Below are 72,089 nucleotides of genomic sequence, written 5' to 3' on the forward strand. Positions count from 1 at the left end.
AGCACTTTTACTACAAAGAGATTCATAGTCTACAATTGAAGAACAACATTCTCACTAGCATGTTTAACTGGAAATTCAAATTGGGATCTAACTAGTTTCTTCATTTGAGAGTTCTCCCAACTTGTTCGTTTATTAAACATGAATACAATTTCTTCCACTTGTTTTGGGACATCGCACCATCCAGCTGACATAAGACAAAGTCGCCCCAAGAAGCCATTACTCCCGTATCCAGATTACACTCCGATTAAACGAATGATCGAGGCCCTCTATTATTCTTGAAAGGATTTAGTGCTATGTGGATGAAGTCAATGCACCGGGTGTGCCCCAAAATCAGAGAAGCCCAATTACGTGTCAGCATGTGAGATCCCTACAACTGAGGCAGTCACGTGGAGGTAAGGTGTGCCTTCAACCTTTTGGATGCAAATACCTGAGCAAATTCAGCTCGCAAAGCTTCCAGCCAATTCAACTGCACTGGCACATTGTGGGAGTAAAGGAGTGAGCCACAGGCTATGGAGCCTCTTTCCTTGTCTCAATTGGTTTACGGGGAATTTGCGATACTCTCGTCAGCACTGGGTATATGTTAGTACATGACAAAAATTTGCAGTCCTAGTCCAAGTAAAAGGGGCTACTTCCCCTTAATAACTGCTAAGCCTTAGGTTAATGGCAGGCAAACAATGTTTACGTGGTTCTACTGGATTTCACTCTCTGTACTGAAATAACTTTCAACGCAATAAATCACAATAATTAGATTCCAAGGTTTGCATTTTATGGTGCATAAATATCAAAAATCTACAGAGTAAACTTTTTGATTTGAATCAGTGTTTTCAAACATTAAAAATCAATTTTGCCAACATGTGTTTCAAGTCTCTTGAGTCTTCCTCAAGGCTACACAGCTTAACTGTAAGTGATTTCAACCCGGCACTTCACCTAAGTCAATACCTAGCGTGGCATGCACAATTGAAACCCTTAATTATTTATTTATGTCTATAAATTCTTTTATTTCTTAATGAAGTATCACTTATATCACACCCCTTTCTTTGAATCCCCATGGTCACACTGAACCAGGAATCAGACTGGTTTGCAAAATTAAAAAGATTTATTTATGGATTTCACAATATATATATCACACAATTTTAATAGTTATACAATAAGCACCAATGGGGTGATATCAAACTAACAATCTCTTTCATCACAAGGAGTAATGATAGGAAAAATAATGCAGCACAGAAATAATATTTATGTGTGGGTTCAATCATAATGCAATGTGATTGCTCTTTCCCACTGCACACTACTCAATCCCCCCAATATGCAATATAAAGAGATAGAAAGAGAGAGAACAGGAATGATTTCAGAATTCAACAAAATATATCAATCTCAATTACCCCCCAGCAAACCCCAGAGAAAAACAGAATTGGTTGGCAAACTTGTCAAATTGGTTTTAAAGTTGGCTTGAATTAATGGTAAAACACTGACGATGGTTTTAATTCACTGAAATTATTTAAATACTAATGGGAGCCACTTGGTATGGTATCAGATAAACCCTAGCAATGATGATAGATTATAGAGTAATAAGCAAGTAGAAAACTTAATTTTGAGGTCGGGTGCACTGAAAAGCTATTTCACACATTATAGATTTGAGCCAAACTAAAAATTTGCGGCAAACATTTCCGCGCGCAGTAAGCGCGATTGCGGAAAAACTATAAGGGGTTGAGAGTTTTGGGTTCATTGGAAAGCTGAGGATGTTAGCTTCAAGTAGACACTTAAATTTAGTTTCCAGCATAAACAGTGAAGAAGTTATGGAGGTATTTTGTGGAGCTCGTTTTTTCAGAAAGATGCAAAATTGCAAAACAAGAATGCACTTTTAAAATTACAAACAATGTTTCTTTACACTAAGGGTAGACTATGAAGATGCAAAAAACACGACAGCACAGCCACCAGCCCAGGATATCTCTGGATGGTTTTTCCTGCCGAGACGCTCGCCTTCTTTAGAAAATATTTCAGCGCAAAGATGATTTTAACACTACTAGTACAGAAGATAATAGGGATGAGATGGAGAGTTCAGGCGAGACAAAATATGCTAACAATGCAGTTCTGGATATAAGAGAGGATGGGTTTGGATAGGGATGATTTATGGGCAGTACATATGCTAGTGACAATCCTATGCTAAGGATACTCACTATGTAGATTTGGAGAGAACCGTCAGGGATTCTGGTCAGTCAAGATTTCTGGACAGGAATTCTGCTGGGCACACCAGACTGGACAGTAAGGCGCTCTGGTCTGCAATCAGCAAGGTGCTCTGGACACTGCACGGTGGGACTGGACTGGATCTGCTCTGGTTCTGGTTCACAGCTATCTGGTCACAGCATGGCTCTACTGGGTTGGATCTTTGGATTCTGGCAACAATTCTTAGCAGGAAAGCAGCTATAGCACAGCCAGGCAGTTCTTTGGTTCCCCTTAGAGGTCTGGGGTAAAATCTGGTTTCTGGATTTTTAAAGGCCAAGCTGAGAATGGTTCAGCTTTGGAAATGGGCCTTTCTGCTTTCAAAGTTTCTGGAGTCTGGAGTCTGGAATATGGATTTCTCTTGCAAAGTGCTCCGCCAGCAATCAGTTGGTGGGTGTATGTGTGTGTGTGTGAGCCCTCAGCTGTCTCTATTTATGCATTTACTGAAGGGGTGGGTATGCTGAATTCTCCTAGGTGCACCTCCTAGGTATTCTATTGGCTAGGGTCTTTCCTCTCCCTTGATTGGAGAAGAAAACAGAGTGTCATCATGACGATGTGGTTTATGAGGCAGGGAAACCCTCCCCTTTGTTTTTGCACATGAAATCTACTTTTCATATAATACATATTTACAATTTTACAAACTTGATAGCAATAGCATATCTAGATCACATATTCTGTGGAGCAAGTATTCATCCAAGCCTGTAGGATCTTGGATCTGGATTTGACAAATTTCAGTACTTTTTGTCCGGGATACAATATCTATTTTGTCCAAACTTGGTACACAGGTGCGCATTATACAGGGGCATACGTGTGTGAAGTTTCATATTTCTGACATCAATACATTTGCTATTAAACCACTATTTCTACAGTTATGTCCCAGAACATAACACAGAGTTCTGGCACCTCTTAAAATGTGCACCCAAAATTTAGATTCAGAAGTCTGGGGTTTCTATATTTTTAACAATTATCCACAATAAATGATCAGTCCTATTAGAAGTCTGCTTTTTGGCCCATTTGTGAATCAACAAAACTGTCTATCGCCACCTCCAGGTTTTCTTGTAGCTCAAGCAGCAATCTCTGCCTACTTCCTTCTGGCAGAGAGCACTGTTGACACTTAAATCTGCATATCCTTTCAGCCCAGGAAGGTCCTTTGCCTCTCCCAGGAGCAGCAGCCCAAATCTCCTCTCCTCTTAATTAACACCTGAATTTAAGTTCCTGGCCTTTTGGTGGGAAGCAGAAGGGAGGTGTCTTTCCCAGTGGGGGAAGTTTTCTTTGTAGTTTTTCTGAAGTCAGGCTTACTTTAAAAGTCAATTTGTTACATTTTTCATTGTTGCAAATAAACTTACAATTTTAAAACATCTAGAACACTGATTCTAGGCTCTAAACCATGAGGTTTAAATAGTGACAACATTGTTTGGTCTTGATAACAAGTCACTTAGATTTCAGACATTAGATCTTAATGGTACAAGTTTTACAGTTTTAAAACAGGCTTTTGAAACAGTCACAGGTGGCTGCAGGTACTGCGCCCAGATTTTGACAGCTTCCCAGGCAGGCAAACTGGCTGTGGATGTTTTTGTGACCAATTCAACTTTCCTGGTTATTGCAAATGCACAATAATTCCTTGTATTCCATAGCATAGGACACCCCGCAAGAAGATTGGATGTTTGCGGGTGTTTAGGACCAGCATTCTGTATTTTTAGCAACCAAGAAAATATTTCGGATTTCTTTCAGCAAGCACTGCTTTGGATCTGTGCTCCATTTTTACATGTTGGACACCCCAATGACATTTTTCAGAGTGCGGTCTCCATTCCACCACTGACAATATGCATGGTAGATTTGGCAGCCATCTTTTTGTGCTTGGTAGGGCGCAATTTTCTTAGGTTTTGGAGCGCATGGGATTTTCACGGCCATTTTGCTGATTCTGGTGCCACCAGCACACAGTGATGCCGCAGGGCAGAGCCTAGTGGGTTAAAACATCCCACATAACTGATGTATTAGTGACTCATACATTTTACAATAATCATTGAAGGAACATACATTATTTCCTACTAATATGTAGTGTCATAGTACCCCCTTTTATTTGGACTAGGACTGCAAACTGACAGAAAATTACCCTGAAACCACTTCCTGGAGGTACCACACCACCATCCAGCAAGTGTGTATGCATAAGAGCTTAGGCACTGAAGAGAGAGTCCCTGGAATGCCATTCTGAACCCCGATAAGCATGTCATTCCGAAGAGTCAGAAATGCAATATGCCATTCGCTGTTTGGCCAGCACCCTGGAGGGCCAGAGAAGTCTACATATGCAAACAGATATTCTCTCAGACAACCATCCAAACCATTTCCAGCTGACGTCTTCATGGATACAGGTGCCTCAACACTGATCATGGATACAGGTGTCTCAACACTGGAGCTGGTCGACTAATGACAAATATCCAGCTGTGCTGACATCGGTAGTGACACCACGACATAGTAACGTTAGCCACAAAGCAAACTCATATCCCTGCACGAGGTTACATGGACACACACATGCCCACACGAAGAACATGCTTACACAGTTCTGTAGATAGAGGACAGACACATATACATACTGTCAAAAGCCTTTCCTTTTCATTAGCAGAAACGCAGAAACGCAAGAAAACATGAGATGCAGAGCAAGCTTGCAGACGCTTATTGCAACTAACCATATAGAACTACAGGACCGTATGAGGAACCTGGAAGGACCAAGTACCACTAACCCATAAGGAAATTATTGCAATATCGACGTATAGAGATCATAGCATCACTCTATTAGAATTACATGAAGCCACAGGCCTCAGAGTACGGGACGAAGGGAAACAGATTTTACAGCACACTGTCCAGGGCTGGTGCTCGCAGCCAAGGTCAGAGATGAGCAGAACATTCCTGTCTCCAGGGACAGAGAGCCACCTGCAAAATAGCAGAAAAAATCCTCATTAATTGCAGAACAAAAACCTCTGTTTTGCGGTTCTAACCCACGTGGTGCGGCTGAGCCGAACAATAGCTATTTACCCACGGTGGGAAGGGGAGCAATTCCCCGCAAAGCATACAAGAACTGCTACATGTGTTGTTTTACAACGTTGCAACCCTGCAGACACTCTCTAAGGAACAGTGGTTATACCAGTAGTAACAATGGGGACACACAGTCATTCTCATCACCTTGAGAAGGTCCACAGAGTGCTGAGAACAGAGCTGGGTCCCAGGCATGAGGAGTCCCCACTACAGCCAATCAGGGAACACAAATCCAGGGGTGGATGGCAAAGCGCAAGGGCCAATGGGAATCCTGCGACCCTGCAACAATGTAATAGATTGTTTATGGGGAAGGCGCAGGCAAAGCCACCTGACATGGGAGGACATGGGAGGACCAGTCAGCTAACCTCTATAGGTTCCGTCTATAGGCACTACTACCCAAGCACCCAATAGTGTAAGCTCTTAGGTTTTTGGGGAAGAGCCCTGACTTGTGATGCCACACCCCAACAAAAGCCCCTGACACAGTCTCAGGAGCTGTGATTGCTGGAGATTTCTTTCCTGTATGCTCCCTATCTGTTATGGAAAATAAAGGATAGTTCTAACTTGCCCTTGGCTGAGTCCTCCGTTTCTATACCGGGGGAGGGTTTGCTGGACCCTTGGTACTCAGCCAACGGGTTGTTGAGTAGCATGAACCCAGGTCCTCTGGTATACCTACACACCACTTTACCCCCTGATTGCCAGGTCATTTGTCTCATGGGATGTAATTTATGTTGCTTCCTGTGTTTCTTTGAGCAGTGTGAGGGAAACTCTTCAACCCTTTCCATGTTTCTGTCTCTTATGTTCTGAATGCAGATTGTATATTTCTGTACTTTCGTTTTTTTATTTTCTGTACTTGTGTCCATTTATATATATACAGGAGGAACAATGCTCTATTGATCAGAAACAAACGTACAATCGATAAAACATCAGATTTGATGGTCAGCGTCTTACAGCCACATTCTGATCAGGCTGTGGGTGGCAACAGATGGAACATTTCACCCACGACAATACATGGGTGAAATTATGTAGATTAAGGTCAATCAACATTAAAGATTAGACACATGTAAAGCCAATGTTTAGAGAACATGGAATTAGAATTATTGTTGATGCTACGACTCTTTGCAAATCCACAAATAGCAAGCGGGTTATTTTCGCTGTAGCAAAGTTCATGCACAGAGCATGTCTACGTAGAGATGCAATTAAGAATATTTCTTTATCTTGTGGACTTAATGAGTGTTTTACCTGACATTGTTTTTTTAAGTGTGGCATTGGGTAATTGGTTGTATAATGCTTTATCTGAATTTGACGCTATTAATACATCTTTCAGCAATTTTATGATACAAAGATCATTTATAAAATGTTAGACCAAGTTACTGTTTTTCAGAGGTCCACAGAACATTCTAGGGTGAGCTCATGAACAAGGAATGGAGTGCAGGACAGAGATGTGGAAAGGAAAAGATGCCCAACGGGACATGATCTTGTCTTTTGGGCATAAATATTGAATCCTACTTAAGGGGACTGTCCTTCTCACTGGCGTCTTTGTTTTTCCATGAATTGCGCTTGTATGTCTTTGGCCCCGGTGGCCTGTGACGCACCCTGTGGCCTGTATGTCTTTGGCCCCGGTGGCCTGTGACGCGCCCTGTGGCCTGTGACGCGCCCTGTGGCCTGTGACGCGCCCTCTGGTCTGATGTGTTTTATTTTACTTTGGTAAGGTTTCAATATCAATAGGGTTAGGGCCTAAGAATTGTAACCTTTTAAGTGCCAAGGACAAGTATGCTTGTCCTTTTTGCATAGACTTGCATAATAGCCTGGCACTTAAGGTTAATCAAGGCAACAGCCAAAATAATAGTAATAATTGCGTGGTATTGAGAGCCGGAGCAGCTTTGCAGAATATAGTGGAGCAGAGCCTAGGAAATGCATTCTGGGAAACTGCAATGGATTGCCATGCACACATTTACAGGATGTGGGAAAATGAGTAAAACTGTGAACGTGTGCAGCCGATGTCCAGCTTATCTTTACAAAAAGTGAAAAACATCACCCGGCCTTATTTAGAAACAGGAAGGAGGCGAAGGAAAAGCACTGGAGCTCTGTGATGAGCGTTTGGGGGTGTAACCCCATACAGAGCACCCCGTGCCCCGTCTTTATCATGTCACACACATGTGCACACTCATCCCTGAACCCACAACACGTACACATCCCAGGTCTGTGGGAGCTAGGCTATTTGGGACAGGAAAGGGTCTACTCTGTGAAATTAAAGCAGTGGTTTCCCAACGTTATTTTATGCCGAGTCCCCTCTTGAAACAAAAATACTGTTTTGCAAAAAGCCAGAACTGCGCAGATTTACTACTGTCTTCCAATCTGAACGGGTCTTACCTCCCAGCTCCCCCCTCGGGCATCACCCGGCACTCTCTGTAGGCCACTGGCTTAAGGGAAGCATCTGGACCCCAGGCCTCGGAGGGGCGTGTGTTGGGTTGAACGCTGCTTTTGGTGTTAGACTGCGAAGTGAAGGGGAACGACTCCTGAGAGGCCCCACTCGGTCGGGTTATGACCCCAGTGGAGTGGGGGCAAGGAGCGAAATGGGGCTATCATGTTGATGGCGCCTTGTCTCATGAATGAAATATCCTTTGCTTATTGGAACACGTCTTATAGGTGATAGTCATCAGCTGTTATCTTGCCGTATTCCTCCCGCCACTCAGCCCTGCAACAAGCCCTGCCATCATTAGTCGATGTAATGTTACCCACTTTATGAACGCCTGAAATCTGAAGGGCAAAGTCAGCTCCGATGGATATCAAACTGTGGTGCCAATCACGCACATAGGAACGCAGACCTTAAATCACGCTACTGCGTTACAGCCTCTCCAATCGAACTGGATGTACGTTGATTAATCACCTGCAATAATTGCTTTTATTGAACGCTTCATTCATTCTTACTGCAGAATGTTCTCTGAGGCCTACAGACGCCCCAATATCCCAGGATCCACTCGCAGGCACGGCCTTATTGTCCTACATTAAGTCACGTTTTGCATGTTACATCTCTCGTGTGGTGCAGGGCAGAGTTACAGGGAGTTACAGGGAGTGCCCCTTTCATAAAACCTACAGCCACCTCATGACGTCACCCGGCCCTCACTCTCAGCTGCAGCGAAAGAATCAGGGAAGCGCAGTTCAGTGCAGTGATGCAAAGGGGAGGAGAAAAGGAAGTGGGCACTGTAAGACGACAATGTACACCCCTGGGACTTCTCTGCGCTATAGAGAGGCAGAATGCACGGACTGTGCTCTCTCTGTGCACTGGTTCTGATCATTCAGTGTACGTTTTTACAAACAGTGAACTTCTCTTCTTTGTTCCACAATACGTTTTCTTCAGTTCATTAACTTCTTCTCTTCTTTCATCTTCTTTCTTGTAATGTCCCTGGCCCCCCTACAGATGGACACCCACAGACCATACACCAGAGCCCCCGGTTTGCTTCGCCCGTGGCAGGAGAGCCGGTGGAGATGACGTGTTCTGTGAAGGGCTACGACAATCCTTACATGTACTGGTACAGGAAGTTTCCAGATAAAACCCTTTTAAATGATCTTCCTTTCTAGAGCAATTGGCATGCTGGATGATAGCGCCGAGAAACGTTTCAAGGCGGAGCGGCCGGGTGCCCAGGATTTCATTTTCTTTTGCAGAGTGACACAGCTGTGTACTTCTGCGTCTGGAGCATCACAATGTGGCGTGCACCCCTAACACCTACACAAAACCTCACTACTCTAGGAAGGGGAGGGCGATGGTGACACTGTGAGGGGGTAGGTTTTGAGGCAAAATTACCATTGCAGAAAAGTAGAATATACTAATTTTCCCATTTCCAAAAAAAAACAAAAGTTGTAAAAACATAACCAACACTCAACTGATTGTACTTTAAAATGTGTATGTAATACTATATTGGGGTTCTCTCCCTTCATGGTAGACAATCAGAGCTATTGCTGGGGTTGCCCCTCAACCACCTGACCTTTGGCTTGTTGAAGGTTCCTTGAAGTTTGGACGATTGACTCCCAGGGTCCTGAAATTGTCAAATCTGCCTGGCCCACACGTGGCCTGAATTAGAATCGAATCATAGTTCTGGTCTTAGCAGGGGCTAGCTGGCTTGGCACCTTGAAAACACCCCCCCCCTATCCGTGCCCCCCCCAGAAAAAGGAAAGTCTGAAAGCGGCCACAGAAGTCAGGTTTCATTCACAACAATTCATTTTGAATCCCGCAAAAGAACCAAAGGAAGGTGTCAGTGGAAGTGAATCAGACATCTTTTTGACAGGGGTTGAGACCAGCATGAAGAGGCTGTTGAAGCAAGCGCCTCGAAGCATGAGAAGGTATTGTTCCTCCTGATGGCAATGGCCATTGGTTTGGGAGCAATGGTGTGTGACAGTGGGGAGAGCGGGCAGCTGTCTATGGTCTCCTTGCTGAAGATGAGGTTGTCTGCGATTGAGTCATTGACAAAAGGTCGAACCCTCGTGTCATTGTAATTAGCCTCACATGCACAATGACATTGCACCCCAATGGTTATATATCTGAAAGTCATCTGAACAGAGCTCCTGGACTCGATAATCGGGTGGGGCGGGTAGCTTCCCTGAAAATCTCAAATAAATCCAATATTGTCCTTATGAATTTAGCACCAAACCTCTTCTCTCTTCTTAAATATTCATGGTTGGTGTTAAGAGTAACTTTTTCCTAAATATTACTGAACTTTGAGGACCAGGTGTTAGTTATCATTTTGCAATCTACGTTGAACATGGACAAAGGGGACAGGTTGATCATTTTGCTGTGTCACGACCTGGCTCGTGGAGCGTTTAATGCTGCAGAGCTATATTTCATCCGAGGTGTCCTGGTTTTGGAAATAAAGTTTGAATGCAGTATTCAGTGAACTCACTCTGGCCTGGAACCAATGGTCGAAGTGAGCGGGAACTGTCGGGAGCAGTGTTCCACTACTTTTATTTTTTACTGTGAAGTTTAAGCATATTTCTCCAATTTACCACCCAATAGCACTTACAACTAAACTGAAATCTGTTTCAACTCAATTGGCTTCCAAACAGCATGGCTTCAACGCTTGAAAAATGTGTTGCACATTGCTCCCCGCCCGGCTCACTGTTCCTCTTCTATTTCTGGGACACTTCTGGACCCTTTATGTTTTTGTCTGTGCAACTGTTGAACTGTAATGGGTGACCTTAGACAACACAGAGGCTCCCATATCGAAGCGCATGACACATGGACACTGTTACAGAAACTTTGCACCAGTAGTAGATTCCTAAATCACTCAACACATACACTTTTGGAAACATAGGTCTCCCAGTGGTATTATTGAAACAGTGCACCAGAGCAAACATAATTAGAACTAGGGGAAAATGTGCAGTGAAGTATTCCCGAAACATGATTTCAGCTTATCGCAAAGAATTGCATAAGCCTAGGGGGTAGTTACAAGTTAGCTGGTCTTAGCTATGGTAATACTACCAAAGGGTACTACCATGTGTGCATGTGGTAAGCATGTAGTAGCATGACTCATGTGCGGGCTTGTGGACCCTTCACTTACTCCCTATGTTGTGTCCCAGTGGTTTCCACAGGGAAATGCCGTATGAATGCATTGTATTTGAATCTGTGTGTATTGGGTTTGTAGAGTGCTTTCTCCAAAGCGCTTGACAATAGGTACATTACAACGGTACATAAATGACCATGGGTGTGGGAGTTGAACAGGAGCTCCAGAGGAAGAAAGAGACAGAAAGTGATGTTCTCTTAATTGAGAGTGGAAGACATGATAGGAAGAGGAAGCACGTAGGGGAATTGGAGGAGCGGTCCCATTCTCAGGGTCGAGGAGCGGAAGCAAGAAGAGGCACAAGGTCGTTTAGGAACGGAAAGAAGAAAGATTAATTGAGATCGAAGAGAAGGAGTTGGAATATAAAAAGAAACAAGAGAGTAAAGATAAGAAGAGGCAAGACCTTAGAGGGCGTTATAGACAGAGCAAAGAACGTGAAAAAGAAGATGTGGGTCAAAGGAATGAAGGGAAGCAGAGCAAAGCGAGGGGAGGACAGAGGAGCGAGTTGGCAACTGGAAGAGTAGACAGACTGCTGAAATAGAGGAAAGCTTAGAGGAGTAAGAAGTGACATAGGAAGGCCGAGTAGAAGGACAGAGCAATAGATAAGCCAAGCAAACCGATGAGCGAGGAGTTTGGTAGCCCGGAATGAAGGAAAGGGTCGGCACGGCAGAGATTGTAAAATTAAAAAAGAACAGTGAGAGAAATCTGAAGGGAAAAGGAAAGAGTGGTGTCAAAGATAACCCCAAGATTACAAGCAAGGGGAGAGAACGGAAGGGTGGATGTTGGGAAAAGAAGCACAGGAGGAGAAAAAGAAGGAGACGGGGAGGAAGTGGGAAAGTGAAAGACCTCCGTTTCCGAAGGATTTAGGTCAAGAAAGTGAGTAGCCATCCAGGATTCGACAGCCAATAGACGAGAGGAAACAGTATTATGAAGAGATGGAGTGAATGGAGATAAAGAAAAGAAAATGTGTGTATCACTGGCATAGAAGTGACAAGACAGACTAAAGGAGATGATGAGAGTCGAGAGGGGAACAGTGTATAGAGAGAAAAAAATAGGACGAAGGACAGAAACTTGCGGTTTTCCAGAGAGGATGAAGAAAGTTGACCAGCCCAGGAGACAGAATACGAGCAGTCAAAAAGATAAGATTCAAACCACCTTCAGACAGACCTGGTTACACCAAGAGTGGAGCGAGAGCACGGAAGGCTAGACTAATCGACAGTGTCGAGAGCCGCAGAGACATTGCGCAGAATACAAATCGAGCCTTGTTTATTGTGTGTAGTGGAAAGTAAGGAGTTTGAAATGTGTAGTAGGGCAGGTTCTGCAGAGTGAGCAGATTTAAGAGGAGGAATGAAGGTGGAGAAATGTGAGGTTTGCGAGTATACAAACCACTCAAGAAGTTTGGATAAGAAAGGCAACAAGGCGACCAGAAGTACTTAAGATGGCAGAGAGGAATCCAAGGAAGGTTTCTTGAGAATTGCAATGATAACTGCATGTTCACATGAAGATGGGAAGGTGGCGGGGGAGGGGGGAGATTCACTAATGAAGTGAGATAAGGGTCCAAGAGCGGATAAATACAGGGATCAAAGCTGAGGGAATAGGGACTAGCAGGGAAGAAGTAGTGGGCACCCAGGCCAGAAATGCAGAGAAATCAGCATCACATCGGAGCGGAAAAGAGGCGCGTGAAGGAGGAGAGTGAGAAGAAGGAGAATCAATGGACGGAAGGAGTGATAAGGGGGGAAGGAGAGAGGACACAAAGGGAGAAGGAGGATAGGAAGAGGAGAAGGGGGAACAAAGAGTTTGTAATCACCACCACACGAAAGCAGGTGGAATTGAACAGTTTCGAACTGGAAACTCATAATTTTGCCAGAGTGGGAAAACCATGCAATATATGCAAATACTGCGTGCTTTACCATGACCCCTTCAGTGTTACCCTGCACCATCTGAAATGGTCGTTTTTGATGGAAGCAGAAATAATTTGTTCAAAAAATATGTCTCTAAAGGGAGCATTTTCAAAACTTATTTCGGATGTTTCCCCTGCACAGTGCAGGTTTGTGGCGTCTTTTCAGTTCCTTGCTGCATGTTCATTTCCTCCGGGGGCAGAGGGCAAGAGAAGACCGTCATACGCTCCTCACATAACATGTGAACTCCCAAAGCAGAGAGCGCCCTCGTGTGGCAGCAAGAATAAGATACGTTCACTTTAAGAGGAGGAGGTGTCAAGGGGAGGAGAGAGGAGAGCGGCTCACTCTGCTTTTCCAATGACAGATATATATATGTATTACATTTCTAAATCAGGCAGAGAGGCAGAATGCACGGACTGTGCACTCTCTGTGCACTGCTTCTGACCATTCCGTGTAAGTTTTTACAAAAAGTGAACTTGTTACTTCATCTCCATATTTCTTCTTCCTTTCACTTCCCTGTGTCCTTCTTTCATCTTCTATGTTTCAATGTCTCTGTCCCCCTTCAGGTGGACACCCACAGACCATACACCAGAGCCCCCGGTTTGCTTCGCCCGCGGCAGGAGAGCCGGTGGAGATGACGTGCATTGTGAAGGGCTATGACAATCCTCACATGTACTGGTACAGGAAGTTTCCAGATAAACCCTTTGAAATGCTCTTCTTTTCTAGAGCAACTGGCATGCTGGATGATAGCGCCGAGAAGCATTTCAAGGCGGAGCGGCCGGGTGCTCAGGATTTCATTTTACGGACTGAGAGTCTTCTGCCGACTGACACAGCTGTGTACTTCTGCGCCTGGAGCATCACAGTGTGGCGTGCACTCCTAACACCTGCACAAAAACCTCTCTACAGTTAGTAGCAGAAGCTTAAAAGCAATCTCTAAGGAAGGCAGGATCACATGTTCCCTAATGTACATTCAGCAGGTGTTCATGCAACATTGGCTTAGCAGAACATTATAAAACTCTCTTACCTCCATTTTCCTGCACAATGTATCTTCAAAACACAATTCATTGAGCTCTAATTCTTTTGAACTAGAAAAGGACCCCCAAGTCACTCCAAACGATTCAATTCCTTCAACGTCTCGTGCCACCACCCAGAAGTTGAGCTGCTCAATTTGCGCCTCTTCTTCTTTCTGCGACCAGCTATAATGGCCTTCGACGCGCCCCTCAAGCTGGAAGACAAGTGTTCAGATTCACCCACATCTGAGCTGGCGCTTATACTCCACGTTTGCACAGTTTACAACCCTACTGGGGTGTAGTTGCAGAATGCTGCTGATATCATGTGAATCCCGGGTACTTCAGCGTGAGATGTCGCCCAGTAGATCCGGGGAAAGTAAGCCTTCAAACTGCCCTTTGCAACAGCGGTCAAGAGTGATTGACACCAATTAATTTTGCATCCTGCAAACGAGCCAATTATATGTATTGCATGAAGCAAAGCAGAAAACGACTTGCCAGGGTTTGCGACAAGCATCCACAGGCTGTTGAAGTTGCGGGCCAACTCACGCTAAGCGCCTTGAACTGAGAGACGCTACTATTCCCCCTGATGGCAACGCAGATAGGTTTCGGGGCAATGGTACATGACAGTGAGGAGAGCAGGAAACTTTGCATGGTGTCAGTGACAATGTCGAGCTCTGGAATTATTCAGCCTCAAATGCACAATTCAGTTGTGTTCCAACGTTGATGTATCACAAAGTCAACAAACAGCCTTGTTCACCTCTGCATTGTCCAGCGCATGGATCGAGAAACGTCCCTACAAATCTGGATTCAATGAAATATTTCCTCTTCCTGATTGGTCATGTTTGACCTTAAGAGTAACTTTATTATAAATCTTGCAGGACCAGGTGTGGGTTATCATTGTGTAATCCAGGTGGAAGGTGCAAATTGGCAAAGGGTAGATCATGTTTCCGTGTCACGACCTGGCTCGGGGAGCGTCTACTGGCACAGATCTATATTACATCAGGGGTATCCTTTCAGTCAATGCCGCTCCGGGTCTGCTGACCATCCACCACCAGTGCTGTTCTTCCAGGACCGTGCTGCTGCGCAGAGGGTGCTAGACTCAGACTAACTTGACACTGCGGCCTCCGCCGCCACTTGGGGTCCTCCCTCGCTCCTTCCGGGTCTAGCCTGACTTGCCTGGTGCCTTCCATCCTGTGGCTCTGCAGTCTCTGGGGTCACGTGACAGATCACGAGCCTTACATGCTCCTATATTCTCACCTGATCGTGGCACTTTCACTCCCTTTTTTCTCCTGTTCCCTCTTGGTAACTCCTGGACCATATCTCATTTTGTAGCGCTCCCCACTAAAAATGGACTACATTCTTTACATGTTTTCACATGTTTTCTCTATCCTACTATTTTCTCATCTATCTGCCCTATTAACCGGCCTTCTTTCATTCTGCCCACTACTCTTCACAAGCCATTTCCTCTCATTCTTAGCTCCAGCTTTCACTTTCAGTTTTTATGTCTCACAGAAAACATGGATCCCTCCAAATAACACTGTCACTCCCGCTTCTTTTCTTTCTCCTCTTACCAATTTGGCTCATACCACCCGCCTACATGGTAAAGGGGGGTGGGGAGGGCACTGGTATTCTGTTCATTCCTCCTCGTGGTCCCTTGTTCCTCCTATCTCTCGTCCTTCTCTCTATTCCTTTGAATACCTGTTCGCTCGTTTCTCCGTCCGCTCTCATTTTCAATTCGTATTCTCTCTCGTACACGTGGTCCGCTTTCTTCCTTTCTTGCTGACCTTGATTCACTGTTATCTCTTCTTCTCCTGCTCAGGTTAGATGCAAGGTAGGTTTTGAAAGTGTTAATTCAGCATTCAGTGAACTGGCCCTGGCTTGGAGCCATAAGGATTTTTTTGCCTCTTTCCCAATCGGATCTTGAGCCTGAAGAGGCCGAGCTCGTCCTTTTTTAGAGTGAAGGCTGTTGATCAAAAGGCCTGCTCCAGTTGCTTCTCTTGACATTTCTACATTTGACAGGTTCCTTTATTGCCCCCCCCCCCTTCCTTGTCTTCAAGTTTGGTGTCTAAACCGTCCCGTTTTGCTGAATATTTCTTCTAATGAATTGACCCCCTAGAGTCAATTCTCAGATTCCCCAACAGTGGACACGTTTCTCTGGTTCTCCCGGAAATGATGCACCCTTTCCCTCATTTTATTCGCGAGCGTCCAATCCTAGAGGTGCAAGAGATCCAGTTTCCATTGCTTGTGGCAGCATCGGTCCAAAACACATTGCTAGGCGCGTTGGAGGGTGATAGGATAGGGCACTCTGGATCATATCTTACTTGAGTAGTCAGAAATACAAATACAAGATATTTGATAGTTGTTTTTATAACGCGCCTAATAATATACTTTCTGTTTCTAAGCGTGGATCCAGGATTGGAACCTCTGCTGCTCTGCGTGGTCTTACTTACCAGCGCGTATCCCCTGTGCTATCCTCCGTTCATATGATCACTCTTGTCAGTTTCGCAGCGACAAATGCACCAAAAGGTTGTCTATCCATCGAAAGAAGAACAAGGGGGAGAAAAGGGTGAAACACCAATATGCAACGTTGCACTAGTTCAAATTCAATCAGCACTATGGCGAAAATTGATAATGTGCTAAAAATCGATCTTTCGACACATTTTTCAAGCAGATCCGTTTCCTGTCCTAGTCCTACTCGTTTGCCTTGGTGCAAGTATGGAATGAAATTATATGTTTGTCATTAGGGCAATATTTGCCATAGTGCTAGTTACACCTGCACCGCGGCAAAGTTTCTATTTCACCGACTCAGATCTTCCAATATGAGGTCCAGACCTGAGCGCACCATTTTGTCTCGTTCTGCAGTGATTCAGCTCCGATCAATGTGTCCATCTGGCAGCAAATTGAAATCTCCAGCAATCCAGATACTGGAGCCTTGGCAATCCTCTTTCGGCTCTGGGTTTACTTGGTTGCTGCGTTTTCACCGTTACCTGGAAGATAAATGTTGACCATAGATCCGTTTACCTTGGTAACCGAGACTTCATCTACAATCCACCGGCCCTTCGACGTCTTCTGAGTGTGGTCATCTTTTAAGTGGCATGACAGACAATTTGTCTCCCTAAGAACAGCCAAATACTGTCACAGAAAAGCTGGAGTGAAAATAGCTCCACCATAAAATAGGAAAGAATGGATAAATCACAAAGTTCTCTCGGCTTCCATCCAAATAGCCCCTTGGATGCGTTCAGAAGAGAAAAACTGCCTGTTTTGAAGCGGAACGTGGAAGGCACATGTGCACCGTTTAATTTGCATCAATTGCTACCTACACAGAAATATGGATTACAAAAAAGCAATCTTTTTAGATTAGTCCCTTTTTATTTTTTTTTATTTAATGTGTTCTAGTTCACAAAGAACGTTTCGCATATAAAATCAGCCAACACCTTAAAACACAAATTAAAGACCACAATAAAAAAGAAGAAAAGGGCATATAATAAAATTAAAAAAGGACATATAACGTGAATAATAATAATTTGGCATTTATATAGCGCTACGAACCCTCAGGTATCTGAGCGCTGCTTATTACCCACGGTGTGTGGTGCTCACGGTGTGAAAGAACAACTAAACACGCTTCAGTATAATCACAAATTACATTACATTATATTGCATCACAACCCTGTTTACAACCGTGTTTAAAACAAATACATACAAAGAAACCTGCTACCCCTTCTCAAAATTAAAATTCAAACCCATCACATGGTTAACACTAAATTACATGGTGCAAACTAAATTATGAGCGGCGTTTTAGTGACCTCCAAACCTCTAATTTCATGGATTGACATGAACATGTTTAAGAGAATGCGCCCGGTTGCCCCTGGGCCTGTTTTTTTGCGCTTTATAAATAAAATAAAATAAAATCAAATCAAATTGCAGCCCCAGACCAGGTTTCTAGCAGAGCATTAACAGTTCATTTATATGGCGTATTGCAAGCAATAACCCTTTAAAGGATTTATCAGTAAAAATACGTTACCGCACCCACCCTGGGTGAACCTCCTTAAAATATTTCAAAAGGTGCGAAAAATGGTTCGGACTTTGAGTAACCAGTCAGGACAAATAAACATCAAGTGGTATGTTGTTTCAACCAAATATTCAATTTTACAAAATCTACAACAACTTTGGCTGCAGGAAATTCACCACGAGCACCCGCAATTTCATTAGTTGAAAACAAATTCTGCCGAAGGTGTAGGGCCTGCCACGCCAGTAAGACCCCAGGCATTTCCTCAAATAGTGCCGGAGCGTGTTGTAGGGTCTGGCATCGAGCAATAGACCTGAAAATAAGTGGTACTTCCTAACATGGGCAATCGTCTCGATCCAGTCAGACTCAAAGACTCTCTTTTTAACTTTTGGTGGGTACATTAGGAGGAACTCCACCGAGGAGTCAATATACTTTAAAGTTTCTAGGCACTGTTGGTGCCATACTAGGTGACCGACTGGAGACCTAGACTCAGAACCACATTTTAGGATCCCCCACATTGACCCCTCTTCCACCAGGTAGATCTTTCACAGGAAGCCTAGGTTTTTCCAATTAACCGCAGCCTCCAGCGAAGTCAAATCCAGTTTGTACCTTATAACTGGTACTGGCACACATGCTGGCAACTTTAAGGTTTTCCTCCAGAAGACACCTTCAAGCTTAGCCCATTGCCCTCTACGGGAAAAGAATGACATCTCGGCATCGTAAATCATCATAGGGAGCACCTTCTTACAACAGAACTCGTGCACAGGGTATTTTGTTTAACGAAACTGCCTTTGCCCCCAGTGTTATAATGCTTTGTTTCTTTACACTGAACCGTCGGCTTCACTATCGTTCGGAAAAATTGAAAAGCCCAAATATAGAAAATGATCCAACTCCTCAAGAGGTTTACCACCAACTGACCACTTGAAGCTTCCTCCTTTTAGGAATAGGGATTACTATTTTACTCACTAAAAACAATGCCCTCCGAAAGAAATGACGAAATGCTCCCACTTCTAGCGCTAGCTCGTTTTGATTAATTGTTGGAGAGTTGTGTATTTCTGCACCAACCCCACCGCCTTTTTTAGGTTGTTCTTTCTCCTCAGGCTCCAGTCGAGACTAAAGTCATGGTACAACTCTGGCTCTTTGGGAATCTTGAATGTCCAGCATTATTTTATTCCATTTTATCGTGTCACCGGTCACGTGAACTTTCCTGAAGAAGAAATTCAGCGGGCTACTCAGAATTAACAATATGTTGAAATAAGGGGAGCATGTCAGCACAAAATGGGAGAAGTAAACAAGCTAAGGTCAAAAGGCAGAATATCTAAGATACATTGTAAAGCAGTATTTCATAATCCCCAGATTAAGCCTACCAAGGATTCCCTGAAAGGGTTCTACGCAACAAGTTGAGTCGAAACATGCTGTGCAAACAAACCAACAATAAGACACTGCTCAGCCACTGGACGGGATAGCAGGGGTCTATCCCTTCTGGCGCCCAATCAGCAGCTCCACAGAAAGCGGTCAAGGACCGATGAATTCAATTGACATGAAAAATCGGTTCTCACCACCCCTCCCCCTCTATTTTCAGCCACCTCCTGCTGTCAGTACAGAAAATGAAGCCAAAACCGGTCTGCAAAGATTTTACTGAGAGGTATGACCAGCCCGAGTCTAGCAATTGCAAACTGAGATAAATAGCCAAATCAAAGCACCTAGACGCCTCCGGGTTTTGTGCGCTATACAAATGACAAGTAAATAAATAAATAAAATAAAGAACTTGAAATAGCCACAAAAAAGTGTGCAGAGTCAGCGCTGGTCAATGGGCCGGGGCTTGCCGGGTCCGAGATCCAGCATCTGATGTCTCCACGGATATCGGACCTAGCCTGCCTGAGCCCTGACACGGCTTTGCTGAGCCCCCAGCTTTGCCGAGGGAAGCTGGGGGCTCAGTGATCTAACCTGCTCTGTGCTCCTTTCCTCAGCTGTCATTTGCGCATTTACAGGATTTACTTGCTCAGCCTGTTTTCTTTCTTCTGGCCTGAAAGGGACACCACAGGAATCAATAGGCCATGACTAGCACTGGGGGGATGGGTGGGACATCACTGTTACAAGCAGGATTTCTACCAGCTGGGCACACTATTGTGTGTCCAAATGTGCAACTTACACTTTCTCAGATTAAAAAAAAGCAATATCCAAACTCAAAAATGCTGCTTAAACTTGCATTCAATAATTGTCTGTGAAATGTGTTTTTTTGTTGGACTACCACATAAATAACCTGCAATTTGTGTGCCCTTTCCTTTGTGTTTTATCACAGGTTATATTAATAAAGCTGTTGTATCCTTGTCAAAGTGCTTAATTACAAATACATTGTTCTGTTCTGCTGTCAGCAGTTATTAGGAAATTAAACATGTGGCTCCATGGGGGCCAAAGTTTGATTTGCACCACAGGGACAAAAATACCCCACCTCCGCCTTGAATATAAGCAAGCGACCAGTTCAACCCATGCCCTGGCCAAAAAATGTTACAGCACCTGGCCTTTATAAGGAATTGCAAAAAGTTGTATTATTAACTATCAGATTTTAATATATAACATCTCAGCAACGGTCTCTCAACCTGCTTAGCTATCTTGTCAGCCTTGTACTGTAATTGATTGCCATTGGCAATAATTGGAGTGTGCAGGGGACGCGAGTGATCCACAGCCCGTGGCCACTTCCTTTTCCTCGGTGTGTACCACTGCCTAGTGTCAGGGCAGTGTTTTTCTCCTCTGCACCTCACGAAATACCTATAACTGTATAACATTTCTGTAAAATAATTTGGTGTGCAAACTGTGTCCTTACTTATTTGAGCCTTTTACTGTAGAGCATGCCTATGGATCCCTTAATGTACTAAAAATCACTGCATTACCAACAGTATTTTGGGTGCACCACTGCCACGGAAGGGATTTCAAGTGGAATGTATCTGCAGCGTGGAGTCTGGGAAGAAGCAGCATGAAAGAAATTGCACCATTTTAAAACTTATTTTGAACATTTCCTTTGAGAGGAGTTACACTGCCAGCTCCGCCCCTCCTCCAAACTGCGCCTGCACCCCGGCCCTTATGGGTCCCCTTTTTTCCATTTCCACCACTGAGCAGAGTAAGAAATGTAAACTACCTCGGGTGGTATTCCAGAAACTTTGCTAGGGTGCAACTGCAAACACCACTAAGGCAAACATATGCCCTAGTGCCAAAAACAAACTCTGTCTATGCATTGTTGCAGCATACTGCTTGCTTTACGATTACCAGCAAACAGGGGCGTTGCTAGGGGGGGGCTAAGGGGGCTATAGCCCCTGGTCTTTTGGTTGTAACCCCGGATAGAATCTCAGGAGCTACAGCCAAAAGGCTAGTTAGCCCCCAGTCCCGACATTTCCGACATCAGCTTAGCCCCGGGTCTTTTCCAGACCTAGCAACTCCCCTGCCAGCAAACGTGTAATGACTCCCTAAGCGCCAATCCGTGGAATCCCAAGTTATTTGTGTCGTTGGAAGCTAGAGTCCTTGTAAACTGTGCTCTAATGTCTACAAAGTCAGCGCTGTAATGCTTGTTTTGAATGGATGAATTGATACAATAGTTGTTGTTCCTGCTGAGCGGAAGTTTGGCGCGTCTTTTCACTTCCGGGCTGCGTGTCAGTTACTTCTCGTGATGAAAGGGCAAGAGATGATTGACGCGCTTTCAGAACACTTCCTGCCTCACTCTGAGGGTATCTCGGCAACCATGCACCTTCCCAAAGCAAAGGACGCCCTCACGTGGCAAGCAAGAATAAGACACACTCACTTTAGGAGGAGGGGCAGAAAGGAAAGGAGGAGGCTTAGGAAGTGGTTCTCTGTTCTTGTTTTTTATTCACAGAAAAAACTGCATATATATGTATGTCAAATTTCTACTTCGGGCAGAGAGGCAGAATGCACGGACTGTGCTCTCTCTGTGCACTGCTTACACTTATTCAGTGTACGTTCTAATACAAATAGTGAACTTCTTTTTTTTTGTTCCACAGACCTTCTTCATTTAATTCAATCTCTTTCCTTCTTTCATCCTCTTTGTTGTATTGTCTCTGTCCCCCTACAGATGGACACCCACAGACCATACACCAGAGCCCCCGGTTTGCTTCGCCCGCGGCAGGAGAGCCGGTGGAGATGACGTGTTCTGTGAAGGGCTACGACAAACCTTACATGTACTGGTACAGGAAGTTTCCAGATAAACCCTTTGAAATGCTCTTCCTTTCTAGAGCAACTGGCATGCTGGATGATAGCGCCGAGAAGCATTTCAAGGCGGAGCGGCCGGGTGCTCAGGATTTCATCTTACGGACTGAGAGTCTACTGCTGAATGACACAGCTGTGTACTTCTGCGCCTGGAACATCACAGTGTGGCGTGCACTCCTAACACCTGCACAAAAACCTCTCTCCTATAGAAAGCAGAAGCTAAGCTCATATATCAGAACTGGGTCTGTCAGAGATGCACGCGGCAGAAGTACATTGGGCCTTCTTCTATGCTACAGCAGCTTAGCAGAAAATATACACCATCTTACACCCATTTTACTAGAAATGGGTGATCAAAATACTATCCATTGAGCTGTAATCTGTTTGAAAGTAGAAAAGGAGGAGCTGCAACTCACTAGAGGCAATTTGAACTGGCCTTTGGGCAACCTATTCATCAACAGATGTAACCACTCGCATCTTGAGTAGGGTTCGAGACCGGCCACCATTGTCTTTAGTGAGTCTCTCAAAGTTTAGAATTGTTTTGACGGGTTTGAAAGAAAACGTTTGAGGGTCACCCAAAAAGAGCCCTCCAGGGCCAGGGAAGAAACCCCCCCTGCAGAGCCAGAAAGCATGGCACACTGCCATGACTTGACATGCCCGTCCTCTGCAGGGCAGCCGGCAGAGCCGGCCTTAGGGGGGGCGAGCCGGGCGACCGCCCAGGGCACCACGCCCCCCAGGGCGCCATAAGCCCCCACCACGCCAGCTCGGGGGAGTCTTTCAAGGGCTCCCCCGAGCTGGAGTAGTGGCAGAACGCGTGGCAGGTGCCTCATTGTCATTGAAAGCACCCGCGGCGGCTGGCTTATTTAATGACAATAGGGTACTTACGCACCCTATTCATATCATTACCTCCTCGCCGGAGCAAGGAGGTTTAAAAAAAGAAAGAAAAAAGAAAAAGTGGCCCATCCTGGCCCTGCCCCTCTTCTGCTCCGCCCCGTGTTAACCAGGGACGAGGGGGGGTGCCAATTCGCCCAGGGCGCTGCTGCCCTTAAGGCCGTCCCTGGCAGCCGGCATGCTTTTTACACTCTGTGTACAATTCAAAGATGCTGTTTTTCTATATCTAGTCTGCTGTTAGTGTTAATGTTTGTTTTCTGCTTAAGCAGGACCTCTCATGCTAGACACAAGCTATTCTGTTCCTAGCAGAACCAGAATAGGAACCTGTTTTGATTCTATCATGACCGCAGGCAGTCTCACTCTCGGTGCAAGAAATAGGCAGGGCCAGGCCATGTAAGCTGTGAACTGGGTCTGAGACCGTATTGGAGCCAATAGGCTTTGTCTACATGAGTGTGTTTGGACAATTGCCCCAGAGTGAGGTAACAGCAGGTTTCTGTGGGGCCATGTACTTGGTTAAATGCTAACGGTGCTGAGCCGGCCATGTGTTTTGAGCCATTGGTCTGTGCCCACAATGCCTTAGAAATGGTCAAAAGTCATTCTCCGGGTAGCTCGGCAACTGAGTATGGCCCCAGACCAAGCCCAGTGCACACTAAGGTTGACATGGAAGACCCAGGAATGCCACAGTACATGGTTGCTGGCAGTGGGAACATTGGTTATAGATATACCAACCCGCTTTACATAGGTTATCTTTCCCTCTGTAATGCCACAGTAGCATGAACAAACCATGGTATGTTATGTTATTGACGCTTGTAAAGCGCACCTTCGCAGGGGCATCAAGGAAGTAAGCAGCAGAGAGGCAGCAATTTTATAAAGAGAGGCTTAAAACAGTAGAGTTTTCAGTGGATGGTCGAAAGGTCAGATGATCAACAGTGGCTCGGAGAAGAAGTGGGAGGGCGTACCAGGTCTTAGCGGTGGCCACTGAAACAGCTCGACCACCCAAGTGGGATAGCCTGACACGAGGAACTGAAACCTGAAGGGCAGACTGGGAGCGAAGATAGCGAGAAGGAGCATAATGCGGGAACTGCAGATATTCTGCCCCCAGTTTGTAAAAGGCCCCGAGAACAATGCACATGGATTTAAACAAAATCCGCTTCTCAACAGGCAACCAGTGGAGCTGTTTAAGCAGAGGGGACATGTGGGCTCCAAACAGACAGACCCGGCAGCAGCATTCTGAAGCAGCTGAAGGTGATTAATCAGAAAACGTGGTTGAGCAATGGTCCACTGCGCTAAGAACAAGAGCAGCCACTACCGGAGCTTGGAATTTGACCGGGATAAAAGGAAGAACTTTTTGAAGGATTCGCAGTTTAAAGTGACTGGCCTTACAGACGGCTGCCACCTGCTCGTCCATAGAGAGAGATTACGGACCGGCCTTACAGACAGCCGCCACCTGCTCGTCCATAGAGAGAGATTACGGACCGGCCTTACAGACCGCCGCCACCTGCCCATCCATAGAGAGAGATGAAGTCATTTCTACCCCTAAGTTCTTTACTGAGGAGGACGTCAGAGGGAATGGCCCAAGAGAGATAGGCCAGAGGTCAGTAGTCCAAAAAGAAAGAGAGGAGGAGGTTCCGACAACAAGAACCTCCCTTGTGTAACCATTTAGTTGTAACCAATTGGCCGCCATCCAAGACCCCAGGTCCTCCAGGCAACTCCTCAGCCGTGCCACCGTATCTGACTGAGTGAGATCCAGGCAGACGAAGATCTGTGTGTCATCGGCATAGGAGTACTACCGGAACCCGGGGGATAAAATAAGATGGAGAAGTGGCCTAGTGTAGATATTAAATAATATTGGTGACAGCGCAGATCCATGAGGTACTCTGCATGACAGTAACACTGATTTAGACCAGAAAGGAGGGAGAGAGACTGATTGAGAACGATTGGCCACAAAGGCAGAAAACCATGCCAGGACTTGGCTGGATAGACCAGCTGCCGATAGATGGGAGATCAGGGTGGGATGATCGACTGCGTCAAATGGAACCAAGAGATCTAACAATAGTACTGCTTCGACAACACCCTGATCCACCAGACGGGCTAGATCATCCAAAACAGAGTTAAGGACTGATTCCGTGCCCCTCCCCGGCCGAAAACCCGATTGAAAGGAATGAAAGAGCCCAGAGGATTCAAGGAAAGTGGAGAGCAGAGGCAAGACAAGAGCCTCCAGCACCTTCATAAGAAAAGGCAGGAGAGAAATTGTGTGAAAGTTGGCAAGCACCGCAGGTTCAAGAGAGGGTTTCTTAAGGAGTGGGATCAGTAGGGCGTTATTCAGGTGTTAGGAATGCATCCGTCATGGAATGAAATATTAACTGCTGTGGTTATTTGGGAAATCAAATCTCCCGAAACTTCCTACAGGAGGGACAGGGGAAAAGCATCAGCAGGAGAGGCTGATTTAAGACGATGATCAGAGAAGGTAGGGAAAGTAGACCAATTAGATTCCGGTAAGGGTGAGATAGGAAGAGAAGAAGCAGCTGCTGGCTGACTAGTCCCACCACAGATATTTTCACGAATAGTCTCAATCGTAGGTTGAAAGAAAGAGGAGAGCGAGTCACAGAGGTCCTGTGATGGCATTACAAGAGGGCCAACCTTAGTAGGAGTAGCAAGTGATTGAACCAATTCAAACAACGCCTTGGGTTGATTGGCTGCGTTTTCCACCTACCGACTAAAAAATACTTTTTTAGCATTAGTGATCATTTTCTGATAAGCTATCGGAGAATGACGGAAAACAGATGTTTCTTCAGTAGAGTAACTTGCTTGCCACTTTCTCTCCGCTTGTCTGCATAGCAATTTCCCAGCCCTAAATTTATCAGAGAACCAGGGCTCAGAAGAGTGACTTTTTTGTTTGCAGAGGCTAAGGGGAGCCAACAGGTCAGCCGCTGCCGTAAATGAAGCTCCCAGTGTTGCCAAGGAGCAAGTGGCATCCTGGCTGCATTGTGATGGAAGAGAGGCAACAAGCTCATGATCGGACACCTTATGGCAGCTACGTTTAAGAATGGCTGGTTAATAGGAAGCAAAATAGAATCTGGATGAATAGAAAAAGGTACCAGAAAGCGGTCAGACCATACTACTGGGCTACGGGAAAAAACAAAGGTGGACAGCCTAGGAGCACAGACAAAGTCCAGGACAATGGTTCAGAGGATTACTCAGAGTAATGCCAGTGGTTATGATTCATTCAAAATCATCTATCCATCACATTTCAGTTTTGCATGATATAAACTAAAATACCGCCACACAGCACTATGGGTATGTTGGTTTATATCAGGGGTCTGCAACCTTCGCCTCTCTCGATGTTTTGGAATATGACTCCAATGATCCCTTATTACAGACTTTGCTGCAAGAGTTGATGGGAGTTCTAGACGAAAACATCAGGAGACGCCCAGTATAGCTCATGAAAAACCTAAACAATGTTTCCAGGAATGGTTTAAGTATAGGTATCGTTAACTCAACATCAAAGAATCTCTGGCAATTCAGTTTAAGGGATGTTATGGTTGCAACACGAAACAACAAACCCCAAACATTTGCCAATCATGGTCATTTAGGGCATGTGCCTGGCGGTGGCTATGCCGGCCAGGTGCAGACTGGGGATCTTGGTAGAGCCAGTGGCACACTTCAGGGCCACATGCTGGAAGCTGGGCGTGGCACCAGGCAATGCCCAGGGTACAGATTGGGTGCACCTTTGGTAGCAGACACATGGCCAGATGCCATGCTGTGGGCAACGTTGCCAGTGGGCATTTCTGCAATGCAGGGCAGTAGATGCTGCAACAGCAGCATGCTGGCTCTGGCTAAAGTCTTGTGCACACTGTGGAGAGAGTAGAGTGGTCAGGCCAGTTTACCCTTAGGAATATCAGTGATGGGGAACTAAGCAGTGCAGCCATGAACGTATTAAGCAAACCAATGGGATTTTTTTAAGGGGCGCCCATGGGACCACAGTGCGGCTCTTAATTGTTTTTATGTAGGCTCTGGTACGGAAGGGTTGGCGTGAGAACGATAGCCCAGGCTGTGTCCTGCCATGTCCCTTCCTATAATAGGGTTATAAGCCTGACTCCAGATAAGACTTTGAAGCTGGAGTTTTTTACTACGTTCCTTATGAAGTTTGGAACAAATGCTTTTCAGGGAGTACAAAGGAATGTAGTTTGCCAATCCAGGTACCTTTCAGATCTGGACATATATTTTAAGTACAGAACATGTCACTTTTTGTGATGAATAACTACTTTTCGCTTAGTAATTCATGACAATAAAATATACATTTCTCCCTTAAAATTCCTGTTCGGATCAGGTGGTAATATTATCAGTGCTCCTTCCTGTGTCACTGCTCTGTCAGTGTAGGTCTGTGGGTAGGAGCAGGGGACAGGTCTCTGGCGGTCCATTGTTATTTTTTTTTTTGCACACATTTTTACTGCATATTTTTGTATTGGGAGTCTGTTCCTTTGGTTGTGCCTGTCCATCAGCTTACCTGCAACTATGGTTACGAGTAACCGCTGCCACTGCTCTGTTCTCAGGTGTTGATAGTAAGCAGCGCCACAGGCATTATGGTTATAACACTGTGCACTGTAGTTATTCGGATACACTTACTCTCCTTCCAAATAAAGTACTGGGAACCTGTTCTCCTGGCCCGCACATGACTTAATTCTAGTGGCACATAAACAGTGATTGACGTATTTTTTGGCACACTCCTTTTAGTTGGCATTATTCTGTGTGGCAGTTGATGGATCAGGTCTGGGTGCTTTGCCAGCCACATGAGTTATGGCACGCGACACGTGGCATTTGTGCTTGGCAACACTTTTCAAGAACTTTGAAGCACCTCACTTGTGTACAAGGCTTTACATATAAACAATTACAATTACAATTGTGCGCCCTGAGGCCTGCCGACGTGTTGCGCAATAGATGTAAATTCAAATAAATAAATAAATCATAATTACATTTACAATGTGAGCATAGGCTTGTGATCCAGTGGATATGACGCCAGTAGCTGCTACCCTACCTCTCTGTCTTTGATTGAACTGACCATAATGTTTATGTCTACTGCAAGGTAACTAGCGCCTAGCTGTGCAGTGGGATTAGAGCGCTGCTGTAAATGTGAAAAATAAATAAAGAAATAAGCCATGTTCTGTGTTGCTTCTGTGCAGTGTTTGCCACTCGACTAATGAAACAGTATTAGCCTATTTGACCTAAAACATTTGACCTTTTCACCAAATTGACCTTTTCTGAGTATTCCAAATTGACCTTTTTGTTTTAGGTCAAATCGGTTAATACCTACTTACCTGAACATGAGGTGCCATGGTTGCTGGGGTGTCCCCTGCTACTCATGTTCATGTAATTAGGTCCCCCGCATCCATAACCATGGAGGTCAGTTTGGTCAAAAGGTCAAATATTTTAGGTCAAATTGCTGAGGGCAATTTGCACAAGGTCAAACATACCCAAACCTTTCACACAGAGCTTCCCTTTTCCTGCATTTTACTCTCACGCATTGAGTACCTCTGCTAGGCGCTGCGTCAGGTCTGAACGTTCCCGTTGGTTTATGACGTCTGTTAGAGCCACCCACAAAATATTTCAATTTTTTAGTCGATAAGTATTTGGAAAAAGTGCTCTAAAATGCATCTTTTATGCTCATTTGTAAAATAAATGGTAGAGTTTGGGGAGGGGCGATTCCCTTCCACGCCTCCCCCCTCCTCGATGAAAGCTCACTAGGCACTCATGGTCGCGAAGTGGCTCGACTCAGAAGTCACTTATTCATGTAGAAAATAATGGGCAGGCAGAAGCAACCCATGTCTGCGCTCAGAGATCAGTATTTAGAGGAAGCAGTATCTCATGAATAGGTATACCATCGATGGATGCACAGGTCTCCTATTCAGAAAATCAGCACATCCAGATGATGTTCTGTGAGTGCTGCGGCGTTGACAGACATCCTTTGTTATTAATGTAACTATCTTGAGGTTTAGAGAAATAACTTGGTACCAGAAGTCAACAACCGGACCAGCAGTTACTTGTAGGCTTATTGGTAAGTATATGCCAGGAAGACACTGGCACGTCCCTCCATGCCAGCTTACATTGTCAACTGTAACTCTTAGAATCCCTGTTCAGAACATAACACATAGCACTCTACACTCACTGACATCACAGCATTCCAGGTCAGTGATGTCACCCACTCAGAGATAAACTACAACACTTAGTTTCTTAGCATTTAGGCAAATCTGCCTCCCTCTGGTGGGCAGAAAGCCTGCTTGAGGATTGTGGAGCAGGATTGTCAGTTCCCTGTGGACTTAAGTTTCCTTTTCAGCTTAATAGTTGAGTAGTAGCGAATGGCATGTCTCAAACATACGCATTTGGGTCAGGGAGCAGGGACACTGCCATATGCATCCCAAAGCCCTGTTCTTTCCCTGGGCCAAGTCGGCGTCAAATCCGCTATCCTCTTGTGTGGTGACTTCTTGAAGGTGGTGATATGATATGACATTTTATGTATAGCGGGCCTATTTACAAGTGTTTCAAGACGCGACGAAGCAGAGTAGGGGAACAGGGGGATCAAGACAACAATCTTAGAAGGTCCAGTGACATTGAGATTGCACAAGTGCAGGGGAGGAGGAGGGGAGAAGTGCCAGGGGAGGGAAGGAGGAGCAAGTGCAAGACATAGGATCAAACTTTTAAAACAGGAAGCGCGGCCAGCAGGTGGTAGTGTAGGGTTAAGCGCAGAAAATCAAGTGATCGATAAGTGCAAGTAAGGGGAGTTGTAGGGTTACAGATACAGCCCCAAGTGCAGGGTTGCCAGGAGGCAGTGCAGGTATACAACTGGGAGGACGGGGACTTGGGCACGTGATTCAGAGGGTAGCCAGGTAACCAGTACAGTGTCAGACAGGAGATCAGCAAGGTAGCGGAAGAGAGAAGGCAGAAGCAAAGAGGAGAGTATTGAGCTGCTTCCGGAACCAGCGATGGTTCTGCTCAAGTTTCAGAGGCTGTTCCAGAGGGAGGCACCAGCCGAAGAGAGAGATCTGCCACAAACTCGTTGCTTGGAAAAGAGACTGAACCTCAAGGAGTTGGAGGTGGAGGAGCGAAGAGCTCGAGTAGGGAGATACTTCATAAGAGAAAGCTGGAGATATTTTGGTCCCAGGCCTCAGAACGCCTTGGACCACCAGGAGAGTTTTGGGATTTCATCGTCTACACTTGACAGTATATCCTTAGGCGTGCCCATAGAGATGTCAGAGACATCCATGGTTGGTGCTTTACACCCTTGGCTCATGTGTTAGGCATGAATAACTCTGTAGCCTGTACCCGGGGATCTCTGTGTCACCTGTGGAAAAGGGCAGAAGTTGAATGAGGCTGTTATTGGCGAGGGTCTGGAAGTTCGCCATAAGGTGGGACCATTCATTGAAGAAGGAGATTGTATCACCCGATGGCCTGTAAAATGCTGGTAAATGTCTGGCCTTTATTGGGATAAAGCAGACCTTGGCATGACTGGATCTCAACGGTGAAAGGAAATTGTGTGCCTAGTTTGTATACAGGTGGTAGAGACACGTGTTAGGCAGATGCAGGCTCCCTCACCCTGCCCCACTAATGATGCTATGATGCTATTCAGTCTATTTGTGACGTAGATTTCGAGGTCAGGTGACAGCAGATTATCAATAATGCTGGCACGCTTCTCAGAGAACGAGGTCTCAGTGACCCCCGGGAAGCCATGCTCTTGGCTTCCATGTTTAACTGACCTGGCATTTATGGTGCAATTGCTGAAAAAGGTTTGAGGTGTGATGACTTTTATTGGGCATAATCCAGGGGTACACTCTGAGGAGGCCAGAGCAGAGGAGGCACAGAAGATGCCGAGGCCTATCAGATTAATTCATGGCACAAAGAGGGTATAACCCCATTACTGCAGAGCAGAAAAGGCAGAGGATGAAAATGTTGCCAATGTCATCACAATGATATCTGTGGGGTGGGTAAGGGTAGTGAATAATGTATGGTGATTATGGAGAGGCTGCGGGGGTCTCCCCACATATAATAGCATTGAAATGTGCAGGAAATTGAGAAAAGAAATTGACCTTTTCGTCTTCGGTATTTTCTATTTGCAGTATTCACATGCATCCCACAAAGAGTGGGTGGCTCCGGGTCCATCACGAGAGCCGTAACCAATCCTTGGTGGGAGTCAGCCGGAGAAGGAAAAGAACGATAGAATCCAGAACCTCACTGCTCTCAATACATGGCTCATGATGAACCAGAATGTGCCATTGGATGAAAGTAAGGATGTGATGCTTGCTCGACCACCCCCTAATGCCCCCATTGATCTCCCCCGACCCAGCGGTGGAAAGCTCAGTCAGCTTGTCAGACGGCCGAGCTTCTGGGTTGTTCATGAAGAGCCGAATACCTGTCACCAGTCCCAGGTGAGTCTCTTAAGTTGTGTATGGCAGGTCTGGTAATGCAGAACCCTGCTAGACAATAGTGAAGCAGGTGGAAAGGTTTGGAGATCCATAGAAATGGCGATGTGTGGATCTCATGAGTGTTGCCTGCAGGGAGTCACAACAAGAGGTTCAATGTTGCAAAATGCGGGGCAGAGGTTTGGCCAACTTAAGTGAGGGCCGGCTACTCTCCTTGACATAGTTCAAAAAGCAAACATATGGGCCAGTGGGGGGGGACCAAAGCTAGCAGCTCTAGGTCAGTGACACATATCTCGAGAAGTATAGCACAGTGAAAGTGGCAGATTGAAAATGGCACTCACAGGAACCTTGACCACCAGCATGCACCAGCCCAAGGTGTACATAGTGTGATGAATGTGATGATGTCATCACTCCTTTCCGAGAGGTATCCTCTCCTCATGTGGCCAGGGGACGGCAGCGACTACCTGATCCTGACCCTGGGGTGGCTCTGTGAGGGAGGATCACATGAGGCAAGGTGACCCTCGGGGGAATGAACAGGTATCATCAGATGAGACACGGTATCCCCCTTTTCCTTTTAGGGATACCCCTCCAATCCCCATTCCTTAATGGTATATTGCAAGAAACCCCTTCAACATCCTGTGAAAGCTGCTGACAGAACATATGAACATGTTACAGCTAGCAAAACAACATGTACTGGGACAAGGAAGAGGACTGCCATGAGAAGGAGTGTGAACCATAATGCACAGTCTAGTGTTGCGGCAGAACAGCATGTACTGAGACGAGGAAGAGGACTGCCATGAGAGGAAGTGTGAACCATAATGCACAGTCTAGTGTTGTGGCAGAACAGCATGTACTGAGACAAGGAAGAGGACTGCCATGAGAGGGAGTGTGAACCATAATGCACAGTCTAGTGTTGCGGCAGAACAGCATGTACTGAGAAAAGGAAGTGGACTGCCATGAGAGGGAGTGTGAACCATAATGCACAGTATAGTGTTGCGGCAGAACAGCATGTACTGAGACGAGGAAGAGGACTGCCATGAGAGGGAGTGTGAACCATAATGCACAGTCTAGTGTTGCGGCAGAACAGCATGTACTGAGACGAGGAAGAGGACTGCCATGAGAGGGAGTCTGAACCATAATGCCCAGTCTAGTGTGGCGACAAAACAGCATGTACTGAGACGAGGAAGAGGACTGCCATGAGAGGGAGTGTGAACCATAATGCACAGTCTAGTGTTGCGGCAGAACAGCATGTACTGAGACGAGGAAGAGGACTGCCATAAGAGGGAGTGTGAACCATAATGCACAGTCTAGTGTTGCGGCAGAACAGCATGTATTGAGACGAGGAAGAGGACTGCCATGAGAGGGGGTGTGAACCATAATGCACAGTCTAGTGTTGCGGCAGAACAGCATGTACTGAGACAAGGAAGAGGACTGCCAGGAGAGGGAGTGTTAACCATAATGCACAGTCTAGTGTTGTGAAGAATGGCATTGCTCCAAGACATTTCCCAGCCTGGAGGCGGGAGATTAAATCAGCCGCTGCTGAAAGATAGGTGGTGCTCCCTTTTCCAAGAGTCGACTTGGAAACTGATGGAAAGCACAGGTTTCAGTGCAGAGCAGGTGGGCTCCCAATGCGGGAGCGAACACCGAAGGGAGATGAGTGGAGGCAGCTAGAGAGGCAGCTGACCCAAGCACTCCTGAACGGATGGGCAGACCCGGAAGCAGTCAGGACCTGACTGGGTAGCACTGCCAGCGAGAGGAGAGGTGCAGAAGCGAGCTCCAGACCGTTGTGTAGTGTAACGGTGCTGGTTGGTAACAGAATTGCCAGCTGAAGAAGAAGGAAGTCAAGGTAGGAACTGGAAGCCAGGATAGCTTGCATTGCTGATAACTGGGGAAACCCACTTGAGTCCAGCAAACACTGAGGCATGTACCTGAATACGTATGAGAGGAGTGAAATAACCAGTGGCGGCTGCTATAATAGGGCGGCCGGGCGCCGCCCCCCAGAAAAAAAGAGAGAAAAAAGAGAGAAGCTAAAAGAGATTCAATCAGAGAGCTTCTCTGATTGAATCTCTTTTAGCCTAGTTGCATTTCCTTTGCCAACAGCGCGGGGGCGCTGTGGCAAAGAAATAATAGTCATTGCAGTCACAGTGTATAGGCTGGCCCGGCAGCGGGGCGCGTCCCAATTTAGTATATTTTTTTTTATAGTAGAGTGCGTGGAGCTCGTAGCTGCACGCACTCTATGTAGCCCCTTTAATTAGAGGCCTGGCGGGGCGCTTCAGGTGTGGCCCCGCCAGTATTAAAACGTGCGCAAACAGCACACTTATAATCCCTCCCCTGCCATGGATACAGTAATGTAATTGGCTGGCAAACAGCCAATGACATTATTGTATCTATGACTGGCGGCGCAGGGTGTGTGCGTGCGCCTGCCCCACCTTCACACCCGTCTTTTTCTTTCCGAGTCCGACGAGTCAACAACAACAGCACACACAAGGAGTGCTGCTGCACCACCAGGCCACCAGCCCAGCGGTGCTGCGGTAAGTACACCTTTGTGCGTTGTTTCTTCTTTTAGCCCGGGGACTCGGGAGTGTTACACTTAAACTCCCCTCCCGGGCCCAAACTATGTGGTACACCAGGCGGCCCAGGCCCAGTCAACACTGAACGACATGTAGGCCAGGTCCTGCCGTCAATTTGGGGCGAGCCTTGGTGGTAGCGGGGCCCGCTACCGCTACCACCAAGGCTCGCCCCAAGTTGGGCATCCACGGCATGGACCGGCGCTAAACAAAGTAGGCCTAGGCGGCCCCCGCCTTGGTGGTAGCGGTCGGGTCGCTACCACCAAGGCGGGGACCGCCTGGGCCTACTTTGTTTAGCCCGGGTCCGTGCCGTTGCCCATGGGCTAAAGCAGAGTTTAGGAGAGTTATTTCGAAATGCTTTATGAGGCGGGAATCCCGCCTCATAAAGCATTTCGAAATAACTAATGTCAATGATGCAAGCCCCTTTCCCTGGTGGAAGCAATGCATTTGAGTCGCCCCGTCTCCAGCTCCTGAGCACAAGAGCCCTTTTTGTGAGAGAGGTGGATATCGTTTTCGGACAGTGCCATTAGAGGCCTTGCTCCTTTTTGAGTTTGTTGTGTCTTGATTCACTGGGTCTACTCTGCAGGATGTGCTCTTTTGTGGATGCTGCCACTGTTTGGTAGCACCACACACACACACACCTTTGTGGGGTCTATCCTTTCCCAATGTTTTAGAAATTGGCTAATAGCAGAACTAGGTTCAGAAAAAAATCACAATAAAGGATCCAACTTCTCTCTCTCTCTCTCTCTCTCTCTCTCTCTCTCGCACAGCACACACACACACACACACACACACACACACACACACACACACACACACACACACACACACACACACACACACACACACACACACACACACACACACACACACACACACACACACACACACACACACACACACACACACACACACACACACACACACACACACACACACACACACACACACACACACACACACACACACACACACACACACACACACACACACACACACACACACACTTCCCTTTTACTAATTGTGCCCTGTGCCCACGGTATTAGCCTATTTGGGGGATTGCCAATTTCCAGCTCGCATTTCATACGAAGAAATAAGAAATTAACAGAAAAAAACATCACATCCAGACCAGGCCGCCCCTCTCGTACATTGACGCGCAATGTAAGCTCTGCTTTGATGTCTCGTAACCTGACCTGAAGGGGAAACAAATTATTATTTGCGACTGAAAGGGACTCGTTCATCGCGGGGAGCAAAACGTGTAGTTTGCCGCCGCGAGATTCCCACCAGCGGCGGTTGAGGGGCACTCTCCCCTGTGAGATGGAGAGGGGAGCCCAAACTCACCACCACCTAGCCGCGGCCCACGACCCTCCCGCATTTGTGCCGTTGTATATTTTCGGAATTTTTCGACACAAAATGCCAAAAATATAAAACGGCACAATTAGCATGAGGCAGGAGTGGTCGCGGGCTGCCCACCCGGGCCAGTGTGTAATCCATTTTGTAGGACCACCACCAAAGGGGTAGTAGCCTGCCCAACACGTGTGGAGACCCATGCCCGAGCACAAGACGGAGAACCCCAGTAATGCAGGCACCAGCATGCTGCAACAATTGAGTAATGCCATGTTCACACGTCCACAGTGGGCAGAGCGGGCCTTGGGCACAGCAGGCAGCCAGGCACTACACTACCCCTAGCACTGAGAAGGCACGAAGCATGCACATTCCTTACCCACCCTGGTCTACTGGCACAGTGTCTGCATGGGCATAAGAACATCCAAATGGGGATGTGCAGGCTTCACTGCTCTGTGCCTGCTCTCCCTGCAGCCCTCCCTTCCTGGCAGTTTCTCTTTGGGTATCCTACTGTCCCCCCACCTCTTCACTGAGCGCTTTGAAGCACGTCTCTATGTACAGGCGCTGTACATATAAACAAATGTTATATTAAATAAATATATCCCACTGGGGTGTGCCATCTGAAGCCAGTGCCAGTCTCGGCTGAACCATGTGCCTTCACCTCTTTTTGCTAAACCTCTTCCCTGAGATGTGCCCAGGATGAACCCTGGATGTGCAGTCAAAGGCTAACACAGAATCTGTATGTGCTATTTTTTAGACCTGTGCATTCCACGTATTGCAACTTTGAGAAACTGAAGCAATGGCAACTCAGCGAGGCAGACAGCCATTAAAGGTAGGACAAGTGTCGCATTAATTAAGTGGTTAAAAACTAAAGTAATATTTTAGCTTAGTTTCCCCCTTTCAGAAAATGCCTAAAATCCCACCTTAGAGGATGAGCGCATGTGAATGCCAGTAACAGCATGACAAACATATGTTTCCATCATTACTGACTATATAATGAATTTCTTTATGCATACACCATACTACCAGCTATTCTCAATACAAGCTGCTGTAAAATACACCATCACACTTGCACACGTAAGAATAGTGTACCACCATTCATATCTAAAACCGAATGCTTTTTTCATATTTCGGTGGGTTTTTTGGACAGTAAATTGCACATTTTGTAGGCCATTTTTCCAAAATTGTCGTGGGGGGGAGAACTCCACCGCACCCCTCTTGGGGGGGTGGGGTCGCGCGCTGCGCACGCTCGCTACTAAATTCGCCCTGGAAAATGTACGCCCCACCAGCTTTCAAACTCACCAGCCGCCACTGGAAATAACGTATATGTTGTATATGTTGTCTGTGAGACCAGAGAGGAGAATGGGATGCTGGAACCGAGACAAAGAGACCCTGAAAGAGTGACTCGGTTGCCAAGAGTGGAGAAGTGAGTAATCCTCATTGGAATCAGTGTCATCTTCATAATCACAGTACTTTGCACTGATTGAGAAAGACTTTACTTCTGAAAGATGTTCAGATGAATGAGAAATACATTGGTCAATGTTTGAACTAAAGCATGGGTCAGAAAATTTTAAGTACCTGGCAATATGGATGAACACAGACATTTTAAGCGATAGACAGAAACATGAGCAGAATGATAGCTTTCCTGAAGACTAATTGTGACCATTGGGCAGCCCTGAATGTGTCCCTGCGGGGTGAAAACAACTCTGTGAAGATGATGGAAGGTCTGAAGGGGAGGTGCATTCTGTCAATGGTGTCTCCATCCATGTGTAAGGGAGTTTTCAAGGAGCTGAACAGTCTAAATCAGAGATTTCTCAAGGACAACACAACTCCAAGACTTGCCTTGTGGATATTGCAAGTGCGTCCTTCAGAATGTGGGATGAATGTCCAGGAATTACCACCTGAAATGCTCTCTGAAACAAATCGAACTCACATTCACTCAACTGGTATTGAGGAAGATGAGTGGGGACGACTGGGGGATTCAGCGATTGGCTCGGTGGACTCGTGGGCACTGATCATGATGAAGGCCGGGCCACCTGGCGTGAAGGAATTGCCACAGAGTTCCTCTTGGAAGACTGGAAAAGAATGGCAAGGACATGTTTATTCAAAGAAGCAATTAAATAATTAAGAAGTGGAGGGGCAAGACTGTGTTGGAGCGGCTTCCAGCTGAAGGAATCTTTGTAGAAGAGTTGAGGAACAAACTGGAAGGGGCATCATTTGTTGAGTTTCACAGATGGCACTGGCGGCTTGGATGCAACCTTGTCGATTGTAGGACTCTAAGAGGCATTCTGGATCGCATCTTCAGTGGAGAAGCTTCAGAGATAAACAAGTGATGAGTTAATGGTGACCCTGGAGCAGTATAAGAAGCTTCCACGTCTGGCAACCCATTAGGAAAAACATTTGTTTCTTGGCTGTTCTGGGGACATGGCCCAGAGCCTGGAAGTTGATTTATGGAGAAAATGTTGTAGAAACATTAAAAAAGCCAGGTCAGGATAAGTACATTATAGCTTATCAAATCACAATATTGAATCAGTTTTACTGGACTCCCAAACGTCTACATCTGACTGACGTAGTCAACATTTTGGGTTGCACGAGTAAATAAGGTATGAGTGCGGTTTGCCAGGGCTGAGCCCTGGGTCGTATTCTCCAGCACCTTCTATCTAGGACTGAATTTGATTTTCATCTGTTACTATCAGTTAGTCGTAGTCACGCAATGGCGGGCATGGGACCCCTGCTTCTGCGTCCTGGGCCACCTTGAGCCATGTAAGCACTACTCTGCTAGCTATCCATTTTTTGAATAACAATGAGCCGGCATATCACGATGTTGCGCGTTCATGTTGGCCATGCCTGCATACCGCTTCAGTTTTCTTGCATGAAACTGGTGCTGTTCTTCCACTGTAGTAACCAGCAGCACTGCCACAGCACGGTGAGTTGCTCAAGCTTGTGAGGTGGGCCGCCATCAGGCAGTCGCAGTTCTGGGAGCAGGCGGACATGCACATGCAGAGCACCATGAGACCACGCGGGTGGGAACCGTGCCCATTATAAGAACCTTTAACATAATATTACATATGTTCTAGTGTCAGGGGTGTGGCTGGTGCTTAGCACACAAGGCTTTCATGCTGTGGCGCGAGTGCGGGGGCACTCAATGACACATGCTGCGCCTTGGTGGGAGGGAATCTGAATTTCTCTCATTTAGATTGCAAGCATGCTGTCAGCTGATACGCAGGTACGTTCCAGGCTGCTCAGTCTTACTGTAGCCGGTAGTATAGCTCAGTGGCAACGCGCTCGTCTTGCAAACAAGATGACACAGAACAACACAGGTTCAAATCCTACGTCTGTGTTTAGAAACCTCTTCGATATTAAAGGTGTTATAAATAACGAATTAATTATACACGCTAGCGTGTGTGTGTGTTTAGCACTGCCGTGTCTGTCGGGCAAGTTCGTCAGTGTAGTTTGTCCGTCACTTTGGTATAGGATGAATTATTTTCTGTCAATAAATGATCAAAGTCTTCCCCTTGCCACCTCTAAAATCAGAGGTAAATGATAGGGTGATGTGTTCGAAGAGGCTCTTAAAACTATTTCATGTTGCTTGTGTTTGTAAATTGCACATCTGCTAAGGGTCGTGCCCCCATTAGCCTCGATGAGGTGCTGTGAGTTGCAAACCCAAGTATATTGAATATGTGCGGTGCAATGGTCTATATGCCATCTTTGTGCGGCACCTTTGGCACAGGTCCCTTTTTGGCATGCCTTTTTGGCCGTGGCCAGGAGGGCACAAGAATGTAGCCATGCCGGGATGTTACTGTTTGCTTAAATACATTGTCATCCTAAGCACTAAAACATGCATTGCTTCGGCGGAAACACTGCGCGTTCAGACACAGAGCTGTACAGGCCTCGCTGAACTGGTGGGTAGGGGCAGCTGTGGGTAGAGCAGGTCTGTGTGCACCTCCAGGGACACAGGCATGGTAGACAATCTTTAGACCCCACCACAAATTGTTTCACATTTTTTGTTTACAAATGTAAGTTGCACACATTCGTTTGGAACATAAGACCATGCGCTTTGGGGCTGCTTTAAAATGTGTATGGGAATGTGTGCTGTTGTACAAACAACACAAGGTGGATTGAGAAAGAACGTGATCATAAAAGTACCCTGTTTTGTTTTTGCTTATATATGTATAAAACGCTACTGGGAGGGGGCACTTATTCTAAGCCCATGAAAGTATTACATGGATGGAGAAAGCAAGGTAGATATATGCTTTGTAATAGACATATGCACAGGAACATGTATAATTGCATTATGTATAATCTTCGTTTGTGTATAAAAGGGTAGCCCTTTTATGAAGTTGCAAATACAGCCCAAGGCCACGCGGCTTTGCGTAGCGATTGCCTGACACCCCGAAGAGTTCTAGAGTGCACCCACAGAATCGAATTCGTAACTTCGGTAACATGTTTGTTCCAAGTAACAAAACAAACAATCATTGTTGGGACACATCATGTACTAGTGCCGAGCGCGCGCGAAGTAGCTCAGTGGGTTAATGCACTTCCTGCTGAGACCTGTGCACAAGCTGATGCTAAATGCCCAGGACTGATAATCACATCGCACGTGGCGCTGTGTTGGTGCCAGCTGGCACGCTCTGTTGACAATCCCCTACCACCTAAGCTGCCCCATGAAGTGGTTAGACTCACTCTACAAGCAGCTGTGTCTTTATCGCAGAATGTTTAAAATGTTAAACACTTTTGGAAAAACATGTACTCTATACATTCTGATGTGCACATGGGAGGAGACTATACATGGGGGAGGGGAGTGGGCGGGGGCAGCATAAAGGCAAGTGATAGATTCAAGGCGTGCACCAGTACTTTTTTACGAAGGGCGAAATGCCACTGATCTGGGTGCTGGGAGGTGTCTTGTGTCTCTCAAGTGAGCCTACCACTAGTCTAAATCCTGAATGCGTGTAATGACATTCTGACCCTAAACATTTCATCTTTCCATGTCTCTTGCCCACAGAATGGTCCGAAGCAGCAGTTTGGCAGAAACCACATGTGATGGAAAGAGCTGGCATTTCAGCACAGCTTCTGTGTGAACAGGATGACAATCACGTTGCCATGTACTGGTACCAGCAACCCCCTGGAGGAGAGCTGCAGCTCATCTGTTACTCGGTGGGGGAAAATAACGTGGACATAGAAAAGATGACCTGGGCCAGGTTCTCAGCCAGGAGACCCAGCACCAGAATCTTCACGCTGGAGATTAAAGAGCTGGAGCCCAGGGATTCCGCTGTGTACTTCTGTGCCAGCAGCCTTGCCACAGAGCTGCAAAGTCATGCTCACCCTGTGCAAAAACCCACACATCCTGTAATAGACCCGACTGCATGAAGAGGGGGCAGGGCGCCATCTACACTAGAGAAGATCAGAAGTTATTTCCTTAGCATAAACCATACAAACAACACTTTTGTGAAATGTTCTTTCTTGTTTCAGGGCCTATGGTAGCGGCCGTGTAGTTATGGTTAAGTTGCTCAACCCATAGGATGAGCACTTTTTGGACGGGTTATAGCTCTGCCCCCCCCCCCCCGGACCAATCCTCACGAAACAAAACTTTGCAAAAAAAAGTATATGGCCCGTCAGATCGATACTGTGAAGTTTGGTGAGGTTTCGTCAAGAGGGAGCAACGTTATAGGGGGGGTCACAAAACGGGAGGTTTTTCCCATAGAGTCAATGGAAAAATAATTTTGCTCACACCTACAGCCCAAACCGCTGGATGGATTTTCACCAAATTTGTGGTAGGAGCGTTGGCTTGGTCCAGAATGCATGCATTTGTAAATTTGGTGTAAATACATCCAGTGGTTTTGTTTTAAATTACCAAAAAGTAGGTAAACAAAGAAAATTGTAATAACTGGGTTTCGGTCTGCGGACCCATTTCCCTGTTCCGTCGGTGGACCGGCCTCCGATTGGCCCTGCAGTCCGACGTGAGGTCCGCGGACATCGGGCGTGCCCACTGATTGGTCAATAAAAAATGTCAGGTGCCGCAGATTTTTGGAAATGCCCGCCATGTTGGATTTGCAGGTGCCGGTGTCTGCAAACATTGTGGTAAAAGCATATTAAAGAACACAACATTGCACTTGTCAAACTTATCAAACAATCTCTGGAGAGGTGAGGGGTGATGAGGCTGGGATGGGATATGGCCATGAAAAGCCAAAAAAACTGGTGTTATTCTTCTCCGATGTCCGCAAACAGTCCGGGACAGTCCTGTGATGTCTGTGAACATCTCAGATATTCGTGGGCATTTATTCTTATTTGTGCATTTCAGGGTTGGTGAAAAGTAGTTTTTGGATGGCTTATAACTTTAGCGCCACTCAACGAAACTGCATGAAATTCTGGAATTTCATTCTAGACCTGATTCTGAATGGTTTTGAAAAGTGTGGTGCTGTTTTATGAAAGGGAACAAAAGTAGAGGGGGGTTCCCAAAATATTGTAAAGGCTTATAAATGTGGTGCCATTTGGCGAATGTACACAAATGTTTGCAAAAGGATTTGAGATCTAGATATAAATGTTTTTGCAGAGTTTGGTGGGATTTTGTTAGGAGGGGGCACAATTAGAGGGGGTCTCAAAATATTTAAGGCTTATACACGTGGTGCCATTTGACAAATGTACACAAATGTTTGCAAAAGGATTTGAGATCTAGATATAAACGTTTTTGCAAAGTTTGGTGGGATTTTGTTAGGAGGGGGAACAATTAGAGGGGGGCCTCAAAATATTGTAAAGAATTATACATGTGGTGCCAATTTGACGCATCTTGCAAAAAGATTTTACATCTAGATATAAATATTTTTGCAAAGTGTGGTGATGTTTTGTTAAGAGGGGTCTAAACTAGAGGGGGGGTCGCAACATTTATAGATGACTTATAACTTTGTTGCCATTTGACAAATGTAGACAAAGGTTTTTAGAAAGATTATAGACCCAACCTTGAATGTTTGTGCAAAGTCTGAATGGATTTAGTCAAGTGGGGGCTAAGTTATATGACTATCGTATGTACGTACATTTTGACAATTTTGAAAAAATAAAACATGGGCAGATTTCCAGCAAATTCACGTAAGAAGCATTGGCAAGGACCTGAAAGCATGGTTTTGCAAATGTGTCCGTATTTTATTTTTTGACAAGTGTCATAATGTAGGTACAAAAAATGGTGATATACCTTTGGTGATTGAGGTATAGCCTGCGGCCCTCGGCAGTGGCCAGATTGTGCGGGTCATGGCATAAGGTCATGACCCAGACAATCTGGCTAATGGCCATGACCATGAGGCATGGCCAATGGGGAAAGGTGGCCATGTCCACCAGGGACTGGCTATGTGGTAATGTTTTTTTTTATTGGGATAGATTTGAAAGGGAAAACAAATTTTGCTTGTGGTAATATGGTCATAGGGTTCTCTCTTTGCCTTCTGCAGGCTGCCATGCAAAGGGAAAAGGGGCTATGTACGGAGCCCCACCTTCCCTTTGCTTGGCAGCCATCTTGGAAAAGGATTTTCCTTCCTACGGTGTAGATAGTAACATCATTTTTTCAGCACCCCTGGATTACCGCTTTGGCAACGTGGGGTGGTAATGGCCTTCATCCCCCATTTCAGGGGCTGAAATAGGGGATAATGGTCCAGAGCCCTTGTTATCCGCCCTCGCTTCGCTTGGGCTGATAACTTGGGCTGGTGAGCCGTTATCCCCCATTCGGTCCCTAGAACGGGGGATGAACGCCACATTATTCCTGTTAGCATAACACAAAATGCTAATGGAAATGTTGGAATATCGTATTGAGTCTATGTACTTAATTTAGAAAAGTAAAATACATGGAGTCTATAACTTTTTTTTCTTCTATTTTTTAACTGTGCAAGGTGGTTCCTAAAGGAACCCTTTTTCTTGCTGTTTTTTGATTATTATTTTTGAGCAGGAGAGGTTAGAACATAAGATGGGGAGTGAAATGAGGGAAGAGTCACCAAGCACTAATATGGAGGGGCAGGTGGACAAGGGAAAATGTTGCGCGTGTGTTACATCTAAGGTAGAGGGCAGTGTTTCTCATGCTCCTTGATTACAGCTTCAAAAGCACTTTCAAATTGCTCCCCCCTGCAGAGTGGTGTCATGCAGTATATACAGAGGACTGTTGTCTTCGAAAGATATGGATCAACAGCCTCTTTTATTGCTTGCAATGTAGCTGGTGGGATTTTGTGTCCCACAGACGTAGGCTGCGTGGTTACAGTATTGGTTGAGGAAGATGAGGTGGAGGAAGACAGCCTACTACTTGCTAAGAAAAGAACAGCTTTTCTGAGAGAATTGCAGTGGTTGAAATGGGTGTGGTGGCGCATGGGGGTGGTCCCATAGGAGTACTGTCCATGTGGTCTGTGACTGAGAACAATGTTGCACTCAGTGTATTTCACTTTGGTAGCTTTTTGCCTTTGGTACATTCCCAACAGTGGTAAAGAACTGCCAAACCCATGATTCTCTCTGGGTGGTAAAGGCAGGCACTTCCTCTACCTCATCTTCTCTGTCCTCGTCATTGTCTTTGGACGTACTGCACTTTTCTTGTTGTGTGGGTCCTCCAGCTGGTGGTGGTGGTGGGTCTTGGGGAGGAGGGATGGTTATAGCTGATGCCATTTTGAAGGTAAATTGCAGTTTTTCTACTATTATTCCAAGTATGTGCTCTGGTCTAGATTGTTAATGGATAATGAGTAAGAATAGATGTAGGAGCTGTGGGAAAATGTGGAGCTTGAAAGTTCCTAGATCAGTAGAAAGTGCAGTTCCAAACTGTCCACAAATCACGGACCCGTTCACAAAGTGCAGATGTGTTTGCAAACATGTCATCATGCTGTGCACGACTGTGCGGCCACATGACGCTGTTTGGAAAATCCACGATGACGTCAGACATTTGCGGACGTCAACGAATGCAAAAATCTGTGGGAAATGTTACAAAAAGTATATAGAAGTGTGAAAAATGATGCTAGAAGGTGGGAAATGGCACAGTTTTAAGGTGAAACTTTGTAAATTGGTCAAAAATGTTGCTATCTTGGGGTAAGTATGGTATTAGTAAGTTGTAATAAATTAGCGTGTGCTGGTAAAAACCCATGAAATTCACTGAAAAAACGTTGTTAAAGGGACATTATGGTTAAGTTGCACCAGTAAAAACCTATGAAATTCAATGAAAAAACCTTGTAAAATGGACGTTATGAGTACAAATAAAACCAAAAAACCTCAGAAAGTCGTCAGTTATGATAAGCTAAGCAACCATAACTCGCACCACCGCCATGCACTGCTAAGACTAACACCCAGGACATCAAAGGTGACATCACAAATGCCATTGATGACATCACTGATGTCATCACATATGAAATTAATTTTGATAAAATGAATTCTACCTTATCAGGGTTTTGAGTAATATTAAACAAGTAATAACTAGCTAACAATTCAAGACTTAGTACACACTTGTGCTAGTACAAACAATACATATGAAGACTCACAATGCATACAAATCAGAGGCACATACTGGGACACTAAAGTAAGGAAGAAACAGCATCACTAGAACATGTTAATAATGTTAAAGTTTATCTTCATGTATACAAATAAATTGTGTGTTTGAGGTATGCTTATTGCCCCATGTATGTGCACAATGAGCTGAGATCAAACCCTAAGGAAAGTACTTCAAGAACATACAACAAGGTTAGCGTCTAGATATGTAGCACCTTTTGAAATGTAATATTATGATTGTCAGTGAACAAAACCAACTGGCCTAGATATGTCAGTGAACAAAAACAAGTGGCCCAGATATGTGATGTCATCAGTGATGTCATCAAGTGCATTTGTGATGTCATCTTTGATGTCCTGGGTGCTAGTCATAGCGGTGCACAGTGGTGGTGCGAGTTAGCTGGCATCCACATAGAAGGGTATCTAGTACAAGGGCATGGTCTGATAGGACCTGCTTAGGCCCAATAGGTCAAAGGCCCCTCTCCACACTTCATCATGAATCGAGACCTACTTAATATTTAATTTATTTTATAGTGGTTCTTTAATTACTGAGGAATGGATCTAGTTTAACTCCCCCCACCTAACTACAAAAAGCCAACCCCACAACCTGGGACAGGGAAGAGGCCATTGTAATCAGAAAGTCTTTATTTTATTTCACAGACTAATAGGGCCCCTGCTAGCGTCCTTCGGTCCTCTAGCTCCAACTCTCTGCAGATCAGACGTTTCTCCAAGCAGAGAGTGGGCGTAGATCTCTGTCGTCAGCTCGAGCCTCCCTCTGGAACGCCCTTCCTGCCCCTCTCCGACTTGAGTCGGACCTCCTTAAGTTCTGTAAGCTTCTCAAGACCTTCCTTTTCTCCTCGTACCTTCTCTCTCCCCCTCCCCTATTAGTCTCCTGCTACTGCGACTGGTTGCCTCTGCTCTCTTATGCGTCGTAACAAGGGTCAGGCCTTCCCCCGATAAGTCTCCCCGCACTCCTTCCTACGGGCACTTGCCTTGGGGCACCCTTCCCTGACTAGCCTTCTGAGGCGGTTCCACCCCCCCCCCTCCTCTCACTTGAGCCCCACTTTGTTTCTCCCTAGCACTTGCCCTCCTGGGCACCCTCTAGCACTTGCCCAGCTCTGTCCCCACTGCTCCAGCACTTCTCCCTCTCCACCTTCTCCCCACCCCGTCCCCTCGTCCTGATCTCTCTGTTCCCTCTGCACTTCTTGACACTGCTCTTGCACAATCCGAATGTCACAAGGCCCTAGTAGAACCGTTATTGTAGTGTTTTCTCCTCTGCCCCCCCCCCTATGTCTTGTTGCACCTGGAAACACTTTTGTGCTGTATAGGTGTCATACAAAGGTTCAATAAATAAATAAAATAAAAAGGTGATCCACTAGCACACAATGCTGCATAAGTAACATCAAAAGAACGACAACTGAATTCAGGCTACATCACTTCTCCTTCGCCTATTCACACAAACACCCAGGCTTTGATAACATTATGTGATTGGCTATTCTCTATAACGTCCTCAGGTATTTAACTTTACATTGCACCGTTCAATGCAAAATTGAATTTATGAACAAACACTTTTGTCGGGAAATGAAAACGTATGAGCTGTGCATGGTTTGGGGGGTTCTAGTTTTAAAACTTTGGGTCTAATTTTGAGTTTGGTGCTACAGTATGAAATGTCGGTGATCCCGCTTCTGCCACCATTTCGGTGGTAACAGATTTTTGGCCACTTTTCCTACACTGCTGAATCTGAATTTTGAGATAAAGGGGGAGGGTTCACCTCCAGCAAAATGTTGGAGTTAAATTCTCCCCTTTGCCCCCAAAAATGGATGTATTTACACCATGTTAATACCACTTGTGCTAAATCCATCACAATCCCCACATAGTCATACGGATGAGGATTTACACCATGACACCACCACTCGTAATCCTGTGGTAAGCCCACGGGACAGAAAGGCAGTAACGGTACATACATTTGATAGGTTATAAACCCCTTTCTGTGTATCGGAAATACTTTGAAAATAGGGCCGATGTGGGCTAAGTAGAAAGCTGATCAGTGGACGTGCAGGGCCCATATGGCAACCCCAGGATGCCATCAAGAGGCAGGTACCGAGGGAAACAATGTGGCCCCTAAAAGCATTAAATGAGGCCCAAAAGAACAGAAGGGAGACACAGATTGTAGTAGTTCAGCTGGGTACATAACTATTTGCACTGACCCACTTGAAACTCACATGCTCCCAGTATGTTTTAACATATGAATTGAAGGTATATTTGTTTCAAAGCATCAGTGCTTGTATTCCACTTTGTAAAATGGAGCTGCATGACTACTCCATCGCAATCAGAGCCCCAACTATTCTCTCAGCAAACCAGTCGGTTTCTAGCCATGTGGCGCTTGACTCAATATGTCATAGCTCTGAACTCACACGATTTTGGCAGGTGTTACCCGCCTTGTAAACAGCAGACTCACCCACCAAGCCTCCTGAACGCCCATTCGTTTCAAAGGGCTCTCACCCGCCAAAAACAAAATCGGGTGTTTTCACCCGCCTTCGCGACACAAATGGTTGAGAGCTATGATATGTTGCAATGTTGCTGTTCCTTCTTTGGTGTCTGGGGGACTGCTCCTGGAGCCACATCGTCAGCTGGTAGATATCAAGCTGACTGACCATAGAGCACAGTCAAGTCACTCTAGAGCATGGGTGCACAACATACGGCCCGCGGGCCAGTTGCGGCCCGCCATGCTCTTTTGTCCGGCCCGCGAGGCACAAAGACTTTCCTAATGGAGGGCGGCCCGCCGCCGCCCTCCATTAGGAAAGTCTTTGTTGTCTTCCGGGCCGGACAAAACACTGGCCCTCATTGGCTCAGCACACACACACGCACCAAGTCGCTCCTACGAGCCACGTAATGCGTGTGTGCTGCACCAATGGAGGGCCAGCACTACGGCTGGCGTGGCCCATAAGGCTTGATGCCGGAAGGCATTTCAGCCTTGGACCACGCCGGCCGTAGTACGAGTCCAGCGTTCCTGCTTACCTGCCGCTTACCTGCCTGCCTTCCAGCACGTCTCCGGTAAGTGCTCTGTTTGTGTTTGTGTGTCGGGTCTGTTTTGCTTTGTTTGTGTGTGTATGTTGCGAGGGGGTGTCGGATGTGTGTCGGATGTGTGTCGGATGTTTGGATCTGAATGTATTTTGTGTGTATGTTGAGATGCGGGTGTCGGATGTGTGTCGGATGTGTTTCGGATGTTTGGATCTGAATGTATTTTGTGTGTATGTTGAGATGCGGGGGTGGGGGGGTGTCGGATGTGTGTTGGATGTTTGGATCTGAATGTATTTTGTGTGTATGTTGAGATGCGGGGGTGGGGGGGTGTTGGATGTGTGTCGGATGTTTGGATCTGAATGTATTTTGTGTGTATGTTGAGATGCGGGTGTCGGATGTGTGTCGGATGTGTGTCGGATGTTTGGATCTGAATGTATTTTGTGTGTATGTTGAGATGCGGGGGTGGGGGGTGTCGGATGTGTGTCGGATGTTTGGATCTGAATGTATTTTGTGTGTATGTTGAGATGCGGGGGTGGGGGGGTGTTGGATGTGTGTCGGATGTTTGGATTTTAATGTTTTTTGTGTGTATGTTGGGGTGGGGGGGTGTTGGGTGTGTGTCGGATGTTTGGATCTAAATGTATTTTATGTGTATGTTGAGATGCGGGGGTGGGGGGGTGTTGGATGTGTGTCGGATGTTTGGATTTGAATGTATTTTGTGTGTATGTTGAGATGCGGGGGTGGGGGGGTGTTGGATGTGTGTGGGGGGTGGGGGTTTGGGTCTGTATGTTTGCATGTTTGAGAGTGTGCTGAGTTGGGGGGTGGGGGTTCGGGTCTGTATGGGTGCATGTTTGAGAGTGTGCTGAGTTGGGGGTTGGGGGTTCGGGTCTGTATGGGTGCATGTTTGAGAGTGTGCTGAGTTGGGGGGTGGGGGGTTCGGGTCTGTATGGGTGCATGTTTGAGAGTGTGCTGAGTTGGGGGGTGGGGGTTCGGGTCTGTATGGGTGCATGTTTGAGAGTGTGCTGAGTTGGGGGGTGGGGGTTCGGGTCTGTATGGGTGCATGTTTGAGAGTGTGCTGAGTTGGGGGGTGGGGATTCGGGTCTGGTTGGGTGCTTGTGTGTGTGCTGATTTGGGGGGTGGGGGTTTGGAGTTGGGGGGGTGGGGGGTTCGGGTCTGTATGGGTGCATGTTTGTGTGTGTGCTGATTTGGGGGGTGGGGGTTTGGAGTTGGGGGGGTAGGGGGTTCGGGTCTGTATGGGTGCATGTTTGAGAGTGTGCTGACTTGGGGGGTGGGGGTTCGGGTCTGTATGGGTGCATGTTTGAGAGTGTGCTGAGTTGGGGGGTGGGGGTTCGGGTCTGGTTGGGTGCTTGTGTGTGTGTGCTGAGTTGGGGGGTGGAGGGGGCCATGGGGCATAGTGTTTGGTTGGGGGTGAGGGACATGGGGCATAGTGTTTGGTTGGGGGTGAGGGTGCCATGGGGCATAATGTTTGGTTGGGGGTGAGGGGGCCATGGGGCATAGTGTTTGGTTGGGGGTGAGGGGGCCATGGAGCATAGTGTTTGGTTGGGGGTGGGGGAGCCATGGGGCATAATGTTTGGTTGGGGGTGAGGGGGCCAAGGTGCATAGTGTTTGGTTGGGGGTGAGGGACATGGGGCATAGTGTTTGGTTGGGGGTGAGGGTGCCATGGGGCATAATGTTTGGTTGGGGGTGAGGGAGCCATGGGGCATAATGTTTGGTTGGGGGTGAGGGACATGGGGCATAATGTTTGGTTGGGGGTGAGGGGGCCATGGGGCATAGTGTTTGGTTGGGGGTGAGGGGGCCATGGAGCATAGTGTTTGGTCGGGGGTGGGGGAGCCATGGGGCATAATGTTTGGTTGGGGGTGAGGGGGCCAAGGGGCATAGTGTTTGGTTGGGGGTGAGGGACATGGGGCATAGTGTTTGGTTGGGGGTGAGGGTGCCATGGGGCATAATGTTTGGTTGGGGGTGAGGGAGCCATGGGGCATAATGTTTGGTTGGGGGTGAGGGACATGGGGCATAATGTTTGGTTGGGGGTGAGGGGGCCATGGGGCATAGTGTTTGGTTGGGGGTGAGGGGGCCATGGGGCATAGTGTTTGGTTGGGGGTGAGGGGGCCATGGAGCATAGTGTTTGGTTGGGGGTGAGGGGGCCATGGAGCATAGTGTTTGGTTGGGGGTGAGGGGGCCATGTGGCATAGTGTTTGGTTGGGGGTGAGGGGGCCATGGGGCATAGTGTTTGGTTGGGGGTGAGGGGGCCATGGGGCATAGTGTTTGGTTGGGGGTGAGGGGGCCATGGAGCATAGTGTTTGGTTGGGGGTGAGGGGGCCATGGGGCATAGTGTTTGGTTGGGGGTGAGGGGGCCATGGGACATAGTGTTTGGGTGAGGGGGCCATGGAGCATACTGTTTGGTTGGTGGTGAGGGGGCCATGGAGCATAGTGTTTGGTTGGGGGTGAGGGACATGGGGCATAATGTTTGGTTGGGGGTGAGGGGGCCATGGGGCATAGTGTTTGTTGGGGGTGAGGGACATGGGGCATAGTGTTTGGTTGGGGGTGAGGGTGCCATGGGGCATAATGTTTGGTTGGGGGTGAGGGAGCCATGGGGCATAATGTTTGGTTGAGGGTGAGGGACATGGGGCATAATGTTTGGTTGGGGGTGAGGGTGCCATGGGGCATAGTGTTTGGTTGGGGGTGGGGGAGCCCTGGGGCATAATGTTTGGTTGGGGGTGAGGGGGCCAAGGGGCATAGTGTTTGGTTGGGGGTGAGGGACATGGGGCATAGTGTTTGGTTGGGGGTGAGGGTGCCATGGGGCATAATGTTTGGTTGGGGGTGAGGGAGCCATGGGGCATAATGTTTGGTTGGGGGTGAGGGACATGGGGCATAATGTTTGGTTGGGGGTGAGGGGGCCATGGGGCATAGTGTTTGGTTGGGGGTGAGGGGGCCATGGGGCATAGTGTTTGGTTGGGGGTGAGGGGGCCATGGAGCATAGTGTTTGGTTGGGGGTGAGGGGGCCATGGAGCATAGTGTTTGGTTGGGGGTGAGGGGGCCATGGGGCATAGTGTTTGGTTGGGGGTGAGGGGGCCATGGGGCATAGTGTTTGGTTGGGGGTGAGGGGGCCATGGGGCATAGTGTTTGGTTGGGGGTGAGGGGGCCATGGAGCATAGTGTTTGGTTGGGGGTGAGGGGGCCATGGGGCATAGTGTTTGGTTGGGGGTGAGGGGGCCATGGGACATAGTGTTTGGGTGAGGGGGCCATGGAGCATAGTGTTTGGTTGGTGGTGAGGGGGCCATGGAGCATAGTGTTTGGTTGGGGGTGAGGGACATGGGGCATAATGTTTGGTTGGGGGTGAGGGGGCCATGGGGCATAGTGTTTGTTGGGGGTGAGGGACATGGGGCATAGTGTTTGGTTGGGGGTGAGGGTGCCATGGGGCATAATGTTTGGTTGGGGGTGAGGGAGCCATGGGGCATAATGTTTGGTTGGGGGTGAGGGACATGGGGCATAATGTTTGGTTGGGGGTGAGGGTGCCATGGGGCATAGTGTTTGGTTGGGGGTGGGGGAGCCCTGGGGCATAATGTTTGGTTGGGGGCGAGGGGGCCAAGGGGCATAGTGTTTGGTTGGGGGTGAGGGACATGGGGCAAAGTGTTGCACTCCAAGAGTGAACCCAATAATAAAGCTAAAACAGGCACAGTTAGGAGATGTACATCCTTTGCTTTTTTGAGGAAACCTGACTCAATGAAGGCCATACTCCTCTTGGGCAACCCAAATAGCAAACAGTAGCAGTCCAAAATGACGGCATGTCCAATCTAGGGTCAATAAATTATATATAGTTTAACTAAACATGCGAGATACAATAACTAAACAGAAATAAATTATAACAATGGAAAATGTGTAGTACAAAATATAAGTTTGAAATGCAAATAAAAATCGTTACCCCTCAAAAACATTATTTTTCCATGTGTTTAGTAGAAATTGGGGGTTTAAAAAGCCTCCTGCCACACCCTGCCTACAGCCCCGCCCACATTTACTTTTCGGCCCACTATAGCCCTCATGTAAGGTACTTTCGGCCCTCTGTCAAAATCAGTTGTGCACCCCTGCTCTAGAGGAACAGTACGCCAAGAACGGGCCAACATCCTCTAGTGGCCAAATAGAGCATCGCCACAAAGGAGAATCAGCTGGATTCATGACATAGAGCACAATCAAGTCACTCCAGAGGAACAGTAGATCAAGAAGGGGCCAGCGCCCTCTACTGGGTGAACAGAGTACTGCCACAAAGGGGAATCCGCTGGACTCATGACACAACATAGGCATAATCACAGTGGGATTTACAAACACCAAATAGTGTGAAAACAGGCAGGTGTTTGGATTAGCTGCAACACATATGCATGAACTAACCTTTAACACCTTTTAGGGGAGATTATTTGCATATATATTGCTCATTCTTCCATAGCAGAGCTGTATTCTTTTCTTAACAAAAAAACAAAAAAAACATACACACAACGTTTATTATTTACAATCACAACTAAAAATAACATTAAAAAACAAACTATTGCAGAATTACAATTCATGTCTGATTTGTTTCTCCTCTGTACTATACCTCCAGAGCACGTGGAGCAGATAAGACTGGTGAAAATAAAAAGCAAAGAGCTTCTCTCCTGGGACATTACTTTGCATACAAATGAAACATGGTGTGTGGTTTCTAAATTGTGTTTGCACATTCTGCACAGTCGTGCATGTTCCATGACATTAGTGTAAGCTCCCTGTAATATAAACATGGCCATCAGACTTAATCTAAGCTGTCAATATATGTCCCCATTCCGTAAAGATGGTAATGTCTCAAAGAGCTTTTCAGGCAGAGCAGGGATGCAAAGTTTGCACATGAATGTATTGAAGCCAGTGGCAGTCGTTTTCCAGGTGAAGTGGGAGACAAAGAAGGCAATGTGTTCACTGCCATTTGTTTCTGTTCTGCCTCATTTTGCTCAATGTGTATGTCGGGAATTAAGCGTTCACCTCCGTTTCCGCCCCGCGCCATTGAAGTGCAGGTGCATTAGCGCCACTGCTGGCTTAATGTAATGGATTCCTATGGAATCCAACCTGCTGAGGCAGCGAAACCGTGCCTTCAACAGGCTAAAGCTCTGCTCAATGACCACACAAGTGCGTGTATGTGCACGATTGAATTCCTCTTCGTGCCTTTTCTGCTGATTCCTGACTGGGGTGAGGAGCCTTCCTATGGAATCCACCTGAAAGTACCACCTGATAAGCGCAGGTGGATTCCACCGCAATCCCGCGTAAATGCTGCACGCTTTGCAGGGGGGATCTCCACTTTTCCACCACGTAGAGGAAACGTGAAGGGTACAGGCAACATGTGCTGGAAAGGAGGAAAATTGCACGGAGGGGACCATTTGCACAATAGTGCATCTGGAGCAGCTCCGGTGCAAGCTAACCCACATTGGCTGTACATGCCCACTGTCGTTTGCCCGGCCGCAACCTCTCAGTACGTTTTTAACTGTTCTTCTTAAATGAAGAAGAGTCAGAATGCCTGGGGTTCTTTCGACTCGTACCCCCAATTTTTTCATCTTCCTTCAAGGTGCCTGGACCTGTGGGCACCATAAGAGCTGTCCTGACTGTGTAGGCTGCGGGCACATCCCCATAGAAGGCAGATTCCTCTGCTCTTAGGATATAATACACAAGTTGGGCACCTTGGATGCAATCGAAATAAGCCCCAATCTTAGTGCTTCAAGTCCAGACCGGTGTAGCCCTAGAAGACACTCCCTCTTCCATCCCTTGAGCTTTTTTCCTATTTCTCTGCCCCATAAATAAACACGGGGTCCAACTCAACATTAGAAAGAGTGAGCAAGGGTGTCATTGAAAGGACACCTGTTTTAGCCAAAAGCAGAATGAAGGAGCCCGCCAACATTAGATCTTACTCTGCTGCGATTTTGCGCGTGAGGTTCTTTCCAGCAAAAGGCCGCCATCAATGCAATGGGCCACGTGAATCTGCACTGGTTTGCACAGCGATGGGTCTTCTCTTGAGTTCATGGTGCCTTGCCTTGTATCATGAAACACATGTGTGTGATTCATCAGAGGCGGGTGGTGGGCTCCAGCAAGTACTGCGAGCCGGGCCCCAAAGCAAGATGTCTGCCTCTATGTCCCAAGCGCTCACAGGTGGCACACGCTGCAGCTTTATCACAATTGCTTATCTCCCCTCCTGCTGCCAAAAGCAAGATGTCTGCCTCTCTGTCCCAAGCGCTCACAGGTGGCACACGCTGCAGCTTTATCACAATTGCTTATCTCCCCTTCTGCTGCCAAAAGCAAGATGTCTGCCTCTCTGCACCAAGCGCTCACAGGTGGCCCGCGCTGCCGCATTATCACACTTGCTTATCTCCCCTCCTGCTGGCGTAACACGCAGGACTGGCGGCTCCTCCTCACCCCACATTATCTGCAATCAGGAGATTCTGAGGTTGTGCTGCAGGTGCACGCCCCATTCAGAAGAGGTCACACTGACACAATGGAACCCAACCTAAGCTTGCTTCCTGCACAGTTAGGCCTAGCATTTCTAGGTGGGAGTGCTCGGAATTTCCGATAAGCTGGAACGCAAAGTACTAAATGTCACACCACAACCTCCACCGCACCTGCGAGCAGATGTTCAGGCGACTTGCGGCACATGTTTCAGCCTTTTCCCGGAAGGACTTCATCAGAGCACACAAGCACTTCTGCATGTCGTGAAAAACAATGCGCTTATTTTAAAGTTATAAGAGTTATAAAAATGGATCTTATTGAAAATGTAATATCTTTTAGATAATTCATTGAATAAACATACGCTCCAAAATGTGGGTATTGCTTTGAACGGCTGCATCCGTTGAATAGCTCGAAACTCATTTCCTGGTGCTCTAGTTTGCCAATCGTGGTCACAGACAGAGGGAGTTCACTTGGAATGTTCTGTCCGAAGAATAAGGGGTTCTCCCCCCTCCAAAAATTCACAACAGAGATTCCCAGGCCAATCTGCGATGCAGCACAGCTGCACCTGACAGGGCATGGTGAGTAATCATCAGACCTGCCAGGGCATGGTGAGTAATCCCGGATCCTCAATGCGAACCACACAGAATAAGAAGGTTCTGGGCAAGCCAGAAGCGCCTGGCACATCACTGCCTTCATGCAGCGCGTGTCAGTGCTGAGAAACACTAGACGGGCTTGGGCGGGGCTTTAAGTGGGCCGGGGCCAGCCGGGGCTGAGCTCTGACAGACTCCAAAATCTCGTTTTGAGGCGGGGCCCTGCCGGGGCTCACTAGTCTTTCCTGGCAGCCCCAGCCACTACATTAAAAGGATTTTATTCTAAAGTCTGAAGCTCTCGCTCGTGTGCGAGAGCTTCAGGCTTCAGAAAAAAATGCCTTTCATCCATAATGGTGGCGCCGCACCTGCGAGGCAAGAGATGTCCGTGGGCCGACGACACCATTATGGAGAGAACGTGAGACCGCTGGAAGCAGAGGCCTTGTTTTCTAAATCCTGAAGCTCCCGCGCATTCGCAGGAGTTTCAGTCTTTAGAAAAAAGGCCTCAGCCTCCAGAGGCCTCACCCTTTCAGCCTTAATGGTGATGCTGGCGAGAGGCAGCGCCACCATTAAGGCTAAATAGGCGAGGTGCTGTCTCCGGCCAGGCAAGCCAATAGAAAATAAATGCAGAGATCAGCACCCTCTTCCCCATGGGGAGAGGGCGCTGATTTCTACAAAAGGATGCCTGGCAGGGGTGCCAGTAGCCCATTGAGCCGGGGCTCTTCAAGGGTGCGTGGCCTAATGGGCCAGCAGACGACCCCCTGTCGTTAAGCCATGCCCCTGTGATGAGGCCCAGCTCATTTAGCAGTGCCACTTAACCAAAAAGGACGCGTGGGCACCAAGTACAGAAGGCAATTCATTACCCTCCAGACAAACTGAACAGTGACTAGTAGGGGATGGGCGGCGTGTCTTGTTAGATTTGTTTGAAATAATGTATTTTAAAGTACAGGTCCGATTCTGAGAAGTTCTTTTCCGCCAATGAAGAGATTCAAGAGCGAAACGCATCACCTGCTCCAAAAAAGAAGCGTCCAACCCACAAAGGGCTTAGCTGCACCCGTTCAGATCCGCTTTTCTGCCTTTGCAGAAACTAGGGGGCATTTCTGTGCATTTAAAAGCACATCCCAAATTCACAAACGGGGAAACTTTGAAACGTGCAGAAAACTAAGACACCCCCGGGCGCCTGTTTGGAATAGGAGGTGGGGAGAGGGGTGCATTGCACGACACTGTCTTTTTTCCTGACCCTGTCAGGTACTTTTCTAAAAGTGTGACAGCATTTGTATGAACTGCTGTTGTGCCACAGGCATTACTATCCCACAAATAGAGATAGAAATGCTATTTTTTAGTTGTGTTTTCCAGTGACAGGCCCTTCATAGCTGTCTCTGTGACTGCGAGGTTGCCAGGAGCCAGTCATGCGTGAGCGTTGGAAGCACACGTCTGGCACTAATGTATGCAATGGGGCTGGCAAGCGCATATTTGCACTACTGTCAAGGCCCACCACAAATGCGCAGGTCACATTCAGCACCTATACAGTAAATTGCTGTATAGGCACTTTATAAATAAACAATACAAAAATAAATAAAAAAAAAGAAGAAGGACACCTGCGCATTCTTGATAAAAAGTACATCCTCCTTCATGTCTTCATTTGTGCTCATTTTTGGTAAATTGGCCCATTGAGATGCACAGTGCAGTAACTCAACATACTGACCCGCTTTGGCACAAAAACTAGCTACATTTGCACAAAATAATTGGCCCATACAATTTGTTGGACTTGCCTTTCCGGCATTGCTCTCATGCTGTACAGGCCAAATCGGAGTCCTCTGGCAAGATGGCCGCCATGACTCTGCGCAGTACTGACATGAGCTTGAGAGTGATGTCACGCTGGACACTGCAATAGGCCGCGCACGCGCAGCGACGCTGAACCTTTTTGGACAAACTCCTAACACAATTAAATTGAGTATCTCATGCTACAGAAAGCAGAAGTTAGAGCAATATGACTTCTTCTTTATTGAAGAGTGGCTCTATGTGTGCAGGCTACGTGTGCAGCCACCCCTGGGGCGGAAAAACACTTATTATGAAATCCATGGCATACCATCCTTTGGCTACATGCAACCTAATGCCAGTACCCTGTGCCTCCTGCTTGACACAGTTGTGAAGACAATAATTGCCCACACTTTCCTGCAATTGGTTTTTGTTGTTGACGCCCTCTTTATGCCGTCATCGGACTGTATCTGCATATATTTGTATTTTATTGAATTTATACAGCCCTTTAATCCAAAGTGCTGTACATAAGAACTAGAAGAAATACTACAGGCATAAGATGGTAATTGAATCACAACTCGAAAACAGTATAAGGAACAATTTACATTATTGCTGAGGTGAGGAGGGAGTGGAGAGGGACAAAGGAATAGGAGGGAATGGGAGATACAACAAATATAAGATGGTGTTTGAATCACAACTCAACGGAATAAGGAACAATTTACATTATTGCTGAGGTGAGGAGGGAGTGTGGAGGGACAAAGGAATAGGAGGGATGAGAGGAGAATGTTATTTGCAACGCAGCGAAAATACAATTATTACCTAATGGTAAAAGAAGTGTCCAGTCAAGGTTATATACAAATATCTACTTTCTTATATCACAACAGACAATCTAATAACAGTTCTAAAAACAGCCCACCGTGTAATGGAATGCAGAGAACAGACAGTTTCTAAGAAGGCAAGGGGATGCACTCTGGATACTGACAGGAGGGTAGTTCATATGGTTAATAACCACAGTACTGTTTACGGGTTCTTGACATTAGCATAAAGGGAGAAAGGGTCTTAAAATCTCTCTACCGGCCTTCAGGGAAGCACCTGGGGGATAGAACCACAATGCACCTTTTGCTGTAGGTATTCTTGGTGCTCGACAAGATTGAGTCGGTCGAGATGGGAGTCAGTGGCCGGTACCAGGTCGCAAGACGGTTCCGCGAGCGGATCTAGACGAACGGCTGCAGACTGGCCTTCACAGTGATTCGGGGTCTGGAATCATTGTCTTAGTGCTGATCAGCGCTTCTAACGTGCTGGTTGAGACACCTCAGGTTTCTTTCAGCGACTGTGGCTTGAAAGCAGTCAGTGTTGCAGTTGGTTGTGGATCGAGGGATTGGACTGGCTTGAGAATGTCCTTTAAGGGGGACGCTGGTAGATGCTTGTTGTTGCACTTCTCCCAGCTTCTTCACTGGGCTTGCATTGTCTTTTATGGTGGACAGTCCAAAGCTAGGGAGTGTGTTGCAGGCACCTGCCTTGTAGTTGGCTTCGGGTTCTGAGACCTTGTGGGACTCCCTGTCCAGGGAGATTGCTGAGGAGCCTAGCAGGGTACACTCTGAGCTAACTAGATACCAGTTCTGAAGTGGTAGGAGTATTCTGGGGTATTTTCTCCCTATGATCCCTGGGAGAAGTTGAGCGGAGGGATCTTGCTTCCCTCTTTGGATGTTTCTGGCCTTCATGCCAGGTTACAAGGATGAGTTCTTCTTGCTACTTCTTGTTAAGTCTTCTGATGATCTGCTTAAAGATGGACTCCAGTCTTCTTGTAGAGGAGCAGCTGTATACAGCTGCAGGATATCCCGCCCCCTACGTCCCCTGTATTGGAGACATGAGTCCGTACCTTGCCTAACAGCAGCTATCGTACCAATACTGCAGCGAGTATTTGGAAGGAGATACCCATTGAGGCAACAACCCTATTGAATGTACCCCCTGAGTGATGACAGCCTGCAGGAAGAACTCCCTGAAGGAATATGAGAAAGAGATAAGAAAATGAACTGATGATGTCATAAGAAAGTGTGCACAACGTCCCGAGACACTGTAGAAAGACAATGGGCCTCATTACGAGAATGGCGCTAAAAATTACTAATTACCGGCATGCCAGTAATAACATGTCCGAGTAGGCTTGATCCCGCAAACAGCGGTTGATCATGAGTGTGCGAGCACGCGCACCCCTGCATGCCGATAACAGCCATACTGGCATGCTGGTAATGACCCTCAAACCCCTAGATAGTGGCATCATCAAATGCACACATAACACCTCTGCCATCGGCAACCCCCAAATAGCGGTACGGGTATTAACATAGTGGTATGAACGGGCCCGTCATTACCGGACCCAGAAGTAACATCATCGCGCCGGAACGGGAAATGCATTGGCGGCCATCTTTAAAAACACAATCCATTGCCATCCTCCACAGACTGCACCTTCACAGGCAAAACTCCAAACACACCACGGACAAAATGTCAAAGGCTACCCAGAAAGGCACTGCCCGCCTGCGGAAAACAATATTTAAGGACGAGGAGCTCAACATGCTTGCAGATACCCTTGTAGAGAATGCGGATGTTGTATTCTGCAGTGACCGCAGGCGTCCAGCACAGCTCAGAAAGAAGGCGATCTGGGAGGAGTGGGAAGGAAAGTAAGTGCAGTTGGCACCACCGCCCGCACAGTGCGCGATTGTAAAAAGCGCTGGGATGACCTGAGGCTGAGAGTGAGGAATATCTTGTTGGCCAATCGGAGCCAGGGACTGGCAACAGGTGGTGGACCTCACTCACCTATCAAATTGGCTAGATGGGAGGAAACCTGCAGCACATTGATAGATGTGGAGTCCATTGAAGGAGTCGGTGGAGTGGAGTTTCGAGTGCCATCATCGGCAGATGAAGGTGAGTGTCCCTACAAACACCTGACAGCCAATCATCACAGTCGACCACCAAATGTGACAGCAATGAAAGCCAAGACATGGCCCATCATACACACATACACATATCCCTGTCCACATGCTGGCCCCACCACTATGACATCCAAATGCATGCTGCATGCTCCTGCCATACACAAATACACACCCGACACACAGATGACCTGCACGTGTCACACACCATGCAAGACACAACACACCTGTAGGCCCCACAGCAGACACCATGGTGAACATGTGAACACCTGAGTGATAGCAATTCTCACCCCCCAACCTTGCACGTACCCAGCCCGCCGCAAAACCCGGCATGCAACTGATCACATGGCGCCAACTGCACAAACACCAATGCATGCATGATGCAAGCACCACCATCACTGATGCCCTACCACTCTCTGTCCCCCATAGGTACGGATGCAGACACCGAAGAACCTGATGGAAGTGCACAAGCCACGACACCAGTCAAAAGGGCCAGGGGCCAAGATGATGGCACCAGGCAATCTACGTTGATGGGAGCTAGGATGGGCCAATCGGCACGCAAGACAGCAACCAGTGCCCAACCAGCCACTCATCCACATACACAGGACCAGCAGACACCTGCCCCTGCACCCCTGGAGACACAATCCACACAGGGTGAGGCCACATATGCTGATCTTGAGAATGAGGGCTCACAGTCCACTGCCACAAGCTCCATAGGGGAGATGGCTGCATCAGCACAGCATAATGGTGACGAGGAAGGGCTCCATGAGGACAACACCAATGCAGGAGTCCTCCACACAGAGGATGTAGGCCGAAGCCCAAGCCCGCAGGTCACCCCACAGAGCACCCCTCACCAGGAATCAGTAGGACAGGGCAGCCATGGAGAGTGGTCTCCAACATTGTACAGCCCCGTAGTGGCTGCAGACAGACCACCAAACCCAGCATCCACCATTACCACTGCAATACGGGACCTTGAAGGATGGCTGTCCAAGATGGAGGGCTGGCAGGAGGAGATGCATGGCTATGTAAAACAGTATCTTGCAGAAGGCAAAGCAACACGCCGTGTAGTACGTGACACCACTGCGGCCGTCATCAAGGCCATCAACCGTACCAATAACTGCGTACACGATGGATTCACTGCTGTGGGCCAGATCCTCACCAGGATTGCAGACAGTATGGAGCAGCGGCAAACTTTGGCTTTGGGGACACAACCATATACCTCATCTGCATCTACCACGCCAGCAAGATCCACACAGCCCAGCCCCGTGCGCAGGTCCCTGCACAGCGCGCGGTGCTCAGAGATGCAACCTCCACCTCCGAAGGGGGGTCCACAGTAGCAGCGCCACCCTACACATTTTGATTAGCACCGCATCCGGACAAATTGTAACGCTCACCTGATTCCCGCAGAGGCGCCGGTCTTGACTGGGTGAATGCCGTATCTTCAAAGGTGATGTGTAACACACGGTTGGCTCTTTGGGCTGGACCTCTGTGCACTGTATGTCTGAATCGAAGAGTAAGATGTCTGCAGATAGAAAATATGGGATTAATGAACTGGGGTTATTGGGTGCCTCTCTCCTCTTCCCTTTCTCTTCTCCTGTAGAACCCCAAAGGTTAACGCCCTCACCTTAGGTAAGTGAACGCCGAGCTCTCCATCTGCCTCGGGGCAGGGTGCCGTAACCAGTTTCTTCACTGGATAAGGGTGCAGGCCTCTTGACCTCAGAGGACTGCTGTCCGTCGTTAACTGCACGAACGGTAAGTTCTGGGCACTTCAAATGTCTTAAAAGTCTTTTGTAATGATATCTCTTGTTTTGCAGGGTTCCGGCGATGGCGGATGGCGGGCTGATGAGAGTTGAGGATCGAACCCGCGTGAGGAATAGAAACGCCTGGAAGCACGTAAGTAAGCGCTTGTAGCCTGCTTCACGATGCGCACTAACTGTCCCTTTTATCTTGCCGGTACAAGTTCGGAGCTTTAGAGAAGCTGAAGGGTGCTGGAATACCCACTGGATTCGGCGTGGGAAGGAGTAATGGCACGTGAGTAATAAAGTTGCCCAATGTCTTTAAACGCACCTTCTTTTGTCTTTCAGATGCGGGATGCAGCCCCGAAGGCCTCCGGAGCGTGTGAAGAGCTGGTAAGCTTTTGTCTTTCAGATGCCGAAATGCAGTGCGAAGACCTCCGGAGCATGCGAAGAGTAGGTAAGCCTTTGTCTTTCAGATGCCGGAATGCAGCGCGAGGCGTTGGTGACAGCCGATGGACCAGGTAAGAGATGCGCTGCCACTGAAGACCGTAGTGCTAACCTGTTCTTTCTTTGTCTTTACAGGTGCTGCTGAAGACTGGATTCCAGGATGGTAAGCCTTTGTTCCCTTAGGCCCAGGATCAGAAGCAGAAGACACGATGAGCGTTCTGCTGCAGAGAATGCAGAATAACGCAAAGCAAGATTCATCCATCGGGTGTGGTTTAAATAGCCTCCTGTAGTGCTTAGGTGTCTCCTTCCACAGCCACGCCTAGGTAAGAAAAGAGTTCCTGCTTTCCAGAAGAGTTCCATTATTCTGAACCTAGGGAGTGGCTCCTGCCCCACCCAACAGGAAAAGTAGTCCCAAACAGAAGAGGATCAGGGGTTCAACTGGCAGGTAAGTAAGCAGCATGGTCTGCTGCAGGTAAGTCCACCCAAGCATTATGAGCCCGGCGCTTCCAGCGCTGGGACTGGGCATCTTTATGAGCCTGGTGCCACTGGCGCCAGGACAGGGTCCAAAAGGTCCCAATTGGGACTGGCTGGCACTCGGAACCGGGGTTATGGGTCTGCTTCCAAGGGAGTCGGGCAAGTCCTGATCTTTTGGAAGCAGAGATCATGACAGCAACCCCCCTCAAGGCCCCTCCCAAACCGGGCTTCTCCGGGGGTTTGGGCTTGTTAGGAAATGTTCGATGAAATCTTTTGATTAGACGAGGCGCGTGGACATATTCTGCAGGTTCCCAGGATCTTTCTTGGGGACCGTAGCCTTTCCAGTCAATCAGGTAAAATAGTTTAAATTTGGAGATCTTGGAATCCAGGATGCTTTTGACTTCAAACTCGAGTTCTCCATCAACTAGAATAGGTTTTGGAGATGTAGTTAGTCGGGTTTGAGGTTGCACAGGTTTTAATAGAGAGACGTGGAAGACCGGATGTATCTTCATGTGAGGGGGCAAGTCCAACTTGACCGCTACTGGATTTACTATGGTAGTGATGGAATAGGGACCAAGGTATCTTGGGTTGAATGTGCGTGGTCCTTTTAGAGGTAGATATTTGGTGGATAACCAGACTTGATCTCCTACTTGATATTGGGGGGCTTCCTTCCGATGTTGGTCTGCTCTTTTCTTGTATTGTTCTTTAGCCCTTTGAAGGTGAGAAACGGCTTCCTTAAAGGCTTGGGTGATTGTAGAATGCAGGTGGTCTACTGCTGGTGTTCCAAGATCTTGGAGTGGATCCAACTCCGAGTTTCGAGGGTGACTACCGTATAAAAGAAAAAACGGAGTCTTCCCAGTTCCCGAGTGGACAGAGTTATTGTAGGCATATTCGGCTATCCAAAGGATATCTTTCCAAGTTTTTTCAGTTTGTTGTAGCATGCAGCGCAAATACTGTTCCAGAGTTTGATTGGTCCTCTCGGTTTGTCCGTCGGTTTGGGGGTGGTGGCTGGTCGAAAGTCTCACATCAATTTGAGCCGACCGACAGCAACTTCGCCAAAAATGAGAAATAAATTGACTACCTTGATCCGAAATTAGAACTGAAGGAAAACCGTGCAGTTGGACGATGTTTTCGAGAAATTCTCGGGCCAGAGTTGCTGCTGTTGGTAAGCCTTTGAGTGGAATGAAATGCGCCATCTTGGAGAATAGGTCCACGATTACTAGGATCGTATTGCATCCGGAGCATGGAGGTAGATCGGTGATGAAGTCCATAGAAAGCGTATGCCAAGGGCGAGGCGGGATGTCAATAGGGCGTAAAAGGCCGGCTGGTTTTTCCTTTTGACTCTTGTTTTGGGCGCATACTCCACAGGACATTATAAAGTCTCTGATATCTTTTTTCCAAGACGGCCACCAGAAGTAGCGCTTGATCTTTTCCGAGGTCTTGGTCATACCGGGATGTCCTTCCATTAAAGAATCGTGATAACAAGAGATTACCTTTTTCTGTAAATCTGTGCTGGGCAGGTATAACCGTTCTTGGAAATATAATAGGTTGTCCTTCACCGTAAAGTCCTTTCCCTGCAGATGCCAATTCTGTATGTCTGCTGGAGTTACCAGTAGCCTGGCTTTATCCTTAACTTCCTCTATGGATTGTGTGGCGATTACACCTAGAATTCTTTGTTCGGGAATGATAGGTACAGGTTTAGGATTGATCAAATGTTCTTCCACTCCCATCCGAGAAAGGGCATCAGCTTTACCGTTTTTTGTACCAGGTCGATAGGTAATTATGAAGTCAAACTCGGCAAAGAATAGTGCCCAACGGAGTTGCCTAGAGGATTGAGCTTTTGCGGTTTTCAAATATTGCAGGTTTCGGTGATCTGTAATCACAGTAACGGTGTGTCGGGCCCCCAGAAGATAATGCCGCCAAGCCTTAAAGGTGGACTTGATAGCTAGAAGTTCCTTATCAGTAATAGTGCAATTGATTTCAGGAGGCGAGAATTTGTGGGACCAAAATGCCACGGGATGCAACTGATTGGTTACTGGGTCCTTTTCTGATAGAACTGCCCCCATGGCAAGGCTCGAAGCATCAGTTTCAACGATGTAGGGGAGTTCTGGGCGAGGATGTTTTAAGATCGGTGCAGAGATAAATCTAGCCTTCAAATTCTGGAAAGCTTGTTCCGCCTCGGTAGACCATTCAAAACTTTGTTTTTCTTTAACAAGGCGGTGATGGGCGGGACTATTCAAGAGAATTCGGGGATAAACCTGCGGTAAAAGTTAGCGAAGCATAACATGCTTTGAACACCTTTTACGGAGGATGGCGATGGCCATTTGAGAATTGCATCGACCTACTTTGAATCCATACGCACTCCGCTAGGTGATAATATGAATCCCAAGAATTCAACTTCAGTCACGTTGAAAACACATTTTTCCAACTTAGCGAAAAGTTTGTGTTGACGCAATCTCTCGAGGACCATTTTCACGTGTTTCCGATGTTCAGTTTCCGATGAAGAATAAACGAGGATGTCGTCAATGTAAACAACAACACACACATCTATGAGCTCTCTGAGGACATCGTTCATAAAATATTGAAAGGCGGCCGGGGCATTGCAAAGTCCGAAGGGCATGACCTGATATTCAAATAGCCCATACTTGTTGCGGAAGGCCGTCTTCCATTCATCGCCCTCTTTTACTCGTACCAAGTGGTAGGCTCCTCTAAGATCCAGCTTTGTATATATGCATGCTTTTCTGACTTGGTCCAGGAGTTCAGGGATCAAAGGTAACGGATATCTATTCTTAACGGTGATCTGGTTCAGGGCGCGATAATCTATACAAGTTCTAAGGTCCCCTTCTTTTTTTGGAACGAAGAACAAAGCTGAGGAAGCAGGGGACTTGGAAGGACGAATAAACCCATTCGCTAGGTATTGATCCAGGTATTGTCGGAGGTGAAGATTCTCAGGCTCGGTGAGGGCATAAATTCTACTACAAGGAGGAGTAGATCCAGGTATCAGGTCTATCTGGCAGTCATAAGACCTATGAGGAGGTAGAGAGTTAGCCTGATCCTTCCGGAAAACATCTTGGAATTCTAGGTATTCAGGAGGTAACTGGGGAGCCTCCGAGGAAATTGCTGCCAGTGCAACACCAGGTCGAGGGTGACAAGTAGAGACACATTCTGGAAACTGAACCGTTCTTGCTCGCCAATCGATCTGAGGATTGTGCTTCTCTAACCAAGGAATTCCTAGAATAATCTGGAACTGAGGGACCTTGATCACATCGAACACGATCTTCTCATGGTGTCCATCTTGACTAACTAGCGTCACTTCTTGGGTGGTATGCGTTACTGGTCCGGAGGCTATCTCCGTACCATCCACCGTAGTAATGACGTCCTTTACAGCCTTTGGACAAAGAGTCAGATTCATCCTCAAAACCATTTCATGATCCACATAATTGCCGATGGCACCGCTGTCGACGTAAGCTTCAATCGCATGTAATCGATCCGGATGTTCAGGGCTAATGAGGACCATAGGTATCACGAAATGCGAGGTCACGGAAATGGTTTTAACGCTCGGCAAGAGGACCTCTATTCTTGTCGGGCGAGGTCGTTTCCCTGCTCAGAGTTTGTGACCCTGGTAACTGCAGCTCCTACTGCCTTCTTGGCTGGTCTCACCGGACAGTCTCAAAGAAAGTGCCCCGAGTTTCCGCAATAGAGGCATAATTGCAGCTGTTTTCTCCTTTCCCGCTCCTTTTGTGTTAGTGGTCCTTTCAGGGCCCCTATTTGCATGGGTTCCCCGGAGTCTACTCCTTTGGTAGGAGTTGGTGGTTTGGAAAATACTCGAGCATCAAACTTGGAACGATCGGCCTTCCTGTTCTGCAGTCTGTGGTCAATTTGAACGACTAAGTCAATATAGTCCGAACAGTCTTGCGGGGGATTCACTACTTGGGTTAACACATCTTTGAGCTCTCCACGTAGACCTCTATAAAACAGCGTAATCCTTTTGTCCTCAGGCCATCGAGTTTCCACTATCAGTCTGTTGAAAGACGCAATATAAGCCAAAAGGTCTTGATTACCCTATCGCAATGAAAGGAGCTCATTGTCCAAGGCCTGCCCCTGTGAATGTCTTGCAAACAGTTTTTCCATACTGAGCTGAAAAGCTTGAAAATCATGGAGAACCGGATCATCCTGATTAACTAGAGGGATCGACCAGTCTGCCGCATTGCCACTAAGGTACGAAAGCACGAAAGCTACCTTAGCTTGATCAGTTGGAAAGGCTGCTGGCCGGCATAAGAAGTGCAACCGGCACTGATTAATAAATACTGCAAACCTCTTTGGGTCACCAGAAAATCGTTCGGGCGGAGCCAGAGGTACATTCCCAGGTAGGTTGATCTGCACTGGGTTCGTAGAAGATGTTGAAGGAAGATTTGCCCCTGATGCGGGTAACGGAGTTTGTCCGGCTTGTGACTGTAGCAATTGTCTAGCGAGATCGTCTGTTCGCTCCTTGGAAATAATCAGTTCCCTTCTTAGAGCATTCGTTTCCTGACGGGCTGCATGCACTTCTGCTCTTAGTTCCCCAAGTAACTGGGCTAGCTGGTCGGTATCCGAGGTTTCCATAGCGCCTGGGTGGGAGTTTTGCGGTAGGCTTTGCGTTCTGTAACGCTCACCTGATTCCCGCAGAGGCGCCGGTCTTGACTGGGTGAATGCCGTATCTTCAAAGGTGATGTGTAACACACGGTTGGCTCTTTGGGCTGGACCTCTGTGCACTGTATGTCTGACTCGAAGAGTAAGATGTCTGCAGATAGAAAATATGGGATTAATGAACTGGGGTTATTGGGTGCCTCTCTCCTCTTCCCTTTCTCTTCTCCTGTAGAACCCCAAAGGTTAACGCCCTCACCTTAGGTAAGTGAACGCCGAGCTCTCCATCTGCCTCGGGGCAGGGTGCCGTAACCAGTTTCTTCACTGGATAAGGGTGCAGGCCTCTTGACCTCAGAGGACTGCTGTCCGTCGTTAACTGCACGAACGGTAAGTTCTGGGCACTTCAAATGTCTTAAAAGTCTTTTGTAATGATATCTCTTGTTTTGCAGGGTTCCGGCAATGGCGGATGGCGGGCTGATGAGAGTTGAGGATCGAACCCGCGTGAGGAATAGAAGCGCCTGGAAGCACGTAAGTAAGCGCTTGTAGCCTGCTTCACGATGCGCACTAACTGTCCCTTTTATCTTGCAGGTACAAGTTCGGAGCTTTAGAGAAGCTGAAGGGTGCTGGAATACCCACTGGATTCGACGTGGGAAGGAGTAATGGCACGTGAGTAATAAAGTTGCCCAATGTCTTTAAACGCACCTTCTTTTGTCTTTCAGATGCGGGATGCAGCGCCGAAGGCCTCCGGAGCGTGCGAAGAGCTGGTAAGCTTTTGTCTTTCAGATGCCGGAATGCAGTGCGAAGACCTCCGGAGCATGCGAAGAGTAGGTAAGCCTTTGTCTTTCAGATGCCGGAATGCAGCGCGAGGCGTTGGTGACAGCCGATGGACCAGGTAAGAGATGCGCTGCCACTGAAGACCGTAGTGCTAACCTGTTCTTTCTTTGTCTTTACAGGTGCTGCTGAAGATTGGATTCCAGGATGGTAAGCCTTTGTTCCCTTAGGCCCAGGATCAGAAGCAGAAGACACGATGAGCGTTCTGCTGCAGAGAATGCAGAATAACGCAAAGCAAGATTCATCCATCGGGTGTGGTTTAAATAGCCTTCTGTAGTGCTTAGGTGTCTCATTCCACAGCCACGCCTAGGTAAGAAAAGAGTTCCTGCTTTCCAGAAGAGTTCCATTTTTCTGAACCTAGGGAGTGGCTCCTGCCCCACCCAACAGGAAAAGTAGTCCCAAACAGAAGAGGATCAGGGGTTCAACTGGCAGGTAAGTAAGCAGCATGGTCTGCTGCAGGTAAGTCCACCCAAGCATTATGAGCCCGGTGCTTCCAGCGCTGGGTCTGGGCATCTTTATGAGCCTGGTGCCACTGGCGCCAGGACAGGGTCCAAAAGGTCCCAATTGGGACTGGCTGGCACTCGGAACCGGGGTTATGGGTCTGCTTCCAAGGGAGTCGGGCAAGTCCTGATCTTTTGGAAGCAGAGATCATGACACAAATGTTGTGCCATTGATGTCTTGGGGTGTCAGTGGGAGGGTGGAGGGGGGGGTGTAGTACTGGAGGGGTACAGGGGGATGGAGGGGAGGTGTTGGGGGAGGGGGAGGGATGTTTGGGTGCATGTAGTGTTAAATCATATTGTACAAACCATCATTTGAATACACCTCTTGTGTACAAAAACCTCACATGAGTGGACATTGCTTTTTTGGTGTGTGTCAATGTATTGCTTTATAGTGAACTGTGCCCATCTACCCCACACCCAGTGCCCAGAGTCCCACATACATGGCACACTCTGCATCCCAGTACATCAGAATGATTGGTTTATGACCGATTGGCGCACTGCACGTCCCTCAAGTGTATCGTGTCCTGGCCGATGTCCAACATCTACTCCTTCCTCTCCTTCTACTTTACCTGGTGGTGGCAGCTCCAGGTCAGGTGGCAGGGGTACATTCCGCCGGATGCACATGTTATGCATCATAGCACATACCATGATGATCTTGCCCACCTTCTCAGGCCCGTAAATGAGGGTGCCACCCGACCTGCTGAGGCAGCGAAACCGTGCCTTCATCAGGCCAAAACTCTGCTCAATGACAACACGCGTGCATATATGTGCACGATTGAAGTCCTCTTCGTGCCTTTTCTGTGGATTCCTGACTGGGGTGAGGAGCCACGCCTTCAGGCGATAGCCAGCATCACCTACATGGGAGCAGAAGGAGGTATGTGTAAGGATACTGCTTAGTTACCACATGTGCTCAGCCTGTACATCGTCCATGTTCACATGCACTATCCCTTGGATGGCAGCCATTGACTTCACATCTACACAACTATCTGCCCTGTACAGAACTTGTCAATCCATGGTGCTAGCCTTGGGTGACGTACATGACTTAGGGGCCTAGACATTGGAACCACCAGCCACCCCGATGCATTGACAAGGTCCATGATGTACGCACATGTGAGGGCTGTCTGGCAGGGGATTACTCCTGATGCATGTTGCCCCTCCCAATCCTCTCCTCCCATTGCCAGGGACATTCCCCTTGCGTGTGCATATTGCCCCCCCAACCCTCTACTCCGATGGCCCAGGGGCATTCCCCTTGCATATGCATGTTGCCCCCCAACCCTCTACTCCCGAGGGCAGACTCACTCAACCGCCAGCCACGTCGTACAACGTCTCCTTCCATGTAGCAGGGTAGTGTGGAGTTCCGCAGCACCATGGCATCATGTGTGGATCCTGGGTATCTGGCACAGCAATGTGTTATCATCTTGCTGGCATCACACACCATCTGCACATTGATGGAGTGGTATAGCTTCCGATTGCGGTACACCACCTCCACGGCATGTGAGACTACCAACTCTATGTGGGTGCAGTCGAGGGCACCAATTACATTGGGCATGTCTGCCAGTGCATGAAATGCTATTTTGGTGGCATTTGCCTCCTGCGGTGTCCGTGGTAGGGATATGTAGGCCCTTGCATACTTTAGTAGTGCATCCAGCACTTGGTTTAGCACAACAGAGAAGCATGATTGAGACACGCCATGCATTTGGCCCACTGTGTGCTGGTAGGTGCCTGTGGCCAGGAAGTGGAGCACAGATGCCACCTTCAGCAGAGGGGGGATGGCTCTGCCAATGTTGATCAGGCTGACCAAGTCTTCCTGTATTAATTCCTCTATGGTGGTGATGGTGTCCTTGTCCAGGCGGTACAGGGTGTGGATCTGTGCTGGGGTTAAGTCGAATGGATTGGCCCTTATACGTGGAATTGATGGCTGTCTGCGGGGAACAGCTACCTGCACTGGTGGGATTTGCTGGACCGGTCTCACCCTCATTCTCCTCCTGCGGCTCCTCTGTGTTGCCTGTTGTACTGCCTGTTCAAGGAGTAGCAGTGCAGGCATGTCCTCCAGTCCCAGTATGGCAAGTGCAAGTGGTATAATTTTGGTCTTGGAAGGGGTGTGTTGTGTGCTCCTTTTGTGAAGGGCCTGGCTCCATTGCCTCCACCTGTGCTGATTGTGTGCACCTGTGGCAGTTGGGTGCACAGCAGTTTCCTATTAACGGGTGATCCACAATGCCGGTATTGGCGGCATCATGGTGGCCTTTCTTACCGGCATCTGGATGCCGGTATGTGCATGTCCGTGCGACTCGTGCTGTCCTCATTCTTGCTGCATGCCACTATTACGGGCCCAGCGCCCCGCGCGCGCATTTCGGTACGGTGGTGCACGGCCACAGCAGGTCCTTGTCGATGCCGGTAGGACCGGTGTCTAGGGTCGTAATACTACAGCCCAGTAATGGATGTCGGTATTGCCTTACCGGCTCCGTTATAACCAGACCACCAACCTCGTAATGAGGCCAAAGGTATGATTCCTAGAGGACAAATGATGGAGTAAAGAATTGAGTAAACTATCAATGTGGAAAAGGAGAAGATGGCAGGTTAACAAAGTGCTGCAGAAAACAGAAGTTCAATAAATGTACAGACGGTACGCAAGGTAGATACTGGACATTGGTATCATGAAATGTTAAGCCAAAAAACCATGAAAGGAGAAGAAAAGCTGTGTCGCAGCAGAATAAGCAGGCTGGTGGAGCTGCATTGGAGGCTGTCTGGCCTGAAGTCAAGATCCTAGAAATTGAGGTCAGCTAACTACTCTGAAGAGAACTAGTGTGCAGGGGATTAATCTTCTTATATTAAGGTGCAAGAAAGAACACAAAGGATGCCAAGTTAGAATTCATTTAGAGCATTTAAAAGCTGCAAAATGGACCAGATCATGGTCTCTTGTCACGTGAGCCAAGGATGGAAATAGAGCTTCAACTTGGAGTTCCAGACACGGTAGCGAGTGCCCTCACTCCCGTGCATTCCCAAAATGAGAATACTTGGCAAGGCCAAATACAAAGAAAATTTCATGGCAGAAGGCATGGGTGATGAGAGATGCTGAGCTAATTGGGCGGTGAAGTAGCTTCATGTCCTATCTTCTTGCACCTGGGTCTGGGCTTACATGCTGCTAAATGAACCAAAAGTTCCAGACATGGTGCCAACCAATTGTATTAGTCCATATAACAAAGGACCTTATAGCTCGTAAGACCAATGAGAAACTGTGTATCTGATGTTCTTGAAATGACATGTTTTTAGAGGTAGGCATAAGTTGTCCACCTGATAAAGGACAGCCAATAACAATCCTAGCTCTATATGATTGTATGTCTATGTGTTTCCGTTAACCAATCCCAACCCTAATAGGTTTTTCACTATTGCCACATAGTATGATGTCACTCTGGCGCATAATTGAGTCTAAAAATTTTATTTTTTGTGGAGCTCATTGAGAGACTGAGCATACGTCCGTTGATGTTTGTTATAATGTCCCTGTTTTAGATAATTGTTAATAAAACAGTAACTTCTCATCTTGAGTTTTCCAGTTATTTGGACTCAGAATTATTCTGGTGTAACCCCATCCATTACATATGCACATTCCGAAGGGCCATAAACTCATTCTTTTAAAGCCATATGGGCCACAGTGATTGGTTTCGACTGAGCCTACCTCCGGGTTCTAATCCTGGAGTCCGTACCAACAAGTTTCTGTCTATTTGAGGTCATAACCAGAGTGCTTTGCGACAAGAAAGGTAAAGAAGTGAAACAGGAACAAGGGGTGTCAGAGAAGTAATATGGTGGAACCCTTCTCTGAACAGAAAGAGCTCTGTGGTCAATCCCTTGTGATATCAAGCCCCACCTATCTTCTTGACAGCTCTTATCAAAGAGTCTATCTAGTTAATGGTCCTCCCTGTTTGGTTCCTGTAAAGCGGCAGGTCTCCCTTGAAGATGCTGAGAGACCAGACTCTCTGGCTCTGAAAACCACATTTTCGTAGCTTATGACGGGGGCCCCATGGGCAGGGTGGCCTACTGCAACAATAGACCCAGACTTATCAGTTCACTGTCACTGATACTGAGAGGCTGGAGCTGGGTTCAGG

Source organism: Ambystoma mexicanum, chromosome 3p, assembly GCF_040938575.1.
Source record: "Ambystoma mexicanum isolate Mex_15411 chromosome 3p, UKY_AmexF1_1, whole genome shotgun sequence".
Lineage (NCBI taxonomy): Eukaryota > Metazoa > Chordata > Amphibia > Caudata > Ambystomatidae > Ambystoma > Ambystoma mexicanum.